Here is a 63,626-nt window from a genome sequence, read left to right on the forward strand (position 1 = left end):
AAAATGACGTGCACGTGTAAACCATTATTCATTATCTGTATGCCAAGTTTGAACAACAAGATCAGTAAATGCATGTCCGGGAAATGGTTGAGGACTTGTTCAACATCGGTTTTTTTTTTTTTTTACAACCAAAATTGCTGCCAGTCGGCCATCTTTGATTGAATCGTGAAACAAAATGATACGCGTATGTACACCATTAGGTGTTGTCTTTGTGCCAAGTTTTAACAAAATCGGTCCATGCTTATCCGAGATATGGCTGCAGACGGACGGACAGACGAGACCAAATCCATAAGGCCCCGTTTCAGACTAAGTCCAACGGGGCCTAAACATAAATGTTTTGGGTGCATCAACAGACAGTTAAAGGTGTGGTACAAAGACGGAATCGGTACAAGTGTCAGGGAAAGACTATCAACGCAAATACGTGGATACATAGTTATTTATTTATTTATTTATTTATTTATTACACAGCATGAATGGTGAGAGCATTATTTATTGCAGAGTATGAATGATAGCTGAGACACAGAAAAGATGTGAAAGTCCATCCCTTTATGGTTTCCTCTAAGTCAGCAATGCTCGCTGTGCCAGCTGTGGTGAAAAGGAAGGATTTGCAGAATGAGTAGCTTTCTGGGTTTACATTCTCTTTGAAAAATAAAAGAGGAAGATGATGTTAAGCAAGCTGTTCTGTGCGTGATCAGCATTTGTTTGTTGACGTGAGCAGGTGCCACAGTACCTTGTTTAAAGAGATGGCCGTTTTGTACTCATCCAATGGCGACATTCCAAATTCCTGCCCCGAATTCGACTGGAAGGACAATGTCAAAACCATACTGGGCGTTCCTTGTTAATGCTCAGGCAGCTTCTACCTTCCTGTCATCCATTTTTTTTGTGGTCCATCATGATACACACAATTATTTTAAGCACAAGTTTAGAATTGTCAGCACTAATATGTGTTGTGAATGATGGATATAAAAAGAAGACATTTCTCCATCCATCATATTGCAGATCGGATATTTTCCCCTGACATATTCAAACCCAATCACCCGACATTCCAAATGTGGTTTACAATCAAAGATCTTGACAATTAAAGATAAACGAAACGCAAATTTCCCTAAATTCATTCATTTCCATTGCAACCTGTGACTGCTCATCATATCATTGCTGGGAGCATGGCTGTCCTGCTGATGCAGTGCCCCCTTCCTATAGGTCAGGGCAGGAATTCGTAATTTGTTCGGGGTTCCACCAACTAATGCTGGCAGACGAGACGCCCAGCTTAACGTCCATCCGAGGGACGGCATGCACATTGATGCCTTGCCCTGCCTGCGAGACACCAGGAGGACAGTATGTAGCTGGGTCGAGATTTAGACAGCTGAGAGGTGAGTATGCATGCCTCGAGGGCACTCTGCCAGCCCAAAATTTATATCATGGATCTCTCGTCCCTTTAATCTGAGTTCCCTGTTTTGCTTCGATGAAGAATTACCGCCAAAAACATCAGCTTTTCTTTGTTTCCAACGGTGGTCAACGTTCTGTTGATTGCATCCATCGTTCTACCTGTCCATCGATACAGATCAACACCAGCAGTTATTCATTCCATTTCCTCGTACAGTTTTGAGAATGGCTATGCTGCAGCTGAAAATCACCTCCATTATATATTCTGCAAAGGTGTATGATAAAAATGTATCATTACACAGCACATGTGAGTTTACATTGGATGATACACACAGCAGATTTCACAAATGCTCTGTAGAGTCTGCCCTTGTCTTTCCTTTATGGTCCAGGATCGGACATGAAATCTCAGAATCTGTCGGAGTCTTTGAAAGGAGGTTTGTAAAACAATTCAATGCCTTTTAAAACGTTCACTTGCTTTTTCTTTTCCTTCATGAGTACAATTGAAAGGAAAAAAAAAAAATAGGACCACTGGACCTGGAGCTTATCTGGGCCCTGGCCTAACGTTGTAACCCAAATTTGGTCGCATTCCGAGTGGTGAGTCTGGAGAAGATTTTTTTAAGGAATTTACACGATGCCATTTTGAAACGCTTCCGGTCACGTGACAGAATGACGTCCACAATTTAACATCACAACCTTCTCCTCATGTTGTAACCCAAATTTGGTTGCATTCTGACTGGTGGGTCTGGAGAAGATTTTTTGAAGGAATTTACACGACCGCCATTTTGAAACGCTTTCGGTCACATGATCGGAATGACGTCCACAATTTAACATCACAACCTTCTCCTCATGTTGTAACCCAAATTTGGTCGCATTCTGATTTCTGACTGGTGGGTCTGGAGAAGATTTTTTGAAGGAATTTACACGACCGCCATTTTGAAACGCTTCCGGTCACGTGACAGAATGACGTCCACAATTTAACATCACAACCTTCTCCTCATGTTGTAACCCAAATTTGGTCGCATTCTGACTGGTGGGTCTGGAGAAGATTTTTTGAAGGAATTTACATGACCGCCATTTTGAAACGCTTCCGGTCACGTGACGGAATGACGTCCACAATTTAACATCACAACCTTCTCCTCATGTTGTAACCCAAATGTGGTCGCATTCTGATTTCTGACTGGTGGGTCTGGAGAAGATTTTTTGAAGGAATTTACACGACCGCCATTTTGAAACGCTTCCGGTCACGTGACGGAATGACGTCCACAATTTAACATCACAACCTTCTCCTCATGTTGTACCCCAAATTTGGTCGCATTCTGACTGGTGGGTCTGGAGAAGATTTCTTGAAGGAACTTACATGACCTCCATGACTAGTGTGTCTGGAGAAGAAGATTTTTGAAGAAATTTACTGAGTCGGCCATTTTGACCAACTTAAAGTCACGTGACTAAAACGAGCTTTGTAATCCCCGATAACAGTCAGGAGCGGAACCTTGCTGTCAAATTTCATCCGGATCGGCCCAGTAGTTTGGCCAGAGAAGTTGAAATAGGAGACGGACAGATGGACGGACGGTGCATGAGGACAATTCCAATTCAAGATAAGCTAAAAACACACGATATTGAACCTTGGCCTATGACCTTTCGGTGAAAAAAGGGGACTGCTGCAGAGCTGAGGTGACATTTTCAACATCTGTACGTTTTTCTGATGACAGCCTGTCACCCATCAATTCGTTCAACGCATTTTCCATCACCTGGAGGAGCGAATTTCGGAATCGATCTTTTATATCCTGCCCGCTGAACACAAAGAGGATGGGGTTGATGCAGCAACTGACGAAGGCGATGCTCTCAGTGACAACGAACAGTTCAGTTGAATCATCGTTGAGACTCTTCTTCTTGGTATGATGCGACGCAACCTCAATTAAGTTAACCACATAATACGGTGCCCAACACACAAAGAACGCCGCCACCACAGTCATGATGACTCGAAGCGGTTTCCCCTTGCGTACCAGTCGGGTGCTCCGAATCTTGAGCGCGATGCGGCAGTAACAGAAGAGCATGACACCGAAGGGGATGATAAAACCCAAGACCGTTCGGATGACGTTGATCGTAGTGATTCTTGTAATCTTGCTTGTGTTGTCAGTATTGTTACGACTGAGATCAATATCGCACAAAATGGACCCTTTGGAGTCCTTTACGCTATCGCCATCTCGAAAATGGACTGCCGGTATGTTTATGAGCAGCGCAAAGATCCATATTGCACAAGCGGTCCTGGAGGCAACGTGCTTGGATCGGTACCTCAAGGCCTTCACTGGATACACCACGGCAAAGTAGCGGTCCACGCTAATGACCGTCAAAAAGAAAACACTGGCGTACATGTTTGTAAAGAGGAGGAATGAAATTATCTTACAAAATATGGTGTCGTCGGGAAAAACGAAACCGCTGAGGATGTACGCCATTGATGCAGGTAGGGTCATGACCAAAACGAAATCGGCGATGGCAAGGTTTAGAAAGAATATCGTTATGGTTGTCTTTTTGATTTTGTAGCTGAGGATCCATATTACTGAAAAGTTGCCCACACTGCCAAGTAGAAACACTAACGTAAGTATGACAATGCCAGTGATGCAGTAAGGTGTTGGGCCTGTTGGCGGTGGGTCCGATGAAGAGTTCGTGGTTGTCATCGCTTCGTTCACGTCTCCACTCGTCCAATGATCAGGAGCCGTATCTTTATCCATTCCGGTGGCCACCTGAAAACAATCAGCATTTACCTTCCTCATAGAAGGAAACAAGTTTCATTTGATCTCAAAAACATCTCCTCTTGCGAATACATACATCATGCATTTGAGATTTCATTCTGGATTCTGCCCAGAAGTTGCGTCACTGCTGACATCTAGCAAGTTGCCCTTGCATGTTAGAAAATGAATGGTGCGTCACTTAAGTATCGAGTCTACTGAGCCTGATGGTGATGAGCCTGATACTGATAGGGCCACCAAGGGGGTATATATATATATATATATATATATATATATATATATATATATATATATATATATATATATATATATATATATATATATATATATATATATATGTGTGTGTGTGCAAGCTCAGGGACAATAATTGCATGAACCGTTATAAATAGGGCACAAAACGATATGTAATACGATATCTCAAACAGTTGTGGATGGATTATGACAAAACTTGGTGGACGAGTTGGTTCGATGACAAAAACAAGTCAATTCGATTTTGGTTCAGGTTCGCAGATGCAGCCTATCCGTGGGATACAAAACATAAACTGTTCAGTCTGGCAGATGTATGTGCTCTACCGAATGCCGTTCTAGTTTTTAATTGTTACCTCGGCCACCGACACTAGTTTTTGTGGGAGACGTCGGCTCGATGGCCGGAGCCACCATCCGAGTCACCGGAGCATCGGGGGAGGAGTTGCGAAAGGGTCACCCCCATCCCCAGACTGTGCCAACGGACCAAAAGTGAGTGAGACAGAAGAGGTGCGGTGCATCATAGGTGATGCACGAACGAGAGACGATAAAAGACAATGGGAAGCAAAAGGGAGTCATCTGAAATCCACCCAGAAGAAGCTGCGTTTCTTTGCTGCTCCTGTTTGGCCAGAGCCGCATGGGAAGGATGGACCGTTCTCCCTGCTGAGCAAGCCGAGACTGTGCCAGAAGCCTCCTGCGGGATTCTGCTGGGAGTGCCAGTAATGATTTCTTCTGTCTTGTGGATTCCCTCTGTCTGTACTACCAGGGTGTGAATGTTGGTCAAGTTAAGTTATCAGATAATTAAGGAATCCCTTTTCGTTGTTCATTTTGTGGGTGCGTATGTCAATCAGGGTAAAGGGTTTTTATTTGCCAATTAACATTGCACACGGTTGCTATTAGTGTAACACCCGACTGATTCGACGGTTCCACCAGCACGGTATAGAAGTGATAAGACCCGTAATCCAGCTTGGGATGACCTACTACCTGGCCATTACAGTCGTCTTGAATCGACCTGCTGGATTTGTACCTAGCAACTGGAACGAACTCACGTGGATACAACTCAAGTGTTGAGTTGGGATTTTAACCTTGAGGTATGAGAAATCGTACCTGAAAGCGAAATTGCTGGAGCGCATGATTGGCGCAAAATGAAAATTACAATGAGTGATCAAGACGATTTGAACCAGGAAGGGTGCACACTGGACATACACCACCCTGGCTCCAGTCGCACTGGGCATACACCATCGCTAGCCCGGTGCCCCCATTGAATCAGTGACAGGAAGCAGCAGGCCGGGGTCACCATAGCAGTGGGGGAGATGGCCTGATGTAATGGCCATGCTGACACAGATGATGGTGTACCTGAGGGCTAAAGGCAACAGGCAGGACAGAATGGGAGCCGACCTGATGACTAGAATGGAAATGGGTCAAACCTAGCTAGTGGCCAAAATCGAGGCTGTCAGTGGGGAGCAGCATCAAATGGAGGAAATCTTGGCAGACATGTGGGACATGCAGTGGGAGATTCGCCTGGTGTTGGCTTAGTGGTTAGGGTGGCGGCTTGGGATCCTAGGGTCCTGAGTTCAAGCCCCGTTGGCCGCTGAATTAAATGCACCAGGAGGTTGACTCAGCCTGTCATCCTTCCGAGGTCGGCGAAATGAGTACCAGTATACTGGTAAGGGGGACACTGCATCAGCAGCAAAGCCGCCTCCCAACCAATGACGCAACAAGCACCCAAAAAGGCAGCACACGGTGGGAACCACAAGGGCAGTCCGTCATGCCCTCTCACCGTGCGCTGGTGTTTGGTTAGCCATGTGGTCGATTGTTTGGATATTTGACCAACACCCTGTAATTGGATTCACAATCTCAATACGGTCGGTATGCTGTAGATCAGTGCTACTCAAAGTGGTGGTACGTGGACCGGTGCGGTACGCGAGTCATCGACTGCCGGTCCGTGGCGAGTTTCCAGTTTCACATTATGATAATATATAACATGTAATGTATAAAATTAAAATGTATGAAATCTTGAAAAATAATGTAATTAAGCCGACAAATTCAAAAAGAGAGAGGGAGAGAGAGAGAGAGAGAGAGAGAGAGAGAGAGAGAGAGAGAGAGAGAGAGAGAGAGAGAGAGAGAGAGAGAGAGAGAGAGAGAGAGAGATGAGAGAGAGAGAGAATGAGAGAGAGAGAGAATGAGAGAGAGAGAGAGAATGAGAGAGAGAGAGAATGAGAGAGAGAGAGAGAATGAGAGAGAGAGAGAGAATGAGAGAGAGAGAGAGAGAGAGAGAGAGAGAGAGAGAGAGAGAGAGAGAGAGAGAGAGAGAGAGAGAGAGAGAGAGAGAGAGAATGAGAGAATGAGAGAATGAGAGAATGAGAGAATGAGAGAATGAGAGAATGAGAGAGAGAGAGAGAGAGAGAGAGAGAGAGAGAGAGAGAGAGAGAGAGAGAGAGAGAGAGAGAGAGAGAGAGAGAGAGAGAGAGAGAGAGAATGAGAGAGAGAGAGAGAGAGAATGAGAGAGAGATATATCTGTCAACGTTTGAAGTTATACCAGAACCGACCGTGAAGGTAATTTTATGTGAATTTCAGCGGAGTTGCCAGGTTGTGCTCTTTTGTTTTGCCAAAATGGGTATAATTATAATTGAACAGTTGTCATGAAAGTTTTAAAATGTTATTGTTTCTTTATGTTATAGAAAAACTGCTTAAAACAAACTCCTAAAACCAACAGTAGTTAAGTTATTCATGTGTTACGGTTCTCGGAACCGTCAGCATCCAAACATACAGTTGTCCCAAAGTCAGTTATGGCGTTAAGTATATGTGTAGACAGATCCCTTCCTTGTGTTTAGTGGGAAGACTCTGGGGTGCATTGCGATGTTTTTTTAGTTAGGGTAATAAATCTTTATATCCCATCCCCCATCACGGCTGATATCTTTGTCATCTTTTATGATCTCAACACCTCCATGCAGGGAAGGATGGCTTCGTGTTTTACAATGGCAGACAAGATCGACGGACAAAAACGAAAGCTGGAAGCATGGAAGAGTCGAGTGTCAAGAGATTGTTTTGACATGTTTCACCAATTAGCGGCAGTCATCACTGATGCAGGAGAAGATCTTAATGTTACATCTCTACGAAATGTCATCAGAGAACACTTGACGAATTTGGCAGAACGTTTTCAGCATTACTTTCCAGAAGAACAAGATCCACGGAAAGGGAATGAATGGATCCGAAATCCGTTTATGCCATTGAGAGATGACTTCGGTGTCACTATGGAGGATAAATTGTTGGAGCTGTCTGCTGATGAAGGATTTAAGAGGAGTTTTGAAACTACAACAGCACTTGCTTCTTTTTGGATTAAAGTGAGAGCAGAATATCCTGAGCTTACTGAAATTGCTCTGAAAACTCTTCTCCCATTTCCTTCAACCTACCTCTGCAAGACTGGCTTTTCAACCATGAGCCTCATTAAGACAAAGTACAGGAATAGTGTGGATATTCATTCTCCATTGCGCGTGGCACTGTCCTCAATTGAACCACGATTGGATAAGCAGACAAAGAATAAGCAGGCTCACCTTACACATTAGTAAAAGTTAAGGATTTAACATGCCTATATCATCAATTTCATATTTTAACATTATGACATTTTCAAAGTTGTCTTCAATATAATGTTACCTATTTCCTTTCAATCTTTCTTTTAATGTCTTTATTCACTGGAGTTTAAGATAACTAAAATATATAATTTTTTCAACCTACCTTATTCATTATAATTTTTCATTTTATTACTTATAATATTACTGGTATACATATATTTATAATAACTATGTTAGAAGGCTTTGCGAGTTTGATTTTTTTTTTATATTTTTGAATATTGTAATACTGTATTACTCGTTTACAATATATATATATATATATATATATATATATATATATATATATATATATATATATATATATATATATATATATATATTGTTGTGGTTGACCAAATTCGCAAACCACCATTCAGGTCCCTTAGGTGAGATATCTCGGTAAGTATATGTGTAGTTAGGCCCAAACCCGTTGTCTAGAGGGAATAAATGTCATTCATGAGGGCTGCGACTCTTCAGGATAGCCGTTTTTCTTTTACTATCTTTATTTTGGACCAACCGCCATTATTACCACCACCAACCACGTCTCAACAGCCATCACAACAACAACAACCACCAACCACAACGCCGCTTCACCACAACCGCCACGACCTTTACCGTCACAACTCGCCACCATCGCATCACCGTCATCTCGTGCCACTCGTGGGCACCGATGCTGGACTCGTGTAGGGCGCGCACCGTGCAGCGTGTTCAAAAGCATCGCGGACTTTCTGAAGAAAAACGGATCAAAAACGACTCACGCCCACTTTTGTTCCGTCCAATCGGTGAGCGAGGGGCGGTTTGGCCCCGCCTCCAGGGCGTTGGAGGGCGGTCGCTATATGCAAATTCATGGATCAAAAAGCATTCACGCCCACTTTTCCTCGGGCCAATGGGGAGCGAGGTGAAAGGTCGGAGGCAGAGGGTCAAAGATGAAGGAGCGAAGCCACGGGGCTTATAAAAACGACTGCGTTCGTCAGGCAGTTGAGTTCGCAGGAGGAAGAGTTGAGTTGGAAGCGGAGGAAGAGTTCAGTGCAGTTGGGAGTTCGCGGAGTCGGAGTGAAGAGGACGGAGCTGTGGAGAGGCGGAGGCGGACGAGGGGGTGCTCGCGTCGGATTCGGGGAACTGCGGAGAGAAAGGCCGGCGGCGCGACCGAGGTCGTGGTGGAGACGCTCGTCGCGGGACCCGCGATTTTGTGAAATCCTCCTTTCCCCGAGCATCAGCAACCCCCTCCTGTTTCCCCCCGCGCTGAGATAGTGCGACAAAAGGGGGCCCCCTTCCCACCCCCTACCAGACACTGTCCGCGAGGCCCGCGGAGTTGAGGAACCACCGCCGCTCCGCGTCTCATCATCAGACGGGTAGGCCCGACACGGTCTCGGCCCCAGGCCCGCCTTCCCCCTCCTCCTGGAGGGTGGTTCTCTTTTCTTTTGCTTTGGGAATGTGTGTTGTCGGCGCCGTCTGTGAAGTAAAATTGTATAAGTGTTGCCGTGTGCTCGCGTAGTCGGTATTAGATCTGCATTGTCGCATTTGCTTTTTGTCTTCTTCTTTTCCATGTGTTTTTGGTGGAATTGTATATGTGTGCTTCCCGTGTGCCGCGAAATAAATGTGCTTATTATTGAACTGTTTTCCCGCTTCGCTTCGTCATTTCTTTCATTGAATCCTCATCTTGCTTCACGTAAAGGGTTGGTCGTGGGTTAAGACGCCCGATAATTAATCGAACCGTCGAGGTCGACGAATAACACCGCTCGGTTATCCCGATAGTACGGAACGGGTCGCTTAAGTGGCCCGTGTCCGAAGTCGACTACCCTCCGTGTGGGTACTTCGGTAGGTCGAATTTGGCGAGCAACCCTATCCCACGCGGAGGCCGATTGGCACGATCGCGGTGAGACCGAAAGGTCCACCCGTGACTGGTTCCCGGCGTTAGTCCAAGAGGGTCACGACTGGATTGTCCGTCCGGTGGGCGACGTGCCGCGATTCGAGTTACGTGGCCGTCAGCACGCCGGCGGGCGCGAATCCGCAACAATATATGTATATATATATGTATGTATATATATATATATATGTATATATATATATATATATATATATATATATATATATATATATATATATATATATATATATATATATATATATATATATATGTGTGTGTGTCAACTTTTATTATATTCATTATATTTTTCATTTCATTTCTTATATACCGGAATACTTATGTTTATAATAACTATGTTTGAAGGCTTTGCGTGTTTGATTTTTTTATATATTTATTACCTTCGCAAACTTAGTTTGACGAAGGTATTGTATTGACCCCTGTGTATTTATTTATTGGTAAATATGTGTGTGGACAACATTGCGCAAAAACTGCTGGACCGATTTACATGAAATTTTCAGAGATGATGTGCAGTTACTCGCCAGGCGAAGCTTTTGGGAGTGATCGGATTAAAGGTCAAGGTCACGGTCACAAAAAGGTCAACATCGTTTTTTTCATGATGAAAACGGTTAATATGTTTCTGATTTACATCAAATTAACTCCAAATTGTTCAGTGTTCAATTCCCCATCTTCTGAAATGACACAAGGTATAGTACTATTGTCACCCTAGGTAGCGGTTGTGGGTCAAAGGTCATGGGGGTCACGAAATGCATATTTGTATTGAGATGCGTTGTGGACAACTTAATACAAAGGTAATAATAATAGGCGGATCGGCTGCTATTTTTGTCACATGTTTGACATCATAAGAGGACAAATCGTTTAGATTTTGGAAGCGATTGGATCAAAAGTCAAGGTCACAACAAGGTCAAACTCATTCAGGTGACTACCATTCTCGTCAAGTTTGACAGTCCTCGAGTCGGCAAGGACGCAATTGCCCAGAGCCAGTACAAGCAACGCTATCCAGACGCGGTCCCGATCGTGAGACAGCAGGTTCAATTTTTTACTGGAAGGGCACGACACTCGGTGGAGGTGAAGCGATCTCAGTTCCCTCTCACACTTGCCTGGGGGTGCACTATTCACAAAGTTCAGGGGAAAATGCTTGAACAAATCGTTGTGACGATGCAAGGCCGAGGTAAATTTATGCCTGGCCAGGCATATGTTGCAATGAGCCGTGTCCGGTCAATTCAGGGACTTTTCTTTTTGGGATTTAATGCGAGTAGCATCCGCATTAATCCTGCCGTTCAGCAAGAAATGAACCGTCTCACCAACATTCCGAAAATTGATGCTCCAAGACCCCATTATCAAACAAACAAGTGTCTCAACATCAGTTTCCTTAATGTCAGATCCTATCTTCAGCACTTGGACGACATGAAGAAGGATCCAGTGATGCTAAAGATGGATGTTTTCTGTTTCGCCGAAACATTTCTGCATGATGGACTACAAATCGGACAATGTCAGATGCTGAAGAAATGCTTGCAGTGCTTCCGAGCTGAAAGGCCCATCGACCATGGTATCAGCCGAGGTGGCATCATGATTATGGCACCAGAAAAAATGCATCCAGCAAGTTTAGACACTATCTCAGATCTGGAACACAAAGGAGTATCCGTCTTTCTCCACAACAGGACAATTAATATCGTGACATTATACAGACCTCCATCACAGAGTCAAACGGCGTTCAAAGATAAACTTAAACTTTTCCTAACGGCACTAAATACAGAACGATTGATGGTCATTCTGGGTGACTTCAATTTTGACCTGCTTGGTGCTCCGGAAAACGATATCCTACAGCTGATGGCACAATACGGGTTCCGCCAGTATGTGACCGAGCCAACGACGGACCGGAGATCTCTACTGGACCACGTATACGTCAACCAGCCAGTCGCCGTACACGTGGATGTCGTTGACACGTACTATTCAGACCACGACATGCTTTGTGTCTTCCTCGAAATATGATTTTTTTTTTTTTGTTCCTCACGCATTTGTGGGACATTCGCGATCACCGAAAATGTGTTGTTCCCGTTTCAAATATTTCAACATAACGTTTCATGAGTAGATCTAACTAAATAACATGTATATTTTGCCAACTTTTGTTAATCTCCTATTATCTACTGTAATCTCATACATTTCCATATTTGTCTGTGTTCTATGTCATCACCATGTTCCGTCAAGTATAATAAATACAATATTGAACACGTAATAACTCAGTCGTTTGTTGTTTATCACCTCTTCGCCCCTACCCCAACACTTCTTGGTGAAGTTTGGGTGTAAACTAGAATATATCTCTGTCTCTAAACTGTGTGTCTGTTGATGCAACAAGGGCCATAAGGGCCCTACCAAACTTAGTTACTAAGTAAAATACAACAAATTTTCATTAAAGAGACTTGGTATAGTTTGATATGCACATAGCTTCGCTCATGGTTTAGTCAAAGGAGTTTTACTTTCTTGTTCTAATTAGACGCCAATTAAAATGACGTTTTTGTCCTCGCTCGGATTTGAAAACATGATCTACTTGATCCAGGTCGTGTCTGCGTGGTCAGTGACATTCGACCGAATCCGACCCTACATGCTACAGAGTTCGGCACTCGGGACAACGAATCACCTAAAATTGTCATAATCGTAATAGTTCTAATAACAAAATCCTTTCACAAAATCCGGATCATGGACTTTAAATTTGCGAAATTCCCGAGCAGATTTAGTGGAATTTTAGTTCTTCATTTCACTCTCATGCCATGTTCAAACTCGTGGCTGTGGCGAACGTATCGCTCTACGAGTGCCCGTTCTAGTTTAATATTGTAATACTGTATTACTTGTTTACAAAATATATATTAAAAAAATGTGTCAACTTTTATTATATTCATGATATTTTTCATTTTATTACTTATATACCGGAATACTTACGTTTATAATAACTATGTTAGAAGGCTTTGAGAGCTTGATTTTTAAATATATTTTTGAATATTGTAATACTGTTTTACTCATTTACAAAATATACATAAAAATATGTGTCAACTTTTATTATATTCATTATATTTTTCATTTTATTACTTATAATATACTGGTATACATATATTTATAATAACTATGTTAGAAGGCTTTGCGAGTTTGATATTTTTTTATATATATTTTTGAATATTGTAATACTGTATTACTCGTTTACAAAATATATATAAAATATGTGTCAACTTTTAGTATATTCATTATATTTTTCATTTTATTTCTTATATACCGGAATACTTATGTTTATAATAACTATATTTGAAGGCTTTGCGTGCTTGATTTTTTAAATATTTTTATTACCTTCGCAAACTTAGTTTGACGAAGGTCTTGTATTAACCCCTGTGTATTTATTTATTGGTAAATATGTGTGCGGACAACATTGCGCAAAAACTGCTGGACTGATTTGCATGAAATTTTCAGAGATAATGTGCAGTTACTCAAGGACGCCAGGCGAAGCTTTTGGGAGCGATCGGATTAAAGGTCAAGGTCACGGTCACGAAAAGGTCAGAATCGTTTTTTCATCATAACGCGGTCAATTTTTATCCGAACGAGATAAAACCAACACCAAAATGTTCATTACTCAATTCTACATTCTAGGCTATGCCACATGAAAGTGTGGCCTAATTACCCTAGGTAGCGGTTGGGGGTCAAAGGTCAAGGGGATCACCAAAAATGGTATTAACAATGTTTTGGATCACTTTATACAAAAACTTTACAGCAGATTAGCTTGAAATTGTGTGGGAAGGTTTGTTTTCATGAAAAGACAAATCGAGTAGATTTTTGGAGCGATCGGATCAAAGGTCAAGGTCAAGGTCACAAAAAGGTCAAACATTTTTATTTTCGCGATAACAGTCAATTTTATTACAATTTACATCAAATTAATGCCAAAATGATCAGTATCCAATGCCCTATCCTCAAATATAACATATTATATGGTGTTGTTGTAACCCGAGTTAGCGGTTGGAGGTCAAAGGTCAAGGGGGTCACCACAAAGCATTTTTCATTGGGCAGCGTCGTGGACAACATTACGCAAAAACCACTTAGCAGATTGTCATGAAATTTTGTGGACTTGTTTGACATCATGAGAGGACAAACCGATTAGATTTTGGGAGGGATCGGATCAAAGGTCAAGGTCAAGGTCACAAAAAGGTCAAAATCGTTTTTTTGCGATTAAAGTGTCAATTTTGTTCCAATTTACATCAAATTAAGTCCAAAATGTTCAGTATTCAAATCCCGATCCACTGATATAGCGTATGGTATAGTGTTTGCAACCCTAGTTAGTCTGTGAAAGTCAAAGGTCAAGGGGGTCACGAAAATGGAGTTTTTGATTGGGAAGCGTTGTGGACAACATTACACAAAAACCACTCCGCAGATTGTCATGAAATTTTGTGGATGTGTTTGGCATCATGAGAGGACAAATCGATTCGATTTTGGGAGCGATCGGATCAAAGGTTAAGGTCAAGGTCACAAAAAGGTCAAAATCGTTTTTTCGCGATTAAATTGTCAATTTTGTTTTGATTTACAGCAAATTAACTCCAAAATGTTCAAAATTAAATTCCCCATCCTCTAATATGACACATGGTATAGTACTTTTGTCACCCAAGGCAGCGGTTGGGGGTCAAAGGTCAAGGGGGTCACACAAATTCACATTTATATCGGAAAGCGTTGTGGACAACTTAACGCAAAAAAAAAGAAAACGCAGAGAGGCTTTAATTGTTTTGGATTTGTTTGGCATCATGAAAGGACAAATCCATTAGATTTTGGGAGCGATCGGATCAAAGGTCAAGGTCACAAAAAGGTCAACATCGTTTTTTTCATGATGAAAACGGTTAATATGTTTCCGATTTACATCAAATCAACTCCAAATTGTTCAGTGTTCAATTCCCCATCTTCTGAAATGACACAAGGTATAGTACTATTGTCACCCTCGGTAGCGGTTGTGGGTCAAAGGTCATGTGGGTCACGAGATGCATATTTGTATTGAGATGCATTGTGGACAACGTAATACAAAGGTAATAATAATAATAGGCGGATCGGCTATAATTTTTGTGACATGTTTGACATCATAAGAGGGCAAATCGATTAGATTTTGGAAGCGATTGGATCAAAAGTCAAGGTCACAACAAGGTCAAACTCATTCAGGTGACTACCATTCTCGTCAAGTTTGACAGTCCTCGAGTCGGCAAGGACGCAATTGCCCAGAGCCAGTACAAGCAACGCTATCCAGACGCGGTCCCGATCGTGAGACAGCAGGTTCAATTTTTTACTGGAAGGGCACGACACTCGGTGAAGGTGAAGCGATCTCAGTTCCCTCTCACACTTGCCTGGGGTGCACTATTCACAAAGTTCAGGGGAAAATGCTTGAACAAATCGTTGTGACGATGCAAGGCCGATGCAAATTTATGCCTGGCCAGGCATATGTTGCAATGAGCCGTGTCCGGTCAATTCAGGGACTTTTCTTTTTGGGATTTAATGCGAGTAGCATCCGCATTAATCCTGCCTTCAGCAAGAAATGAACCGTCTCACCAACATTCCGAAAATTGATGCTCCAAGACCCCATTATCAAACAAACAAGTGTCTCAACATCAGTTTCCTTAATGTCAGATCCTATCTTCAGCACTTGGATGACATGAAGAAGGATCCAGTGATGCTAAAGATGGATGTTTTCTGTTTCGCCGAAACATTTCTGAATGATGGACTACAAATCGGACAATGTCAGATGCTGAAGAAATGCTTGCAGTGCTTCCGAGCTGAAAGGCCCATCGACCATGGTGTCAGCCGAGGTGGCATCATGATTATGGCACCGGAAAAAATGCATCCAGCAGGTTTAGACACTATCTCAGATCTGGAACACAAAGGAGTATCCGTCTTTGTCCACAACAAGACAATTAATATTGTGACATTATACAGACCTCCATCACAGAGTCAAACGGCGTTCAAAGATAAACTTAAACTTTTGCTAACGGCACTAAATACAGAACGATTGATGGTCATTCTGGGTGACTTCAATTTTGACCTGCTTGGTGCTCCGGAAAACGATATGCTACAGCTGATGGCACAACACGGGTTCCACCAGTATGTGACCGAGCCAACGACAGACCAGAGATCTCTACTGGACCACGTATACGTCAACCAGCCAGTCGCCGTACACGTGGATGTCGTTGACACATACTATTCAGACCACGACATGCTTTGTGTCTTCCTCGAAATATGATTTTTTTTTTTTGTTCCTCACGCATTTGTGGCACATTCGCGATCACCGAAAATGTGTTGTTCCCGTTTCAAATATTTCAACATAACGTTTCATGAGTAGATCTAACTTAATAACATGTATCTTTTGCCAACTTTTGTTAGTCTCCTATTATCTACTGTAATCTCATACATTTCCATATTTGTCTGTGTTCTATGTCATCACCATGTTCCGTCAAGTATAATAAATACAATATTGAACACGTAATAACTCAGTCGTTTGTTGTTTATCACCTTTTCGCCCCTACCCCAACACTTCTTGGTGAAGTTTGGGTGTAAACTAGAATATATCTCTGTCTCTAAACTGTGTGTCTGTTGATGCAACAAGGGCCATAAGGGCCCTACCAAACTTAGTTACTAAGTAAAATACAACAAATTTTCATTAAGGAGACTTGATATAGTTTGATATGCACATAGCTTCGCTCATGGTTTAGTAAAAGGAGTTTTACTTTCTTGTTTAATTAGACGCCAATTAAAATGACGTTTTTGTCCTCGCTCGGATTTGAAAACATGATCTACTTGATCCAGATCGTGTCTGCGTGGTCAGTGACATTCGACCGAATCCAACCCTACATGCTACAGAGTTCGGCACTCGGGACAACGAATCACCTAAAATTGTCATAATCGTAATAGTTCTAATAACAAAATCCTTTCACAAAATCCGGATCATGGACTTTAAATTTGCGAAATTCCCGAGCAGAATTAGTGGAATTTTAGTTCCTCATTTCACTCTCATGCCATGTTCAAACTCGTGGCTGCGGCGAAGGTATCGCTCTACGAGTGCCCGTTCTAGTATAATATTGTAATACTGTATTACTCGTTTACAAAATATATATAAAAAAAATGTGTCAACTTTTATTATATTCATGATATTTTTCATTTTATTACTTATATACCGGAATACTTACGTTTATAATAACTATGTTAGAAGGCTTTGCGAGCTTGATTTTTTTTATATATTTTTTAATATTGTAATACTGTATTACTCGTTTACAAAATATGTATTAAAAAAATGTGTCAACTTTTATTATATTCATTATATTTTTCATCTTATTACTTATATACCGGAATACTTACGTTTATAATAACTATGTTAGAAGGCTTTGCGAGCTTGATTTTTTTTATATATTTTTTAATATTGTAATACTGTATTACTCGTTTACAAAATATATTTTTTAAAAATGTGTCAACTTTTATTATATTCATTATATTTTTCATCTTATTACTTATATACCGGAATACTTACGTTTATAATAACTATGTTAGAAGGCTTTGCGAGCTTGACTTTTTTTATATATTTTTTTAATATTGTAATACTGTTTTACTCGTTTACAAAATATATTAAAAAAATGTGTCAACTTTTATTATATTCATTATATTTTTCATTTTATTACTTATATACAGGAATACTTACGTTTATAATAACTATGTTAGAAGGCTTTGCGAGCTTAATTTTTATTTTATATATTTTTTAATATTGTAATACTGTATTACTCGTTTACAAAATATATATTAAAAAATGTGTCAACTTTTATATTATTCATTATATTTTTCATTTTATTACTTATATACCGTAATACTTACGTTTATAATAACTATGTTTGAAGGCTTTGCGTGTTTGATTTTTTAATATATTTTCAAATATTGTAATACAGTATTACTCATTCGCAAAATATCTATTAAAAAAATGTGTCAACTTTTATCATATTCATTATATTTTTTATTTTATTACTTATATACTGGAATACTTAACCTTTATAATAACTATGTTTGAAGGCTTTGCGAGTTTGATTTTTTAATATATTTTTTAAATATTGTAATACTGTATTACTCGTTTACAAAATATATATTAAAAAAATGTGTCAACTTTTATTATATTCATTATATTTTTCTGGTATGAATTAATATTACAACGGATGTTCAAACAATATTTTCTCGGATCATAAACAAATATTAATATGGCACAAATATGGTGCCGGTCCAGTATTACAAAGGTTTAAATACTTGGGAAGGATGTGCTGCAGGTTCGGGTGATAAAGGACGTAAATGGGAATGTGCTGACGAGCGAGGAGAGTGTGTTGAGAAGGTGGATGGAGTACTTTGAGGAGCTGATGAATGAAGAAAATGAGAGAGAGAAGGTTGGAAGAGGTGGAGATAGTGAATCTGGAAGTGGGGTGGATCAGTAAGGATGAAGTGAGGACTGCTATGAAGAAGATGAAAAGTGGAAAGGCGGTTGGCCCAGATGGTATACCAGTGGAGGCATGGAAGTGCTTAGGAGAGATGGCAGTGGGGTTGTTAACCAGATTGTTTAATAAAGTCTTGGAAAGTGAGAGGATGCCGGAGGAGTGGAGATTAAGTGTACTGATTCCGATTTTCAAGAATAAGGGTGATGTGCAGAGCTGTGGAAATTACAGAGGGATAAAGTTGTTAAGCCACACCATGAAGTTGTGGGAAAGAGTAGTGGAAGCTCGGTTGAGAGGAGAGGTGACGATCTGTGAGCAGCAATATGGGTTTATGCCAGGAAAGAGCACCACTGATGCGATGTTTGCTTTGAGAATGTTGATGGAGAAGTATAGGGAAGGCCAGAAAGAGTTACATTGTGTGTTTGTGGATTTAGAGAAAGCTTATGATAGGGTGCCAAGAGAGGAGTTGTGGCATTGTATGAGGAAGTCGGGAGTGGTGGAGAAGTATGTGAGGATCGTGCAGGATATGTATGAGGACAGTGTGACAGCGGTGTGGTGTGCGGTAGGAATGACGGACCGGTTTAAGGTTAAAGTGGGATTGCACCAAGGATCGACTCTGAGCCCTTTCCTGTTTGCAATGGTGATGGACAGGTTGACGGACGAGATCAGACTGGAGTCTCCATGGACCATGATGTTCGCGGATGACATCATGATCTGTAGGGAGAGTAGGGAGCAGGCTGAATCGAGCCTTGAGAGGTGGAGGTACGCACTGGAGAGAAGGGGAATGTTAGTCAGTAGGAGTAAGACGGAGTACATGTGCGTAAATGAGAGGGAGGGTGGTGGTATGGTGCAGTTGCAAGGAGTTGAGGTGGGGAAGGTGGATTGGTTTAAATACTTGGGATCAACTGTCCAAAGTAACGGAGAGTGTGGGAGAGAAGTGAAAAGAGAGTGCAGGCAGGATGGAGTGGGTGGAGAAGAGTTGCAGGAGTGATTTGTGACAGAAGGGTAGCTGCAAGAGTGAAGGGAAAGTATACAAGACGGTAGTGAGACCAGCTATGTTGTATGGTTTGGAGGCGGTGGCACTAACAAAAAGACAGGAAGCGGAGCTGGAGGTGGCAGAGTTAAAGATGCTGCGATTCTCGTTGGGAGTGACGAGGATGGACAGGATAAGAAATGAGTGTATTAGAGGGACAGCGCAGGTAGGACGGTTTGGAGACAAAGTGAGAGGCGAGATTGAGATGGTTTGGACATGTGCACAGGAGGGAAACGGAGTATATCGGGAGAAGGATGTTGAAGATGGAGCCGCCAGGCAGGAGGAGAAGAGGAAGGCCAAAGAAGAGGTTCATGGATGCGGTGAGGGCGGACATGCGGGTGGTTGGAGTGTCAATGGAAGATGTGGAGGATAGAGCAAAATGGAGACAGTTGGTCCGCTGTGGCGACCCCTAGCGGGAGCAAGCCGAAAGAGGAAGAAGAAGAAATATGGTGCCGGTCCCTGGCTCATTGGAAAAAAAAACCTGCCGGTCCGCCACATCAGATAGTTTGAGAAGCATTGCTGTAGATGACATTCTTTCAATCTAATTTGCTCATGCAGTCCTCAAGTTTTGACAGTGATGCGTATATGCTCCGATAGGTTCAACAGCTGGGCAAGGTTGGACTGTACAGGGTGTTTCAAAAAGATTGATACATCTTTGACTTCCTGCTATTTCTTTGTTTTTTGACCAATTCAGTTTTCCTTTTCAGGGTTTGGTGGTGTTATCGTGGTGGTTGTTCATGGGATTTCTAGCTCCATAGCTCAACTATGCCATTGACTGTGAAGCAGAAGACAAAAGTGGTGGCTTTGTGGTATGAGACTAAATTATATGTAGACATCCGCTGATGGTTATGCCGGGAATATGACCACAAAACACGTGATAGACCCACAAATTCTGCCACCCAATGTATTGTGAAATATTTTGAGCACAAGGGTACAGTGCACAACCAGAGAGGGCAACAGTGGCAGGCCAGCAACAGTAACCAAGAGTCAAGCCAACATCGACGCCATACGGGATTCTGCAGTGGACAGTCCCAAGAAGTCCCACCGCCGGCGCTCCCGGGAGCTCGGCATCAAACCAACATCAGTCTGGCGTATCCTCACGAAGGAACTGAAGCTTTTCCCATACATCACCTCCATTAGTCATAAACTGAGTCAAGATGACATGAAGAGACTTGATATGTGCAATTGGCTCAGTGACTCAGTGACCCAAACTGGATCAACTTGATCTGGTTCAGTGATGAAGCCTATTTTCGCATGAACAATGCCATGAACAACCACAACAACATTTCTCGGGGGCAGAACCACCTGAGGAGATCACTGAGAGGTACCTGAAAGGGCCTAAGGTCACATGCTTCTGCGCCTTCAATGCCAGATGGTGAACGCTCGGGCCTTACTGGTTTGATAATGACAACAGCAGAACGGTGATGATCAACGGTGAGTGCTATTGGGCCATGCTCCAGAAGTTCCATCATGATCGAGCCCAAAAGGTCACCCCAAACCAGCTCAGCATGACCTGGTTTATGCAGGATGGTACACCCCCACATACAGCTGGTGACACCATCACTTTCCTGTGGCGGCTCTTTAGAAACAGCCTCGTTGCCCTGGGTACCACCCATGACTGGGCACCTCATAGCTCTCTGGACTACTGGTTCTGGGGGGGAGGGGTGGTGGGGGGGCTGCCAAGGGCTCTGTCTACAGTCTACACCAACCACCCTGCCACACTGGATGATCTGAAGCAGGAGGTGTCAGACTACATCCTGGCAATGCCACATGAGATATACAGGAAAGTTGGACAGAACTTTGGAGTCAGGATCAATGCCTGTCTGACCTGTGGAGGGGGCACGCATTGAGAACGTCAATTACAAGGATTTTGTGTAAATGCCAATTTCAGACCTTGCGCTCTCACTAACTCGAGCAGTGACTTACTGCAACAGCAATCAGTGAAAATAGCACGTCATAAGCTTTCAAGAAATGTTTGGGTCACTTCCTTAGGTTTCCGTTTCTTTGTAAATCAACATTTAAAGTTGCATCACTCTTTTTGAAACATCCTCCTTGTTAGAAAGGAAGCAATTGCAAGGGAATCTTTTTCGAGATGTACAAGCTCATGAAGAAGAGGTTTTTTTTCCATCAGAACGGGCAGTCAGACCACCAGGGGCTACAGTCTTGGAGTGAATGGGAAGAGAGTTAGGACGGTAATAAGGTTAGGGGTCTTTCTCTCAATGTAGTGTTAGGGTTAATTAACAAAGTATTGTAAATGCTAATTCAGGAATCAAATCAAATGAGTAAACTCTTGACATTTACATGAATAAAACCGTCGCTGTCGATCTGAGATCATCATGGTTTTCGATTATGGCTCGCAGGATGTGGAAGGTCTTTCCTTTAAATGTCACAATTTGATCTTCTGTCACACGACAGAGTGCCGCAACAATTGATTATTCACGGTTAAAAGGCCAATGAAATATACTCTTGATAATTTCATTGATACCAGCCAGACTCGGTGGTGTAAGGGTTAGCGAGTCTGCTCTGAGTCTGGGAAGGTTGCTGGTTCGAACCAGTGTGACCATTCCTTGGCTTTTTTGACAAGATCTTGGCTATTCGTTGTTCACCTTGGCGTCTTGGTTTTCTATAGGTTTTCTTGGCGTCTAGGTTTTCTATTATCATCGCTTTTCCGAAACCTTGTGAATTCTTGGCTTTTTTCATTGGCTCACCTTGGCATTTATGAAAATGAGGAGTGGTCACACTGTTTCAAACCCAGTGGAGGTGTCATACCAAAGACCTCAATAATGAATGGTGTGTGCTGCTTCATTGCTTGATGGTCAGCATTTAAAAATGATCTAGAGCACTGACAAACATCCATAGGTTGGCAACCATGGTGCAGGCTTTGATAGGCCGAATTGCCTCCACCACCTGTGTTGAACATCATGACTGTAATAACTCGTTATTTATTAATAAAGTTTATAACATACACTACCTGTGCCCCATAAAGGCAGTGGGACCATAAATAGGTGAGCCATGTCCCATCCATCCATCGGGACCACACTCTGCGCAGAGCGTTGATGCTGGACGGGTCGCCACTCCGCCACAGGATACCAGCAAGCTGGCACCCACTTTGCCGACATCACAAGGATGACAGACAGAGTTAACCCCACCAGGTATTAATTCAACAACCAAGGGGGATTTGAACTCAGGATCCGAGGATCCCAAGCCCACCACCCTAACCATTCTAACCATTAAGCCAACTCCAGGCATGTGATCTAATCATTGCATTAAGATGCTTGATCAATATAAATCTGTGTCTCCTGACATAACGTCAACAACTTGAATGAAATTAGTTTTTCTCCGCTTAAAAAAAACCTTATCCGAGTGTCCTTACCTTTTAAGGAATGTCCTTAAAATAAAACAATAAACCTAACCTGCCATGTGCCTTATCTGAGTGTCCAGACACTCTTGGGCAAACGCTTATCTGCCATCCGTTGGATGTGGACATGTCCCATGAACAAATGGTAAACAAATAACGACAAACAAAGAGAATGAAACATTCTTACCCAAGTATCCAGCCGAAACCTGACTGAGTCGCTTGGATGTTTCTGGAAGTGGAAAGAGAAGCAGAAGTGCAGGTGCAGATATTTCACAAGTGAAGTGTTTTTCATCACTTCCGCAAGAAATCCTGCCTTTATGTTGGTGATAATCACCATTTGTGTCTTTTAGAAAGGTAGAATGGATTCCTCAAAGGACCGCAAGTGTCCACCACCTCCGTTTCAGTGAACGATCCCATTTCATGCACCAACTTGTGAAGTTTTAATGTTCACAAATACTTGGTCTGAGTGTTCTCTTTGGCATCATCGGCTGTGCCACTGATGCACCTTCTGCCGGTTAGGGCAGGAATTTGTATCATTTGTTCATGGTGCCGACGATAGCTCGCCTACGCTTTCAGAAGGACACCGTGGGATGTTTAACGTCGACTAACGAATGTTGGCACACACGGGATACCGGTTGAACATCCACCTGAGGGACGACACACACATTGATGAATCACCCTGCCTTGTGAATTCACCGGGATGACAGTTTATACAGCTGCGTCGGGATTCAAACCAAGGCTAAAGAGCGAACAACATATTAAAATTTGCCATAAAATGGACTACTAGAAAGGGTCTAAATATGGCTTAAGTAAAAATAACTAAATGTACGATTGACAAAACAAACAAAAACTCACTAAAATACTCCAAAGTACCAAAACAGTTACGCAGTCTATCCTCGAGAAACTAGTTTCCATCCGTAGAGTGGATGTTCCAACGTAACTTCCCCAAAAATTTAGTGTTCATTTTCATCATCTGAAACTGGCTCAGGAGCCACCTTCTTGGCAAGGTCCGCAAGCTCCGGAGCCTTCAAGGCCGTGGTTGTGCAGCTACATTTCAGTCTGCTGCATCCTGTAGAGCAGTTGCAGCGGATCATTTTGAGCAGAATGTCTGGCACGGAGCCGTTATGCATCACGAGTGGAATAAGTTTGTCCCCTTGCACGTCCCAGCCCCATTCAGTAGGGTCCTTCCTTGCCCATCCAAACCATCATTTGTATGTACGTCCACCGAGAGTGAAGGTTTGTGGCCGAGGTCGTTGGAGGCGGTGTTTCGGGAGTCACGAAGGTCTTTGCCGCGGCCACTTTCTCGCAAAGGAAGTTGTAGCGTAATGATGCTAAAGAGTCAGATTGGGTCCGGTTAAACAAGGACACCATCGCCTTGCAACCGGTGGTTTCAACAGGAAATTGATCTACCATTGGTTCACAAAAGACTTGTGAACATGCCAGGCAAGACCGATTCACCCTTGAGGACCTTTTTGGAAAACAGATTTCTTCCCCACCCCAAAGATTCTCTAAGTAGAGTCACATCCGGAGAAGGCATGGGCAAACAATAGATCAGAGCAGACATCGTCATCAAGAAACCGTTTCAGAACTTTGATGTTATAAACATTTGGTTTCGCCTTGTCTGACCGAAAGTAAACAGGTCCTTGCAGTCCTGTGTAGTTCCATGACACAGCAGCAATACCAGCAGATCTGTGTCTTCTCAGATCAGGGTTGATTAATGGTGGGATGTCATTGCGACAGATGCTTTCACTATGTCCAAGTCTGCATCTCCTTCAGCTTGGATGATATGCCAGACTTTCTGCCACAAGCGTTCAGAGATCAAGTGGATGAGGACCTGTTTGTTCATATCATTTGAGAGGAAATCTTCGTTTCTCCCAACGAATGTTGTTGTATCCGATATGTTGACCTTGTTCGAAACCACAGTTCGACTTCGTCGCCGATGCCTATTGTCCTTCGTACTTGGTCCTCCATCATATCCATCAAAGACAACGGTGGCATCGACGTACAGGTCTGATGTGAAAGATGTGTAGATGTCGGCAATTGAGCCGTAGGTGCTGCCTTCGGTCCATTTCAGTCGATGTGGAAGTGAACCACCATCGAGAATGTAGCGATCAGTCTCTGGAATGAACTATAGAACAGCATCTTCTGACGAAGTAACATGCCGTCGTATAGCGTCCAGAAGTCGTGCTTTTTCTGGCTTCCGCACACAATTCTTTGCTTCAAACAAGGATGGAGGACATGGCGGACATGGACAAAGCTCATATTCCATTACCTCATCTTGGCACAGATTTCCCAACTGAGACACCACAAGGAACCTCTGGAATAACAATGCTGGATCAATGGTTCGATGCTTGGTGGACCTTGACGGCCCAGGCTGATGCACGCGTCCTCACTGTCAGCGTTTCGTTTGCGCGAATTTCGAGAAGACACATCGTCCTTCCATTCTCTTCACTGCGTTTCTGCCAACAATGAAAAGGTCCTGCACATTGGACATCCTCGACCGCGTTTATCCCTGCGATGATGTTGCGAAGGATCACCGCATCCGACAATGGAGAATGCTTGCTGAACTTCAAGCTTTGTGCCAATGTTTGGCAACTTTTGATATGTTGTTGCGTAGACCTCATCGAAAAGAAAAAAAAATACCATAAAACGTTTTCTTGCAATTATTTTTGGGGTACCCGGCAATTTTTCCATATTTTGACTCCACGAGAAAGCAATTTTCCCCAGGGAGGGTTTTTAAAGATCCCAGTCTGCACCAATGATCACTAGCACAATGCTGTTGTTTGTAAGTAGCCTGCGGCTGCTGGTTATATCATTTTCTGGAAGCGCTGCTTTCCCGCTGATGCAGTGCCCCTGTTACCAGTATTAGCCGGTACTCATTTTGCCAACCTCGGAAGAATGACAGGCTGAGTCAACCCACCTAATGATATTTCAACAACACGATAGGGGCTCGAACGCATCACCGAAAGATCATAACCCAGCTACCTTAACCATTAAGCCAACCCAAGCTTACCGGTACAATGCCGGTGCTTTTCGGCTTCCAGGTTCTCGACGTCATTTTTCAGATCCTGGTACTTTCGTCATTTTCCTAATTTTCACGTAATTTACAACAAAGTCCCTCGGTACTGACCTCGATAATTATCAATGGCATCTTTTCCTTTTTTGTATCTGAGTACTATATCCAGTCGCAATGTTTTATTTTCTATCTTCATGCTTGATGGGATGGTCAGGTAGTGTTCGTGGGCGTTACATCGTCGTTTTCAACGATTGCTTTTGGTTCGTGCTTCCATGATTTTTCTGACACTGGTATATTTAACTTTTGTCGGTGTTGCAGTGGATTATCCTGCATGCATTGTTGTACCTTTGTATGTACGGGTGTTTTGACATGAGTTTTTTTTTTTTAACATCCCGAGAGAAAGTAACTTATGCTTTTTGTTTCAATCTTACAAAACCTACGCTTACCCGTTTGGCTCAGTCCTGCCATTTTCTTAAAGCCGTTGATTGGGGTGAATGGGGCAGCCGCCCCGAGCGGCACTTTTGGAGGGCGGCGAATTTGTTTTGTTGCATCTATCATCCATCGACACTTCTGAAGACAATTTTCCCGTGGCGTGTGAAAGGACAAGCACAGGGAGGGGTTGAACTGTGCAAATGGCCCCGCCCTCTGTTTGCTGACCAGTGGTTGCGGCCAATGAGGTCTCAAAGAGAGGGGGTGAGAGGGGGTAGGCAAAAAGCAACACGCAGCATGCTGGGAAACTAAAGTTGAAGAGGAGGCAGCGAGGAGTTCACATCTCATTCTTTTGTTTGTAGCTCATTCCAATTCGCCGTTCTCGTCTCATTCCTGTGTTCCCGTCTCACCAGGGGCGTACCTAGAGACTAGAGTATTTGACACCCAGGATGGACCCTTTCATGACACCTGGGATGGACCCTCTCATGACACCCGGGGTAGACCCTCTCATGACACCTGGGGTGGACCCTCTCATGACACCCGGGATGGACCCTCTCATGACACCCGGGATGGACCTAGACTGATGAAAATGACAAATGACACTTCCATGCTTCCAGCTTTCGTTTTTGTCCGTCGATCTTGTCTGCCATTGTAAAACACGAAGCCATCCTTCACTGCATGGAGGTGTTGAGATCATAAAAGATGACAAAGATATCAGCCATGATGGGGGATGGGATATAAAGATTTATTACCCTAACTAAAAAAACATCGCAATGCACCCCAGAGTCTTCCCACTAAACACAAGGAAGGGATCTGTCTACACATATACTTACCGGCATAACTGACTTTGGGACAACTGTATGTTTGGATGCTGACGGTTCCGAGAACCGTAACACATGAATAACTTAACTACTGTTGGTTTTAGGAGTTTGTTTTAAGCAGTTTTTATATAATATAAAGAAACAATAAGATAATTTTTAAACTTTCATGACAACTGTACAATTATATTTACAACCATTTTGGCAAAACAAAAGAGCACAACCTGGCAACTCTGCTGAAATTCATGAAATTACCTTCACGGTCGGTTCTGGTATAACTTCAAACGTTGACAGATTCTCATTCTCATTCTCTCTCTCTCATTCTCTCTCATTCTCTCTCATTCTCTCTCATTCTCTCTCATTCTCTCTCATTCTCTCTCATTCTCTCTCATTCTCTCTCATTCTCTCTCATTCTCTCTCATTCTCTCTCTCTCTCTCACTGTCTCTCTCTCTCACTGTCTCTCACTCTCTCTCACTCTCTCTCTCTCTCTCTCTCTCTCTCTCTCTCTCTCTCTCTCTCTCTCTCTCTCTCTCTCTCTCTCTCTCTCTGTCTGTCTCTCTCTCTCTCTCACTGTCTCTCTCTCTCTCTCTCTCTCTCTCTCTCTCTCTCTCTCTCTCTCTCTCTCTCTCTCTCTCTCTCTCTCTCTCTCTCTCTCTCTCTCTCTCTCTCTCTCTCTCTCTCTCTCTCTCTCTCTCTCTCTCTCTCTCTCTCTCTCTCTCTCTCTCTCTCTCTCTCTCTCTCTCTCTCTCTCTCTCTTCCTCTCTCTCTCTCTCTCTCTCTTTTTTTTTTTTTTTTTCTTTCTTTCTTTCTTTTTTCAAGATTTCATACATTTTAATTTTATACATTATATATTATATATTATGATAATATGAAACTCGCCGCGGACCGGCAGTCGATGACTTGCGTCCCGGCACCGGTCCACGTACCACCACTTTGAGTAGCACTGATCTACAGCATACCGACCGTATTGAGATTGTGAATCCAATTACAGGGTGTTGGTCAAATATCCAAACAATCGACCACATGGCTAACCAAACACCAGCGCACGGTGAGAGGGCATGACGGACTGCCCTTGTGGGTCCCACCGTGTGCTGCCTTTTTGGGTGCTTGTTGCATCATTGGTTAGGGGCACGGCTACACCGCTGATGCAGTGCCCCTATTACCAATATGCTGGTGCTCATTTCGCCAACCGAAGAAGGTTGACAGGTTGAGTCAACCCCCTGGTGTTAATTCAATGGTAAACGCGGCTCTAACTCAGGATCCTAGGATCCCAAACCACCACCCGAACCGCTAAGCCAACACCAGGCTTGCCCTTGTGGTGCAATAAACAAGAAACGACACTCGGCCCAATTGGCCTTGAAGCATTGGTGTGGGTCTTCAGGCCCTTATGGCCCATGAACAAGAAATGACACAAAAGGTGAGCAGTGGCAGGTCAGATGCCACATGGCATAGACAATGGCAGATGGAAAAGCTGGCAGGTGGCATGGCTCACTGCAGATGGCAGATGTGGGTGGCTGGCAGATGTTTCACCCCGCAGATGTAGTGAGTCAGAAGCAGATGTTCCTGTCGATGGCAGCAGGAGCATGCGGTGACAGCAGGTAGGATGGCCGTTCTCAACCCGAACCTATCGTACCCGAGCTCCCCCACGAATCCCTCAACTCGACTCTATGGCTCCTGCCCTTCTAAACCCTTATCATCTAATCTCTCCCTCCCAGGCTCTTGAATCCCATTAAAACTAGGCTAGCTCCTGAGAGGAGATTAAGGCACATGCTGCAACTTCAATGATGAGGTGACAAGACCTCTCATGGCTCGCTAGTGAGGTATCCCGACAGGGTGAGGATGGGGTGGGGGGGGGGCTGCCAACGTCCACTCTAACACTTTGTCTCTGCCTGCTTCCAAAACACGGCACCCTGGGGCTGCTCAGGCCACCTCCTAACTTACATACTCCATTCCGAATTCTGGGGAGCCCTCTCTGGCTGCCCCAAGTACCCTTCCAAGCTGGCACATAGTGCCTCAAGTCCTCTTCCTGGTACCTACCTCCTCAAAATTTGGTCCACCTCTCTGGGCCCACGGCCTGCTACGGGCCAGTGCACACCTATTTAGAACTTCACCCCCAACACCAACACCAGAACGGAATCCCGTTACAAAACAGCTGAATCCCCTCAACTTATCCTAAATGGAGATTCCTTTTCCATAGGAGGTGTGCTTCCTTCTCAATACATGTCCACTCCCTCTTCGCACCATTCATCCAATGTCAATCACTAAATTAGAAAGAGCAATCGAAGATTGCAGACTCTCGCCAGGACTTTTGTGTGGTTTTATCGTACGTATTTTATTGACGTACTCGCGTTGTCATTGCACACACTCCACAGAGGGACTCAGTTGAAAAACAGATAATGTGTGCTACTGGCTACCACTTGGTGGCGTTGATGGACTACGTTAGCACATTCTGTGCAGACAAACAACCAAAACAAGAAAGATGTCGTGCACAGCACAATACCAGCAAGACCCAAATAAACAATATGCCTCCAGGTTTTGATTGGTGAACCAATTCAGTGACCCAAATATGCAGATTCTGTTCCACCTTGTGGAGTACCCAGGCTCCAGGTGGGTGGAGATCGGCCATTACCTGATGGAAAAAGTTTCGTCTGTATTTTGCAAGAAGACTCGATAGATGTTTGTGTGGTGTACGTCTGAAGGGGTCTAACAGGTCTAAAGGGTGTAAGGGGTGTCAGGGTCTAAGTGTTCCAATGGGTCTTACGGGGTCTCAAGATCTTAAGGGCATTTTCCAATAGTAGTAAGGATCTAAAGGGGTTCAAATGGACTCTAAAAGGTCTAAATGGGCCAAAGGGTCACGGAGTCTAAGCGGTCTGCAGGGACTAAAGGGGTCTAAATGGTCTTAAAAGATCCAAAGGGTCTAAATGCCTGAAAGGGTATGTTCCAAGGTGTCCGTCAGTCATTTTTCTCTCATTTCCCCATTCTCTTGGAGCCATGTTTCGTTTTTCAGCACCGTTGGGGTAATTTCGTTTCATCTTTCGTTCCTCGAACATGGTTCAGATGAAAAACCCACAACGTTCTACCATGGTGCATGTGGGTTTGGCCATTCACGACCATCCATCCATCCATCCATCCATTGGGACCACACTGTGCAGAGCGTTGGTGCTGCCGAAGCAGTCTCCTTGCCTATTGGACACAATCCTGAATGGGTCACCACTCCGACACAGGATACCAGCAAGCTGGTACTCATTTTGCAGACCTCAGAAGGATGACAGCAGAGTCAACCCCACCTGGTATTAATTCAACAGCCGAGTGGAATTTGAACTCAGGATCCTGGGATCCCAAGTCCACCACCCGAACCATCAAGCCAACACCAGACAGATGTATTACCAACGGGTTGTTTTGTTAATCTTACAATGAATGAATCGTAGTGTGGATTTGCTCAACAATATCGAGTTGTGTTGACTTTAGGGGTTCTTGATGTGTACTGTACGTAGTTGTTGTGTTTGTATACATTAAACACAGTGTATGTACTTATTATTCCACTTCACCTGGGTGTGCTCAGTTGCCAAGTTTCTTGCAGAGCGCTCGCCAAGTGGCTTAAGCATCCAGGCAAACAAGCACTCCATTGGAAACTTGATAAGGAACGGCTGGCTTGGCAAGTGCCAGCTTGCTGCTTGGTAACTGGACACAGCTCTCCACGAACCTCAGCTCACCCGGTCATTTTGTAAGTGCTGTTTTGTCCAGTTAAAGGTGCAGAGAATCAGTGCCTTCCCTTCTGTGACTTCCCCTCACACTGCCTTCCCTTCCCCTCACACTGCCTTCCCTTCTGTGACTTCCCCTCACACTGCCTTCCCTTCCCCTCACACTGCCTTCCCTTCCCCTCACACTGCCTTCCCTTCCCCTCACACCACCTTCCCTTCCCCTCACATCGCCTTCCCTTCCCCTCACACCGCCTTCCCTTCCCCTCACACTGCCTTCCCTTCCCCTCACACCGCCTTCCCTTCCCCTCACACTACCTTCCCTTCCCCTCACACCACCTTGCCTTGCCCTCACACCGGCTTCCCTTCCCCTCACACCACCTTTCCTTCCCCTCACACCACCTTGGCTTCCCCTCACACCGCCTTCCCTTCCCCTCACACTGCCTTCTCTTCCCCTCACACCGCCTTCCCTTCCCCTCACACTGCCTTCCCTTCCCCTCACACTGCCTTCCCTTCCCCTCACACCGCCTTCCCTTCCCCTCACACTGCCTTCCCTTCCCCTCACACGCCTTCCCTTCCCCTCACACTGCCTTCCCTTCCCCTCACACTGCCTTCCCTTCCCCTCACACCGCCTTCCCTTCCCCTCACACTGCCTACATGTTCCGTGATGTTATCGTGACATTGACACGCGAGGTGTCGCTGTTTGCTTCTCGCTCACCTGTGTCTGAGCTACGTGGCCGTCTCGTAACGTCCTCGCTGTGTCTGTCTGATCGACATTCAACCTGTAATACACCGCTCCGGGTCCTTTTATAGAAACCCACCACCACCAGGTGTGTGCTGCCTTGTAATCCATGCGGTGTTCAGGTGTTCATGGTTGACCCACACCGACCCACCAGGTGTTGCGTGAAAAGGTCCTCATGACTCATGACCCGCACACCACCCCATCCATGGGATTCATGATCCACATTTACATTCCTTCGATCCATCATCGTCATCACAGAATGTACTTACACTATTACAAACTACTCTATTATTATTTACCTCCTTATTTTGTTTTTTTAATTTCAGTTCCCTGAAAAGGATCTAAAATGCAGGAGGCCATTGTGGCCACCAAGCCTGCGCAATGGTTGCCAACCTATAACTAGTTCGTTCTTGTTCTATCCTTTCAATAAGTGAGCAAGTAAGCAGCACGTCCCATTGTTAAAGTATATGCTATGACTCGGACGGGATTCGAACCGCCGACTTCCCGGACACAGAGTGTCTGTTTGCTCTCATCATGACGTCATCGAGTCTGTTCTGCCATTTTAATTTAATTTAATTTTTATAAATCATTCGGTTTATTCATTCTTCACTTCCGTTGTTTCTTCAACCAAAGGGCAAAGTTTGTGGAGGACGTGGAGGATGTCTGCATATGTCGACTCATTGGAGACAAGACAAGACAAGATGTTTCCTCGTCCATAAATCTTTGAGTGATGGATCCTCATCACACATGGTGGAGACATTTTATGAAACGAAACCAACTCGCTCCCCATTTTACCTCAGGGCTCGGTCTCCTCTTTGCTTTGTCTGCACACAGTTCCACGAGAGCAACGTGCTCCACCTCGTCCATTCCTCCTCATCTCAACTCACCTCCTCTCATCCGAACAATCTCCCCTCTTTTACCTCAGCCTTATCTCCTCCTCACTTTCTCCTTCTTCCCAAACCTGCTTCTCTCATTCCTGCCGTTCTTCTCCTCCATCTCCTTCTCCTCCCTCTCCCCAATCCTCCTTCCTCTCCCCAATCCTTCCTCTCCCTCCTCCTCCCTCTCTCCCCAATCCTTCCTCTCCCTCCCCTCCCTCTCTCCCCAATCCTTCCTCTCCCTCCTCCTCCCTCTCCCCAATCCTCCCTCTCCCTCATCCTCCCTCTCCCCAATCCTTCCTCTCCCTCATCCTCCCTCTCCCCAATCCTCTCTCTTCCCAATCCTCCTCCCCAACCTCACCCACATTCTCCTCACTTTCTTCCTCCCCTCATCATCATCTCCCCCGTCTCCATCCCCATTCCCCATCCTCTTTCAAATTGAAAGCATTCCACAAGCTCCACCTTCCACCTCGCAACAACATTTTACATTCATTCCCGCCATACCCAGAGCGGTGTAACGGTGAGGGGTGAGGGGTGAGGGGTGTGGTGGTCCATTTCATCCAATCCTCCCTCACGCGGGGCGGTGTAACGGTGAGGAGTGAGGGGTCCGTTTCATCCAATCCTCCCTCACGTGGGGCGGTGTAACGGTGAGGAGTGAGGGTCCGTTTCATCCAATCCTCCCTCACGCGGGGCGGTGTAACGGTGAGGAGTGAGGGGTGAGGGGTCCGTTTCATCCAACCCCCCCTCACGTGGGGCGGTGTAACGGTGAGGAGTGAGGGGTCCGTTTCATCCAACCCCCCCTCACGTGGGGCGGTGTAACGGTGAGGAGTGAGGAGTCCGTTTCATCCAACCCCCCCCCCTCACGCGGGGCGGTGTAACGGTGTGGGAGGATCGGTTTCCTGCGATCGGATACGGGAACGAGCGAAACACGCTGCTGCATCCAGTACGTGACGAAGGACGATCGTGGGGAAGCTCCGGGACGGGGCGAGTCGAACTCGGATTTCTCGACTCATTGAAGAAGAAAGAACGCGGGACAATCGAAGGATTTTTATCAAAAGGTACGAGGTGTGTTGAAGGGAACCGGGCGAATAATCGCGAGAAGCGTTTACATTGAATGGTATTGCTCGGTGCTGTTGGGGTCTTGCACGGTCAAACCACCACGGGTAGGGACACACGGTCACAGAAGCACCACTGGTAGGGGCGCACGGTCACAGAAGCACCACTGGTAGGGACACACGGTCACAGAAGCACCACGGGTAGGGACACACGGTCACAGAAGCACCACTGGTAGGGACACACGGTCACAGAAGCACCACTGGTAGGGGCGCACGGTCACAGAAGCACCACGGGAAGCGACACACGGTCACAGAAGCACCACGGGTAGGGGCACACGGTCACAGAAGCACCACTAGAAGAGACGCACGATCACAGAAGCACCACTGGAAGGGACACACAGTCACAGAAGCACCACAGGAAGGGACACACGGTCACAGAAGCACCACGGGAAGGTGCGCACGGTCACAGAAGCACCACGTGAAGGGGCGCATGGTCACAGAAGCACCACTGTAAGGGAAACACGGTCACAGAAGCGCCACTGGAAGGAATACACGGTCACAGAAGCACCACGGGAAGGTGTGCACGGTCACAGAAGCACCACTGGAAGGTGCACACGGTCATAGAAGCACCACGAGAATGGGCGCACAGTCACAGAAGCACCATGGGAAGGGGCGCACGGTCAAAGCATCGCCTCGCGAAGGAGCGTACTGTCAAAGAAGCACAATAGGAAAGGGAGAATGGTCAACTAAGCACCCTGGGAAAGGGTGCACCATCAAAGCACTACCCAGGGAACAGGAGCTCCGTCAAAGCAGTACCCAGGGAGGGGGGCGCACCGTCAAAGCAGCACCATGAGATGGGCGTACTGATAAATCGGCACCGCAGGAAGGGGCGTACTCTCAAAGCAGCATCTCAGGAAGGGGCATATGGCCACGCAGTGCAACAGAGATGGGTGAACCGTCAAAGCACCACCTCGGGAACAGGCTCACTGACAAAGCACCACTACAGGAAAGGGCCCACTTTCAAAGCACCACCCTGTGAGAGGACACACCATCACAGCACCACCCTGGAAATGCGTGCATTGTCAAAGCACCCCAAACGGAATGGGCATACTCCAAGACAACACCTCAGAAACGGGTGCACTGTTAAAGCACCTCCCCGTGAAGGGGCACACAGTCTAAGTATGACCCCGGGAATGTGAGCACCATCAATATACCACATAGGAAATGAGCACACTGACAAAACAGCACCGTGGGAAGGCTGCACGACAGCACAGCACCCCAGGAAGTGGCACACTGTCAAAACAGCACCTCAGGAAGCAGTGCACGGCCATGCTGCAGCACAGGAAGGGGCACACCATCAAAGCATAAACCTGGGAGCGGGCACCATCAAAGCACTACCCTGGGAATGCATGCATTGTCAAAGCACCCCAAGGAGAATGGACACACTACAAGACAACACCTCAACAACGGGTGCACTGTTAAAACACATCCTCGGGAAGGGGCACACTGTGGAAGTACGACCCCAGGATTGTGAACACCCTCAATATCCTACACGGGCAATGGGCACACCGACAAAGCAGCACCGTGGGAAGGGCGCACCAACAAAGCAGCACCACAGTTATGGCACACCGACAAAGCAGTACTGCACGGATGGCTCACCGATAAAGCAGCACCGCATGAAGGGCGCACGACAACACAGCACCCCAGGAAGTGGCGTATGGTCAAAGCAGCATCTCAGGAAGCAGCACATGGCCAAGCAACAACACGGGAAGGGGCACAACATCGAAGCAGAAAGCAGAGCCTTGGGAAATGGCGCACCATCAAAACTGCATTACTTGAACGAGCGCTACGTCAAAGCCTCACCCCGGAAAGGGATGTTTCATCAAAGCATCACTGGAGGAAGTGACACACCTCAAAGCATCACTGCAGAAAGGGATGTACCATCAGAGAATCACCATTGGAAAGGTGCACTGACAAAGCAGCACCACAAAAGGGGGTACCGCCAAAGCCATACCATGGGAAGGGTGCACCGACAAAGCCATACTGCAGTAAGGGCTCAACGACAAAGCAGCACCGCAGTGAGGGCGCACCGACAAGGCAGCATCTCAGGAAGCAGCACATGGCCATGCAACAACACGAGAAGGGGCACAACATCGAAGCAGAAAGCAGAGCCTTGGGAAATGGCGCACCATCAAAGCTGCATTACTTGAAGGAGCGCTGCATCAAAGCCTCACCCCGGAAAGGGATGCTTCATCAAAGTATCACTGTAGGAAGTGACACACCTCAAAGCATCACTGCAAAAAGGGATGTACCATCAGAGAATCACCACTGGAAAGGTGCACTGACAAAGCAGCACCACAAAAAGGGGTCACTGCCAAAGCCATACCATGGGAAGGGTGCACCGACAAAGATATACTGCAGTAAGGGCTCAACGACAAAGCAGCACCGCAGTGAGGGCGCACTGACAAGGCAGCACCGTGGGAAGGGTTCATTGACAATTCGGCACCACAGGAAGAGGTGTACTATCAAAACAGCATCATAGGAAGGGAAAAACCATCAAATAAGCACCAAATTAAGTACAGTACACCATGTCAAAGAATAACCACAGAAAGGGTCACACCATCAAATCACTCCTTCAAGGGGAACCTTGCCAAAGTAGCACCTGGTGAAGGGGTGCACAGTCAAAGCAGAACCCTGGGAAGAGGTGCACCATCAAATCAGCATGACAGGAAGGGGAGGCCCGTCAAGGCATGCTTTGATGGTGTTCCCCTTCCTGTGGCACTGGATCTGCCTTCTGCTGTGCTGCTACTCTGGTCATGCACCTCCCTCCCTTCCTGCAGTGCTGCTGTACAGTGTCTCCCTCCCTTTTCCCGATGCTTATGCTGACAGAGCTCGGCAGTTGGAACACAGTAAACAGACCCCCACTGCAAGGGGCACAGTCGCACACCTCCACAGGAAGGGGTGCACAGTCGCACACCTCCACAGGAAGGGGAATATGGTCGCACATCTGCATGGGAAGGAGCGCGTGGTCACACACATTCTCACGGGAAGGGGAGCAGGGTCGGCACGGTTGCACGCACCCACACGGGAAGAAAGAAAAAAAACGTTGTTCCATCCCAACTGGTGCAACTACCTGCTATGTTAAGGCGCTGTCACACCTTGACAATTTAGCCAGCATATGCCGACTTATGAAAAATTTGTCTAAAATGCTGGCACACGTCGAATACGTTATGGGTAAGTTTTGATAACATTAAGAGCACGCTGAAAAACACTGCCATACGTCGTAGTACGCTGGCTTTAATCGTTGTACTTTGCGGTTGTCCTCAAATTTTAGCATGCTTGAAATTTTATGACGTATGCCGGCGTATGACTCACACGTTCCGCTACGCTGGCCATAAGTTGGAGGCACGTTACGCGATCGTTGACACACGTTACTTGTAAGTTACTCAGAAGTCGAAACATGTCGAGGTAATGATTAGCGTTCCCGAAACTTATTTATAACCTATGAGTAATGTGTTGTAGGCACGTTACATGATCGTTGCACACACGCTGAGGGACGTTATGCGATTGTTGACACACGTCGAGGCACTTTACTTGTAAGTTACTCATAAGTTGAAACATGTCGAAGTAATGCTTAGCGTACCCAAAACTTATTTCTAACCTATGAGCAACGTGCTTTGAACCTATGTGTAACGTACCTCGAACGCATATTGACGTATGTAGAAGTATTTGATTGACGTCTTCCGGAAGACCACAGAACTTACTGAACGCGTTTCTAATTTACAGCTACGGTATAATGGCGTATTGGCAGCGTTTAAAAAAAAAAACAACAACAATAACTTCCGATATTTCGTCACGTGCCGTTACATCACGTCCGATTGCCTCTTCAGTTTGCTCATGTCTTATTCTTAGTTCCTCCTCTGCAATATTTTCTGTTTGAGGATATTGTCACATCGACGTCGAAACTTAAAAGCAAATGTCCGAATATATTTTAAAATTCGTGATAGATTAAAAAAATAATAATAATAATTAAAACAACAACAACAACAACTTCAGATATTTCGTCACGTGCCTTCACGGAGCCAAGGAGAAAAAAAGAAAATGTGCCTTGACGGAGAAAATAGGTTTCGGGTATGCTAAACATTACCTCGACGTGTTTCGACTTATGAGTAACTTACAAGGAACTTGTGTCGACGTGTGTCAACCATCGGATATCGTGCCTACAACTTATTCCCAGCGTAGCGGAACGTGTGAGCCATATAGCAAGTACGTCGTAAAATTTTCAGCATGCTTGAAATTTCACGACGTACTAAACGTACCACGAAATATGACAGCGTACTTCATCGTTTTTCAGCGTGCTCTTAACGTATACACAACTTACCCATAATGTATTCGACGTGTGCCAGCGTTTTAGACACATTTTTCATAGGTCGGCATATGCTGGCTAAATCGTCAAGGTGTGATTGCGTAGTTGACACTTCCAATTCTCAGGCGGTTATGATTTAAATCGGCGTGCGGCAGGTTTTTAACAGGCTACGCCACGAGTTTGTCGGCGATACGTGCAGCGCGCTATGTCTAAGTTAAACTATCGTTGGGCATAGGTTGTGAACGCTGACAACAGGCTAAGCATTCGTTGGTATAAGTTATCTATAAGACAACGAATCGTTCTGTGCCCGTTACTAATATGTTATGCATACGACCAACACGCTATGAATATGACCAAAGCTTTAAAAAAAAACATCAAAATTTCAGCGTACGCCAACGTTTTACATACATTTTTATACGTTGCTATTGCTGGCTAAATCGTCAAGGTGTGACGGCGCCTTTAGGAAGAATGTCATTCAAATTAGTCAGCGTTTGATTTAAATACTAGCATTGGTACCTAACTGACAACCTATGAACTCTGACAAAACATGTCTTGAAAGTGTAAGGGATTACAATTGATTATGATGAAGATTGTAAATGACCCCATATCTGGGCAACTGTCAGCCCTTGTGTTTGGCTGGTGAGGTCGAGTGCTTCTGCTAACCTATTTTTCATCATTACTATCATGTAAGACCCGTCACTTCATTGATGGGAATACCAGTCTTTGCATAATTGCGATTAAACAGTTGTACTTTCATATGTTTTTCTATTGTTTTGAGAAGTATTACTGTATATAATTTTGTGTGCTCCTTCCATGTCTGTCACACTTTATTCCAAAGTCTTCTTGCTGTCGTAGAACAATAAAAAGGGTATGATTGGAATTGTAACTGCTACATTGAGCTCCAAGTACTGCTAAAAGGTACTCCTATGATTGAACGGACATCGCATTTTCGAACTTTTATATTTGTATTCAAAGTAAATCTATTATTAGCTTTCCAACAGCACCATTGTTATTATTCTATGCCTGCAAGAACCCTTGAGAATAAAGTCTTAGATCCTTAAAATGAAATAAAACCTAACACACGGACAGACACAGCTCCTTTTACTAAGAGAAGAGGTAACAGTTAAACGTCTTTTTTTAAATTAAAAAAGGTGTAACAGCTGAACGTTGTTTTTAATTAAAAAAGGTGTAACAGCTGAACGTTTTTTTTCATTAAAAAAGATGTAACAGCTGAACATTTTTTTAATTAAAAAAGGTGTAACAGCTGAATGTTGTTTTTAATTTAAAAAGGTGTAACAGCTGAACGTTTTTTTCTTTAAAATAGATGTAACAGCTGAACGTTTTTTTTCATTAAAAAAGATGTAACAGCTGAATGTTGTTTTTAATTTAAAAAGGTGTAACAGCTGAACGTTGTTTTTCATTAAAAAAGATGTAACAGCTGAATGTTGTTTTTAATTTAAAAAGGTGTAACAGCTGAACGTTTTTTTTCATTAAAAAAGATGTAACAGCTGAACATTTTTTTAATTAAAAAAGATGTAACAGCTGAATGTTGTTTTTAATTTAAAAAGGTGTAACAGCTGAACGTTTTTTTTCATTAAAATAGATGTAACAGCTGAACGGTTTTTTTTCATTAAAAAAGATGTCGCAGCTGAACGTTTTTTTTCATTAAAAAAGATGTAACAGCTGAACGTTGTTTTTTTTCATTAAAAAAGATGTAACAGCTGAATGTTTTTTTTTTTTTTTAATTAAAATAGGTGTAATAGCTGAACGTTTTTTTAAATTAAAAAAGGTGTAATAGCTGAACGTTTTTTTAAATTAAAAAAGGTGTAATAGCTGAACGTTTTTTTAAATTAAAAAGGTGTAATAGCTGGACGTTTTTAAAAAAATGAAAATAGGTGTAATAGCTGAACGTTTTTTTTTTTAATTAAAAAGGTGTAATAGCTGAACGTTTTTTTTTTTAAATTAAAATAGGTGTAATAGCGGAACGTCTTTTTAAATTAAAAAAGGTGTAATAGCTGAACGTTTTTTTTAAATTAAAAAGGTGTAATAGCTGAACGTTTTTTTTTAAATTAAAATAGGTGTAATAGCTGAACGTTTTTTTAAATTAAAAAGGTGTAATAGCTGAATGTTTTTTTTAAATTAAAAAGGTGTAATAGCTGAACTTTTTTTTTTAATTAAAATAGGTGTAATAGCTGAACGTTTTTTTTTTTAATTAAAAAAGGTACAAGTATGTAGTAAATGTATATTTTTTAATCTTTGAAATATCATGCGGTAAATTGCGTTTTATGTGAGGGACCATGGTGTTTATTTATTACCCTCGCCAACAGAGTGGCAATTGCATTTGGGTCTGTTTGTTTGTCTGTCTCTCTGTTTGTCTGTTTGTCCACACAGAATATGCTTGCGGAGACAGCAAACGCCACGTTGTGGTATCCAGTAGGACATGTTCACTTTTTTCAACAAGTATGTCGAAAGTATGCACAATTAGAATGTGAGTATGTCTATCAAGTATGTACAATTAGAATGTGAGTATGTCTATTAAGTATGCACAATTAGAATGTGAGTATGTCTATTAAGTATGTACAATTAGAATGTGAGTATGTCTATTAAGTATGTACAATTAGAATGTGAGTATGTCTATTAAGTATGTACAATTAGAATGTGAGTATGTCTATTAAGTATGCACAATTAGAATGTGAGTATGTCTATTAAGTATGTACAATTAGAATGTGAGTATGTCTATTAAGTATGTACAATTAGAATGTGAGTATGTCTATTAAGTATGCACAATTAGAATGTGAGTATGTCTATTAAGTATGTACAATTAGAATGTGAGTATGTCTATTAAGTTTGCACAATTAGAATGTGAATATGTCTATTAAGTATGTACAATTAGAATGTGAGTGTGTCTATTAAGTATGTACAATTAGAATGTGAGTATGTCGATTAAGTATGTACAATTAGAATGTCAGTACATCTATAAAATATGTACGATTAGAAAGTGAGTACATCTATAAAGTATGTACAATTAGAATGTGAGTACGTGTATAAAGTATGTACTATATGAATGCGAGTACATCCATAAAATATGTACAATTAGAATGTGAGTACGTCTATAAAGTATGTACAATTAGAATGTGAGTGTCTATAAAGTATGCACAATTAGAATGTGAGTACGTCTATAAAGTATGTACAATTAGAATGTGAATATGTCTATAAAGTATGCACAATTGGAATGTGAGTATGTCTATTAAGTATGTACAATTAGAATGTGAGTGTGTCTATTAAGTATGTACAATTAGAATGTGAGTGTGTCTATTAAGTATGTACAATTAGAATGTGAGTGTGTCTATTAAGTATGTACAATTAGAATGTGAGTGTGTCTATTAAGTATGTACAATTAGAATGTGAGTGTGTCTATTAAGTATGTACAATTAGAATGTGAGTGTGTCTATTAAGTATGTACAATTAGAATGTGAGTGTGTCTATTAAGTATGTACAATTAGAATGTGAGTGTGTCTATTAAGTATGTACAATTAGAATGTGAGTGTGTCTATTAAGTATGTACAATTAGAATGTGAGTATGTCAATTAAGTATGTACAATTAGAATGTGAGTACATCTAAAAAATATGTACAATTACAATGCGAGTATATCTACAAAGTATGTACAATTATAATGTGAGTACGTGTATAAAGTATGTACTTTAAGAATGTGAGTACATCTATAAAATATGTACGATTAGAAAGTGAGTACATCTATAAAATATGTACGATTAGAAAGTGAGTACATCTATAAAATATGTACAATTAGAATGTGAGTACATCTATAAAGTATGTACAATTAGAATGTGAGTACGTGTATAAAGTATGTACTATATGAATGCGAGTACATCCATAAAATATGTACAATTAGAATGAGTATGTCTTTAAAGTATGCACAATTAGAATGTGAGTACATCTATAAAGGATGTACAAATTGAATGTGAGTATGTCTATAAAGTATGTACAATTAGAATGTGAGTATGTCCATAAAGTATCCACAATTAGAATGTGAGTACGTCTATATAGTATGTACAATTAGAATGTGAGTACGTCTATAAAGGATGTACAAATTGAATGTGAGTATATCTATAAAGTATTGTCGTGTCCACTATGGTTAAGACCGACCTGGACGGAAAGCCGAACGGCTCTACTTTGGAGGTGAACACGTGATCCTTGGATATTATAGCAGGCGCGGGATGGGAGGGTGGCAAACGCGTACCAGCCGCATTCAGCCGGACAGAGTACAAGGGTTTATACTCAAATCCACAACGAATAGACAGATGCAAGCAATCTTTAATAAATAGGGGTTTAATGGACACAAATCAAGTTTTTTTTTTTTTTTTTTGTATACCTTGGTCGAGGCTCGTATGAGAGCTAATACACAACTCACAGCAAGGAGGCATGAGACAAGAGGGGCGGGAGTGGAAGGGACAAAACAGTGGGGAACAGACACATTAGGTGAACTGTGGAAGGGAGAGGGATGGGGATGGGACGGGGAACATGGCGAAGAGAAGATGGACATTTCAGGGACTTTCAGGAAGGAAAGCAGGAGAAATGAAGGAAGTGGGCTTGGGTGGATTATCGGGGGTAGAAAAGATCGAGGATTTGGATGGGGGAAGATAAGAGGTGGTGGTGAACAGCTGTTTTGAAAGCCTGGAGGGAAGAATGGGAATGAATAGAGTGAGGAAGTTTATTCCAAAGGCAGGAAAAAAGAGGAATGAAAGAGTGAAGATGAGCAGTGATTCGTGATTTTGGTAGTTTTATCAGAAGGGGGTTGTTGGCGGACCTTGAGCGCCCTGTGGAAATGTGGTGGGGACAAATCGCAGAGAGAGCAGGGGGGGCAAGGCTGGAGAGGAGTCGGTAGAAGACAGAAAGACCACCGACCAACCTGCGGTGATTGAGTGAGAGGCCCAACGACTCAGCTTCATTGCGGGAGATGCCGATGATCCTAAATGCCCTGGTTTCGACAGCGTGAAGCCGAGAAAGGTGGGAGGCAGGAGCACCAGCCCAGAGGGGAGAGCAGTACTCCATCAGGCTACGGACAAAAGCTTTGTAAGTGGTCAGGAGCTCAAGAGGGCCGAGGAAGGACTTAGCACGACGGAGGATTCCCAGTTGGCGACTATTCATAATGGAAATAAATCAAAGCATGAGGTAATGAAACGTGAGGTGATTTACAGCCTAACATCGAGGCGCCTCCACACACAGTTACAAAAACGGACAAGGGGAAAATATAAAACAAAAGAAAAATCCCTCCTTTATTCTGGCACTAAGCTTCGCCCAGAGATAATCCTTTTTGGACCTGGCGTCGTCAAAACCGCAGAGTCACTGGGCAAGAAACCGCACCCGAAAGTAGTGCCAAGTCGCTCTCTGGGTGGGAAACATACGTGAGGTATTCATGTGGCGTATTCAATACCTGGGCTCAGAAACCGCAGTGCAGCTTCTTTTCACGTTCAAACTTGCTGACTGTTCCTCTCTTGCACCAAGTCCGTTCACAACGATCGCCCATCTTCCTCCTCCACCATACGACGAGATGATTTGTGAGGGCCCGGGATAAGGCCACGGGGCGCACTCTTCTTCCCTCCTCAGAAACATACATGCTTCACGACTCAGCCGGACAGTAATGGCTGGCGTCTTGCAATAGCACACGGGAAAATTCGCCTCAGCATGAACACAAGAATCATGCAGCCTTCTTTACCGTGTCGAGGGGTAGCCAGCGAGCTCGATCCTTTTACCTCCACCGCATCCCTCACCCATCTATCTCTCCCCCAAACCTTCTCACGTCCCACCCATCCATCATCCCCCCCCGCCCCCCAGGGGCATGGTTTGCTCGTTGTCATTCCTGGAGGCAGGGTTTTTCGCCTGCTTGGAACGTTCGTCTCGGTTGTTGTTGTTTTAAGGACGTGATTCCTTTTTATTGTCAGTCTTGTAAATGCAAAAACATAGGAAAAGGTCACAAGGGGCAATCACATACTGGGAGAAATTATCCTTCAAACCTAGCTCATTAACACAACACTGTCCCCCATGAGGTGACACGGAACAACTTAAGCTGACAGTTTTCCCTACTTAAATTACATCGAGATGTCTCCTTCTTGTCCACAGACCATGGTATTCTATATAATCCTAACTTTACCAGGAAGTTCCTCCATCTACCCCACAAACATAACAGTATGTACAGTTATAATATGAGTATGTTCATAAAGTATGTATGATTTCGAATGTGAGTATGTCTGTAAAATACATACCATAAAACCACACAAAACATGTCTGGGCGAGGCTATGCAATCTTTGATTGCTGGTTCTAGTTTTATTTTATTTTGTTTTGCTCTTTTTCATTATCTCAACCACTGAAGGTGGATGGAGGTTATGTTTTCACCCCTGTCTGTCTGTTTCTTTGTCTGTTTGTGAACAGGATATCTCAAAAAGTTTGGACCGATTCAGACAAAATTTGGAGGAGAGCTTGGGTGTGTTATATGGACGAACTGATGAGATTTTGGTGAAGATCTGAATCTGGATCCGGATCCGAGAATTTTTTTGATTGATTTTTCACCATTGAGTGATAGGGCGAAAACAATATATAGCATGACGTCTAAAGGAGTTATGCAAGGATTAGGACAAAACTTGTTGGATGAGTTGGTTAGGTGACAAGAACAAGCTGCTTCATTTTTTGTTCAGGTCGAATCCAGATCCGTCCTTTCAGTGGGATACACTACGTAAAATAATCAGCCAGGTGGAGGTATGCACTCCACCGAATGGCTGTTCTAATTACCCTTGCCAAAGGAGAGGGTATTGCATTTCGGTCCGTTTGTTTGTCTGTTTGATTGTTTGTCTGTTTGTCTGTCTGTTTGTCCGCACAGAATTTTTGTGTTTTTCTCCGCAATTGCTTGTCGGATTGAGACTAAATTTTTACAATCGGTGCGACTACTCATGAAGAATGTTTTCATGACAATTATGATTTCATAGGTCACGTGGTGTGGCAGCCATATTGGAAAAACGAAAAAACTTTGGACCTCTGTATCTCTGAAACCCCACCAAGGAAAAAAATGAAACTTGGCAGATAGCAAGTACTCCTCATGGGGAATGAGTTTCATTTTTATGATGTCATAGGTGCCCTCGTTATGACATCATCATTGCATATGTAGAATGCCACATATAATCAGTATGAAAATTTTTGAGGGTCATCTAAGGATAAAATGGTCCACAAAAAAGTAATTAATTATGCCATCGGTCACGTGATTCGGCAGCCATGTTGTTTTAACAAAAAAACCTTCAAAAATCTTCTTCTTTGAAGTGGCTGAACAAATTGAGGCGAAACTTTACACAAGTGACCGCCTTTTCAGGAGGAACAAAAGGTTCACACATATGATATCATAGGTCACATGGTTGGCAGCCATATTGGATTTATCCGAAAACCTATAAAAATACACCACTCAAAAGAAGTCCTGGTGAGGGTCTGCAATCTCTGATTGCTCTTTTACTCGCTTTTTTTTGTTTTGATATATATTTTTTTTTTATTGTAATATTCGCTATACCAATCTGGCGAACTAATTCATAATTACAGTTTAGTGTGGGTGGATTATTGGACTATATGAGATTAAGTTAAACGTTCTTTCATTCGTAACGAGCTAACAGCTCGGCTCTTGCAAATGCTACATGGCACAAGTGTAATCAGGGATGGATTAAGGGTGTATTGGCTCCAGGCGGTCACCCAACCATGAGCCCTCCTACTCCCCTTCTCATCCTGCAGTAATAGACATCAGTGAGCCAAGTCACACTGCATTATGCTAAGTATTCATCAGTTCAAAGTCAGGTCAGGTCTAGATCTCAGCATATGTTCTTATTACTCCACCGTGTATTTGAAGCGAAAAATGGGGTTTAGGAATTGGTTCACTTTGTCTGCCTGGCAGTTTATGATCGAGGAGCCACTTTATTTCAATTGAATCTTACATTGTGAACACCATAGAACATGAATCAGAACATGCATTGGAACACAAACCTGCAGTTTCGCAGTACTCTTTAGCTCTGAATTTGGCAAATTGTACGGAATCTTATCTCAATTGTGCATGCACACGGAGAGTCAAGGTAATTTTGTTTTAGTCTGCCTGCCTGTCTGGCAGTCAAACAAAGTTGAAAATAATTCCAAACCGGAAACGTACTGTTTTTAAGTACATCATAAAGGACATAAACAGGCACGAATAATTAATTTAACGTGTCAAATAAGGTGGTACAAAAGACACCGTGTCAAGGATGGTAAACTTCCAGAAAAAAAACATAATTCTGCAGCCTTTAAAACCTTTAAAAAAAAATTTTTTCGATTGAAATCTAAATTTTAACATTGGAGAGCATAAATTTCCTTCTTGGCACTTTCAAAAACCTTCAGTTTACTCGTACTTGGACAAAATGTTACGCCATCTCGACCAATCATATTTGCCGCTTGCACTCTCAGCATTGGGGAATATTGGGATTCAGACAAAATGGCGGCTTGTCGGAAATATAGATCATGCTCAGAAATGCAAAGCAAGGGTTTAAAAGACCCTTCCCATGTCTATTTCTCAAGACTGCACGGGTTAAGGTTTTCTATGAACTCTCGAATTAACCTCCGCCATCGAAGATGGATGGAGGTTACTGTTTTCACCCCTTTCTGTTTGTTTGTTTGTTTGTTTGTGAACAGTATTATGGAAAAACTCCTCGACGGATTTCGACGAAACTTGGTGGGGGGGGGGGGTTAGGTCTGGTCCAAGGATCATGCCATTAGATTTTGGACTTGGTCCAAAATCCAATATGGCCGCTATGGCAGCCAATTTGAAAAAATATTTGAATTTTTTTTTTTTTTTGCATTTCTACATGTTTTAAGTGATTTCCACCCCCGCCCCAAAAAAAAAATTTAGAGAAAAAAGCAACTTTTTTTTCAACAAAATTTCGATTTCTTTTTTTTTTTTAATTTCTGCATGTTTTAAGTGATTTCCAACCCCCCCCCCCAAAAAAAATTGTTAGAAAAAAAAATTTGCAACTTTTTTTTCAACAAAATTTCGATTTCTTTTTTTTTGCATTTCCACATGTTATAACTGATTTCCAACAAAAAACATGCCAAAATTATAATTGCGGCTGATTTTGGAACTTCAGGTGGATATACCCACGTAAAATCAATTTCTATCTCAAGGAATCTAGTTATGACGAATGAATTGAGTATGTAAAAGTTAAAAGTAAAAGGGAAAGTTGCAAACTATAACTCTGTGAGCACTGTTGACATCAAATTGAATGAATAGGATATCAGGTTCACTTGAGTGACCTCGCAGTATTGGCGGCGGAGGTTTTGCACTCTACTGAGTGATCCCCCTCTAGTTGATACTATGATGATACTCATTTAATATTTAATTATGTTCTCAAAAAACCACAAGAAACCCTGTATAATAAACAACAACACTTTGTTACATTTTGTTTCATGAAAAATTGTTACATTTTCAAACGAAAACGACAATGACAACATTTTAGTAGAAGACAGGGTAATTTAATGGAAGACCATCATCTGTCATTTTCGTTCTTCGGTGCAGGCAGTTTCTCATCCACAGAAACGACTACACGTATGACATTGCATCAGTCTTTTGCGAGATTGTTTTTTTAGCTAAACTCATCAATGATTTTTGAGAGGTCAAAGCTCATGATCGAAAGACTGTTCAGTCGATCTTGTCCCATTTGGTTCCTGACACCATCCTTCATGTGTTTTAGTTTCTAGAAGGACAACTCACCCTCACCACTGCGATTTGATACCATCATCGACAGATACATCCAAAGAACTATTTCAATGTTAGGAAATGGTTGGGTGAGGGTTTGTGTATCAAGGAATTGATACATTCTCAGTTCTGCTCACTTACTTTGTTTGTGTGAGGTTTGACGCATTGGTGAAGATACCAGTGAGGTAGAAAACTTGATAAATTCACTTTCAATCATAGGTTACAGATCATTGGGATGGGAGTGGGCAAGATTTGCTGCGGTTTGCTTGATCTCATGAGTTGAGAGAGAGGCTAGCTTGGACAGGAATCCAAAGTTCTTGTTGATTAACTTCTATGCTTCAAGATGGTGTTTCAGGGCACTGACCAGCTGATCAATGATGACAAGGAACACCTCAGTCTGGAATTTCTCCTTGGGTGACAGCAGAGTCTTCTGCATCTCCAACATCAATGTGGTGGTTTCGCATCAGGAAGCTCCTCTGGGATGAATTGTACTCCTTATGGCCACATAGTTTAATTAATGAACTAACCCACCAACAAGTCAATCTGCCCCTGCCTGGGCCCCCTTTTGGGCTTGGGCCCTAGGCAACCGCCCCATCCGTCATTGAGTGTAACGTACTACAATTGATTACGATTAAGATCATAAATGACCCCAAGTCTGGGCAGCACTTGACCCTTATGTTTGGCAGGTCAGGTTTAGTGCTTTATGGAAATCTCACAAGTGTTTTCAAGACCAGTGGCAAATATATGAACAGCTGTTGGATTGACCACTGAACTGTCATATTCTGTGTCAGTTGAATACTTGGAACTTGGAAGTACATACTGTGACAATTGCCATTCAGCCCCTCTTGCCCTGCTTAGAATTCCGATGTTGCTTCACGTCATCCATAGTGGACTATTGATTCAGAACAAGTCTTGCCTCTCCCATGCAGCTGCAGACTGAATTTAATGATCTGTCTGCATTTACAAAGTACATAATTGCTAAACATCTTGGTGAACACCATAGAATATTCAGACAAGTGGACAGTTTTGTGTATTGCCCTGTCCTGCCATGCCGTGTGTACATTTCTATCCCACTCTCCACTCCCCCTCTCCCCCCACCACTTCCTCTTCCTCCACCTCGTTTACCCTGCCCTTCCTTACAGTGCTGGCGAGCTCTCGCGCCTTGCTCAGCCAACGTGGCTCTTTGAACAAGTAAGGAAATGTATGCTACGAGGAGATAACAATGCGAACGCCATGGGGGTTTTGAACTTGATCATTGTGGAAGATGAATAGCTGATGTACGTTCTGGCCGGCAACGGTTTTTCAAATATTAACGACGGTAGCAACAATTTCATCGCCATAACTTGTGCAGTGTTTTTGGCTGACGCTGCTTTCCCTAATGTCGGCTTAAATAGTGACTCTGTTTTGCCAGAAATGTCTTCTGGTGAGAGATCAAGGAAACTTGTTTGGATGGTTTGCAATTGACTGCCATTTTCAGCTGTTTGCTTGTAAGTCTTTAAAAACATAATATGTGATGAAGTTTTCATAGTTTAGCACAATTTATCAAATTGCAAAAATCAATGTCATGAGAAGACATGAAAAAGCAGTCAATTCCACTGTGCTGAGCACACTTGAGATGTTCTTATACAACTAGGTAGGATGTATTGGAGCTGTGTATGACATTGTTTGGTGACAATGGAGAAGTAAACACTATTTTGTCCTTTTTTGGACGAGGGAAATGGCAGCGGTGGCAGCAGGCTTTGCGAGAAATACGACAGGAAGGCAGCGTTTACACAACCGTGGCCGGAAATTCTCGATGACTGTTCATACTGCATGATGTAATCCTGTTTGAGAAGTGAAAAGAATCAATGAAATGAAATGCACAGGTTTCGTTCGTGAAACCCACAAGAGTGACAAAATTAATCTAGTATGCCAGTTAATTATCTCGAGAAAAAGAAAAACGAATCGGTTGGATATGACGAAGTCGAATGAAGTTTTCAAACTTGTGAAATTATGGGAAATCTGACGAGTGAAGTGTCTGGAAGACGGTGGAGAAGTATCCAATGAAGATACGTCTCAGAATGAGACCTATTGCTCACGTTGAGAGCAGTAATGATGGTAGGGGAGTGGTTCATCACATATGGAATTCACCTGACAGAAGAGCCAGATTTAAGTTGTTCACTGGAGGTGTTTATAAAATTGTGGAGTCGAGGAGAGAATACTTTTTTGTTTGAAATTATTTGGAAATTCGAGTTTAATTCCATCTCTCGCATGATCAGGATGAGCTTGTGAATTTGGTCTACTGATTGAATAGTTATCGGGGCGATAGTTTGCTGCTAATGCGGTGAACCCTTGGATTAGAGCGACGATATAGGATTTGAATGGGATACCAATGCATGATTGCTTGTTCTTTTTATGAAAGTTAACGGTGTAGTCCTATCTCATTAACCATCCATACACACAATCTTTTGCACCCATTTATGTGTAATGTTCCATCCCTACCCCCATTTACTCAACCTAAACTAGCCTGGTATTGTGCCTTCTCTTTCAAGTCTATCTCTCCTACCAATTCTTCATACTTGCAGGTTACTGTATATCAGGCGTCGGCAACCTAAACCAGGCCGTGGGCCACTGGGCCACGTTCGGGCCACCTTGCGGGCCGCACCCCCCTCCCAACCCAAAAAAAAATAACAAACACACCTAAAATCAATGATAATAAATGTAATTGTAAATTGAACCTTAAGACCTTCAGCCATCTGAAACAAAAACGAAAAAATATTTAAGACAAAGTTAAGTGGACTTGAAGCGAAAATAATTTATTGTGATGCACAGAGACTGTGATATATGTGGAAGAATCATATGTCCACATATGTTAAATTTGCCGTCGGTTCAAAAAAATGTTTCACGGGCCGCACCTAATGGAAATCCGGACAAGGCGCCGCGGGCCACACGGGAGGAGCTCGTGGGCCGCATTTGGCCCGCGGGCCACAGGTTGCCGACCTTGGCTGTATATCTATCTTCCCCTCATCTCTCTCCTCATTTCCTGTTTGTTTGTTGATTTTTCCATAGCTTAATCTGTTGAACCGTTTCCTCACTGCCCCACTATCAGTACTTTTCCTTTATACCCTCCGTCACCTCACTCTTCCATGATTCTCAATGTTGTACAGAGAAATAATAACAACATGAGGTCACTGATGTGCATGAACGAGTCCGAGCTGACGGGACACTCCACAATGTGGTATTCTGCCTGAACAGTTCCTATTAGGCATCCCATAATAATCCCTACCCCATTTAGAATCCCGTGCGGACATTGGAAGCTTGCTAATAATCAAAATAGTGTGTCAGTATTCACACTTGTTTCCGAATAATACTTTAAACATAATGCCTCATATTTATCGCAATTCCTTTCCTTCCTCAATATGCTCCCCCTCAATCCCTTCACTTACCTGAAATGACCTTACCCCAGACTGTGCTGGAGATAAGGCCCAATGTCTCAACACGGTGTTTGCCTCCAAATCTCATTTACCTAACCCATCCTGCTCTTTGCCAACCTTACCGCTTCGTAACCACTACCTTCTTGACTCTGTGTCTTTCACACCAGAGAAGGTAGAGAAAGTTATTTTGAGCATTGACTCTGCTTTGGCCATGAGTCCAGAAGGCCTCAATGCCCATGTTCTCTAATCCTGCTCCATTGCTCTTGCTTTACTCTTGGCTGCTCTCTTCAGGCTGTCAACTCCCAACTGCCTGGAAGCCAGCTAACATCACGACCATTCACATGAAGGGTCAATAATAGGTCCTCTAAAATGCAGGTCATTAAGTTTGCTTTCAATTACAAGTAAAGTCATGGAATACATTATTGCTGCAAACATCAATTCTTTTCTCAGAGTCTGATATCTGATCATCAGTTTGGATTATGTCCTCATGAATCAACTATCGGCATTCTGCAACTTCTCTTAGCAATGAATGGAGCTCCTAAATCTTAAACGAAAGTTCAGGATCATCTACCGAAGCATACCTTGGGTATTCAACAGTCTGGCATCCTGTTCTCTTTGCCAAGCTCTCCTGTATCACGCAAGGCCACCTTCATACATGGCTTTCTGACTTCCTCCACTGTAACCCTCTCCTCTCTTCTCCAGTGGAGATTGGTGTGATTCAAGGCAGTGTCTTGATCCCAGTCTTGTTCCTCGTCTACATATGTGGCATCTCTGATGGTATGGACAACCCTCTCCTCCTTTGTGACGATGACTCCACATTAGTCATGTAGTACCCCATCGCAGACAGCAGTTGCATCACTCTCTCCTGACCTGGAATTGATTACCTGCTGGTTTGAGAAATGTCTTGCAATCCTGGAAAATCTCAGTCTCACCCTGCCAGTTAGGGCTATGATTCGGTAGCAAAAACTCGGTTCGGATCCGGCTCAGTCATTTTGGCCAAAAATTTGCGAGGTCCCGGTTCGACTCGGAACTGGGATAAGTTTGCATTGCATCAAGCGTATGTAAATCAATCTCGTGGGTGAAAGATGGCCTCAATCTAAGCTGTCGTGCCTGATTATGGTAACTTTCCCTGCATAAATTATCTGATATTACAATTGTTTGTACTCCTTTTCTCTCCCCTACTCATTTCAATGCAAATGTTATATTCACTGGGTCTGGCCGGCGAAGAACCTCTGCTCGAATTCCATCTTGGATTCGGATCCTGCCGAGGCAAGGTGTCCAGTGTGCTGCCCGATTGGCCACAGGGCATTCCAATTGAACCTGGTGTATGCGAAGAAGGGCCCTTGATCCGGATCGAAGCATCACGGCCGTTTGACCGACATGACCACTGTTACATTAATAAAGTGTCTTCGGTGTTACAATGGAATACTAGCTGCTGTATCCTTTAGGCTGGTGCCCCAGCATCATCATGTCTCTTGTGGATTCTGTAGAACATAAAACATTTAGGTAGTAGGTTGTAGACAACAACTGCTCAGTGTAGTACTACCGTTCGGACTTAGGAGCATTACAATGGTGCCCAGAACCATCTTGCACTCTCCGTGTCAGGATTGCTCATCTTACTTTCTGTCTCACGCAAACTATAACTACTGGGCTAGCTTTATTCTCTCTTTCTTGCAAACAAACATCATGCACTTATCATCATTCACTTTTCTTACTCATTTTCACTCCATACCTTCACATTCTCTCTTTTATTTCTCTATCTTCGTATTTTCTCAGAAACCTCCAATTAAATATGGTATAGTCCGAAAAATTAATGCCCCCTAGTTCATGGCATTATGGGCTGCAAATAATCTCTGGTGACCTACCTGTCTCTGCTGCCAATGAGAAGGGGGCGGGGGGGGGGGGCTTTGAACGAGTCTGCATTTATTCCAACATCACCATGCCTGTTGTCCGCCTTGTGGACCTTGGATCTCCAAACTTTCATGTCATCTTGCTTAAGATTTGGCAACCAACCATCACAGTGTTTCTCTGTTTCACTTACTGCTCTCCTAACTCGACAAACTTTATAACTTTCTTTGACTATCTTAATTCCTGCCATGAGGCCATGACATCCGAACACCCTCAAGCTAAATTCCTCTGTTTAGGAGACTTCAATGTCCACCACAGGAAGTGGTTGAAATCTTCCCACATGGATATTGGGGCAGTTGAAGCTCTTACATTTTCCATTTTCAATGATTTTGGAACAAATTATCATCAATCCTACCTTTCTTCCAGATCGTCATGAACACTCTTCCAATACTTTGGATTTGTTCTTCACTTTCATTCCATTGTGTTACAGCAACACAATTTCAAGTCCAATCAATTCTTCTGACCACAATCTTGTAAACATCTTTTTACTTACCACCACTCCTCCTCCGACTGCTCTGACTAAATGCCAGTATTAGCATTTCAAATAGTGTTGACTGGGCTGGTTTATGAAACTTATTTTTTGACATTCCTTGGGAAGACTACTGCCTCTCCTCGGGCGATGCCTCCATCTCTGCTGAACGTATAGCTGAGGTTATTGTTGCAGGAATGGAGGCTTATATCCCCTTCTCTTTCAAGTCTATCTCTCCGACCAATTCTTGGTTCAATAATTCCTGCTATGGTCCCATTCGTGCAAGGGACGCGGCATATCGGACATGGAAAAACTCTTCTTCCTCCGACTCACATTCAGCTTTCATCTCTGCCAGAAAATCATTGCAAACATGTTATTCATGAGACGACGCATTCCTTTATCCAAAAGAAATGTGACAACCTTTCATCTTCTTCCACTAATAGATCTTTCTGGTCCTTAGCTAAAACGTATCTCCAACAACGTCTGTCACTCTACCTTTCCTTCACTTTTCCGTTCCGATGATACTCTCGCTGTCTCTCCGACCGATAAAGCAACTCTTTTTGGTTCTCTTTTCTCCTCTAACTCCGCACTGGATGACTCCATCATTCCATCACCCCCCGATACACCCCTTACCAATCCTATGTCCCTCCCAATAATCTCTTTTCATGCAGTCAAAAAAATACTCCTCTCTCTCTCTCTCTCTCTCTCTGGACACAAGCAAGACGTATGGACAAGATGGCATTCCTCATGTTGTGAAGGAATGTGCTTCAGAACTTGCACCCATGTTTGCTCATTTGTTTCGTTTTTGTTTAAAACCCCAAACTTTTCCTCTTACCTGGAAATAAACTGTAGTACAGCCTATTTTAAAGAATGGGGATCGTTCAAACCCTTATATACTGTAACTACCATCCAATTGCTCTGACTTCTACTATTTCCAAAGTCTTTGAATGTCTTCTCAATTCCCATTTCCTCAAGCATCTTGAATCTCACAGTCTTCTATCTGACCATCAATATGGTTTTCCCAAGGCAAGATCTACAGGTGATGTCCATTCTTACATTACAAATATCTGGGCTTCTTCTCTGAGAGATTTTGGGAATCCTTTGTTGTAGGCCTTTATATCTCAAAAGCCTTTGATAGAGTTTGGCATCATGGTCTCGGGTCCGATAGCCAAGCTTCCCTCTTTCGGCTTTCCTCCTTCACTCTGCTCTCTCATATCGAGCTTTCTCTCCAACCGCTCTATCTCCGTAATTGTTGATGGTTCAACATCTCCATCCTTCCTTATCAACAGCAGTGTCCCTCAGGGTTTTGTCCTGTCTCCAACACTCTTCCCTCTTTTTATCAATGACCTTCTTTCTTCTACAAATATACAAATATTTTTACAACTATCCACAAACTCGTATGTTGATGACTCAACATTACATTCCTCCATGTATTTTTTTTGAACATCTGCTCAATCTTCACTCACCCAATCGACATCTCGTTTCAGCACAACCACCTCTAAGTTCGGATTTGGACAAGATCTCTCAGTGGGGCAAATGTAATCAAGTTAAGTTTAATGCTTCTTGTAATGTATCAGGCAGGGGAAGCAGTTTTAGCGCACCATCAGTCTTTTATTGTGCTCCACACAGAGAATCCTCAGAACCATCAGTGAGCCCAGCTTCGTCATGCCCATCTATGTTCCCGCCTCCTGATGACCGCGCTTCCAATTGATCTGATACATGAATACATAACATGTCCCCCCTCCCATTAAGTGTGAAAATGCATTATAGATGAACACAAGAGAAATGAAGACACTAGTAAATAATACAATGATCATGAATATTTGAGTAGTGGCTACAAATCAAGGCAGCTAGGCGCCTTTGGAACTCTGTATTATCGTCGGGGTACAAAGCCGACAGACGGCCCCGCTGTTGGTGCTGCAACAGCATTATTGGGGTCAGCCTCAGGGAGTGGTGCAGTACCATCTGCAGCACCAATGTCGCTCTTCACAGGTTCAGGAAGTGGCGAGACATCATTTGTGAAGATGACAGGATCACAAGACCGATACCGGACATGATCAAGGTGCTTCCGGACGACTCGATTGTCCTCGAGTTTGATCCTGTAGGACAATGGTCCCTCGTTTTTGTGAACCCTCCCTGGTAGCCAAGCTTTTCCGCGACCAAAGTTTTTTCACAAACACCAGGTCCCTGATGTTTATAGAGCACTGTGCAGCATGTTTGTCATGATGAAGTGTCTGTTTCCACTGATTTTGATGCACGACCGACGCCACATCTGGTCTTCGACAATCCAGTCTTGTACGCAAACGTCGTTTCATCAGCAGCTCAGCTGGTGTCACCCCCGTTGTAGTGTGGGGAGTGATGCAGTGAGCAAAAAGCAAACATGATAGTCTGGTCTGAATGTTTCCGCCGTGTATGTGATTTTGACCATACTTGACGAAACTCACGGAGCGTTCGGAGAGTCCATTTCAAGCTTGATGGTGTGGGCTCACAAACTTGTGAATTATACCATTCAACGGGTGAATTCAGTGAATTCAGAGCTTGAGAAACAGGTTCCATTGTCAGTGACTATCAAGCGTGGCAAACCATGAGTGGCAAAGCACTGGCGTAGCCTCTCTATCGTCACGTGTCAGGTTGCTGTATGTGTTACAAAGGCATCGATCCATTTCGTGTGAGCATCCGTAACAATAAGAATCATACGGCCTTCGATGGGTCCAGCATAGTCAAGGTGAATCCTCTACCATAGTTCAGTGGGCTATTCCCAGGGATGCAGCGGTGCCTCTGCAGGGGCGTTTTGACTGCTTTAGCATGGATAACAATGTTTCACACACTGTTCAATGTCATAGTCAAGGTGAGGCCACCAGACATCGTTCCATGCCAGAGATTTCATTCTTGCAATGCCTGGATGACAATCTTGAAGTTAATACAAAATCTTTGTGCGCAAGTTTGGGGGAATGACCACTCGACATCCCCCAGAGCAAGCAGCCATTCGCGACACTTAGTTCATTCTGCCTGGCCTTGTATGAATACAATTCAGGGTCAGCATCACATGGAAAGCCCCACCCATGCCCAGTAGCATGAATGACCTTGGAAACAAGTGTGTCACGCCTGGTGTAGGTCTGTATCTGGTTGGCATCAATTGGGTTGTCATTCAAAAATTACATCAGAGATATCACGCTGCCAAGTGCAGTGGGGGTTAAACACTGTGCGGCAACTCATGGCGTCTACATTTTTGTATTGTGGAGCCAGGTCTGTACGTAATGTCATTATCATAAGCCGAGAGCGAAAGTGACCAGCGCATGATCCGAGGAGGTAAGACCTCTGCGGTAGCTTTTTTTGGACCAAACAAACTAATCATTGGTTTGTGGTCCATGTAAATCGTGAAATGTCTACCGAAGACGTACTGATGAAATTTCTTAATTTCCTTCTTTGTCCAGATGCCTGTAGTTCTTCTCAGCCGGGGACAGTGTAAGAGATGCGAATGTGATTGGTCTCTGTGTGCAATCTGGCATGAAGTGTGACAAAACAGCACCAACCCCGTACTGACTCACGTCACATGACAGGACCATGTCTTTGGCTGGGTCGTAGTGAACTAGCACATTTGAAGACTGTGGCATGTCTTTTGACTTCTGGAAGGCTGATCACTCTGGAATGTCCCATTTCCAGCTGATGCCTTTTTTAACAGGCAATACAGTAGGTCAAGCATGGTAGCAATGCTAGGGATGTACCTGCTGTCATATTGCAGCATGCCAATGTAAGCCTTGAGTTCAGAAATGTTGGTTGGAGCTGGGGCGTCTTTGATTGCTCTGATCTTCTCTTCAGTGGGATGTAAGCCTTCAGCATCGATACGATGGCCCAAATAGGTCACAGACGGAACCGTGAACTCGCACTTGTCTCTCCACAGGCGTAGTCCAGAGTCGGAGATAATGTGTAGCACACGTTCGAGGTTGTCAAGATGGTGAAGCTCTGAGCAGCCAGTGACGAGGATGTCATCTTGGTAAACAACAACATGTGGTTCAGCAGCGAACAGGCTATCCATACAACGTTGGTAGATTCCTGGGGCCGATTTGACACCAAAACTCAGGCGGTTGTATCTGTAGAGCCCCTGATGCATGTTGATGGTGAGATATTCTTTGGAATCCTCATCCAGAACGACTTGTAGGTAGGCCGATCTCATGTCGAGCTTGGTGAAGGACTGTCCTCCACTCAGTTTTGTGGATAAGTCATTGATCCTTGGTATTGGATATTTGTCCAAGGTGGAACATTTGTTGATCGACATTTTGTAAACCACACAAAGTCGTTTCAATTTGTCTGCCTTCAAGACAGGAATAACTGGAGCAGCCCAATTTGAGTACTGAACTGACTCAATGATACGTAACTTTTCCAGTCTGGCTAATTCTGCATCAGCCTTCTCTTGCAAGGCGTGCTTTGCAGAAAATTGGCTTCACATCTTTCTCAACATTAAGCTTGGCAGTGAAGCCCTTCAATGTACCGAGTCCTTGAAGACGTCCGGGTATCTCGCGAGGAGGTGCTGTAGAACGGTTGGTGGCTTGGAAGCCTGCAGTCGATGGATGTGCTCCCAATTGAGTTGACAACATCGAGCCGGTTTCGTCCGAGAAGTGTGCGTCCATCCCCGGGGATGACCAAGAGTTGTAATTGTTGAGTGTTGTTGCCGTAGATTACTTGACATCACACGACCCGCGGGCTTGTATTGACTCACCGGTATATGTAGTGAGTCGGATCGGGGACCAACAGAGGCTGGGTTGTTCAGAATTCCCACACAAGTTACGAAAAGCTGCTTCATTCATAAGTGAGACGGCAGCACCCGTATCTACCTCCATTTCCACGGTCCGTCCATCTATATCTACGAAAATCAATGTAGGAGTAGACTGTCTGCCAGACTTTGTGTGGAAAAAGTCATACGACTTAACACTGTGGCTGTTAGGGCTGTCTCCATCAGTCATGTCTTTCTGGTTATGCTCCGAGTCAAGGAGGTGTGTTATGCATTCCTCTCTCCTTGCCCTCCGTTTTCGAGACAAGCACGCAGAGGCGATACGAACCACCTTGTGGCAGTAGTTGAAGGGCGGAATTCTTGAAACGGCACGTAGTGGGAGAATGCTCACCGTTGCAGCGGAAACAGCATTTACCTGCACCAGCCACCAAGCAGTTTCCAGGCGTTTTGGCGTCAGATTTTCTGGTCAGATGTTGTTCCACACAATTGACAGATGACAGGTCAGCTCCAGGCTGGCAAGCGATCGAGCGAGCAATATCTGCAGCATTTTTGTCTGTGCACTCCATTGCGATAGCGATGCCCTTAGCACTGGAAAATATCAGAGTCCGTTCAGCAAGTCGGCGCCGGCGAATTCGATCTTGTTCCACCCACACTACGAGCAAGTCCCTCAGCATGTCGTCAAATGTAGTACCAAACTGGCAATGCTGGGAAAGGTGTTTCAGGTGAGCTGTGAATACCGAAATGGACTGTGTCGAGGTTTGGCGACACATGTAAAAATTGAATCAACTCACAATGACTGAAGGTGTGGGTTCGCAGTGCTCCTTTATCGCTACCACAAGCTCGGCGTGTGTTAAATCCATCGTGGTCCTGGGGGCATGGTGAGATTGTTCAGAATAGTAAATGTCTCGCTGCCGCATACCGACATCAGGAATGCTTTCGCATGGGTTGAACTTGTCAATACGACCATGGGACATGGTGATCAAGTAGTGTCTGCATGGAAATAATGAGTTAGTCGGCCAACAGCTAACTGCAATAGCTCAGCTTACTTTCCATACGCTCACCAGCATCCAATCTTCATCGCCATGTAATGTATCAGGCAGGGAAAGTAGTTAGTTTTTGCACCATCAGTCTTTCATTGTGCTCCACACACAGAAACCTCAGAACCATCAGTGAGCCCAGCTTCATCATGGCCAGGTATGTTCCCACCTCCCGATGAGCGCGCTTCCGATTGATCTGATACATGAATACATGACACTTCTGAAACTAAATTTCTTCCCATCTCTCTCTCCAAAACTCCTCTCAGCTCCCCAATCTCCTTTGAAAGCTCCACAATTACACCATGTGATACAATAAACCTACTAGGTGTTACACTTACATAAAATTTATCCTGGAATCCACACATTACTTGAATAGCTCAGTCTACCTCAAGGAAACTAGGAGTCCTGTTCAGATGTCAAAGATTCTTCGACGATATAAAAGATTGCTTCGTCCTTGTATGGAGTACTTCTCTCACATCTGGGGAGGTTCTAGCTCCAGATATTTACTGGATAGAATTGAATCCAAAGTAATCCGACTTATCAACTCTTCCAATCCAACCTAATCCATTTGGTCCACATACTCTGTGCAGAGCGTCAGTGCTGCCAAAGCAGTCTCCTAGACTATTGGGCACAATCCTGGACGGGTCACCACTCCAACACACGATACCCATATGGCTCAATCATCCCAGCAAGCTGGTACTCATTTTGCCGACCTCGGAAGGATGACACGCTGAGTCAACTCCACCTGGTATTAATTCAACAGCCAAGCGGGATTTGAACTCAGGACCCTAAGGATCCCAAGCCCGCCACCCTAACCATTAAGGCAACACCAGGCAATACACTCTTCCAAACTTATCTCAAAACTCGACCTGCTCGAATTACAATGCTGCTTGTGTATTTCCACCATAAGCGAGACTACAAATGGCAACTCAAGGGTGGGCGTTATGATGTTTGTTTCTTCCCCTTCACTGCCAAACTCTGAAACTCTTTACGTTCTCATGCCTTTCCAAACACTTATGACCTTCCCTTCTTAAAAAAGCAGATTTTTTTTGACTTCCTCAAAAACTCTAAGAGTGTTCTCTCTTTCTTCACTTTTTTATCGATGCAGTTCTTTCATTTAAGATCTGGCCTCGATGAGGACTCATATACCGTGGCTGGAGCCCTCAACATCTGAAAATAAATAAATAAATAAAGCTCTCAATGTTATTAGCATCTCCCACGATGAGACCGAAGCACAATGTTTGTTGGTCCCACATTGCTGTTCGTTTGATGGTTTGTCGTTTTTGTTTCAACCTCTCCTCTGGTCTGACTTTGCTCTTTCAGTCCTCCAACATACCCCAGCTCATACAGGATGTGCACGTTCTTCCAGCCTCCCTCTCCTTGTTGGACTCTCAAAATCCCCCCAGGCTTACCACCAACCTTCACTCTGTTCCTCTATTTTCCCATTTGTGGAACTGCCTTCCAGACAAAGTTTAATTGCACTCTTCCCTCTAAGCTAACGTTTCAAGCAGGTAGTACACAACCATCACACGTCATCTCCTATCCCTATCCCACAATATTTTCAATCTCAATTTACCTGATTTAAACCAACCCTCTTACTTGCATGTTACTTCCTATGTTTTCTCTCCCTCTCTGTCTCTGTCTCTCTCTCTCTCTCTCTCTCTCTCTCTCTCTCTCTCTCTCTCTCTCTCTCTCTCTCTCTCTCTCTCTCTCTCTCTCTCTCTCTCTCTCTCTCTCTCTCTCCCCCCCCCTCTCCCTGTACATTCATTCTCTTGCTTATCTCAAACTGTTTGTCTCACTCTCAGTATGTTGCCTATTTACCTTCCATAAACTCACTCTTCCATTGGCTTAGAATACTTCGATCCTGCATAAAACAATAAAATAAAACACTAAAGAGTTCATAGAACACCTTACCCCGCACAGTCTTGAGACACAAGGACATGGGCGGCGTTTACAAGTGCCCAATTTGATTGGTCGTGATGACTTAAAATTCCGTAATGTTTTGTCCGAGTTCTGCAAAATGGAAGGGTTTTGAAAGTGCCAAAAAGGCGATTGATGTTCTGTAGTGTTCAAGTATATACTTCAATTGAAAGCAAAATAAAATTTTAAAGGTTGTAGGAAAAAAAACTTTTTAAAGAAGTTTACCGCCATTGTTGTGGTGTGTTTTACATCACCTTATTTAACACGTTACATTCGGTCTTTGTGCTGGATATTTGTGTCCTTCATGACGTCCCAAAAGTAAATTTCCTGTTGGGAATGATTTTCAATTTTGTTTGATTGCCAGACAGGCAGGCAGAGGAAAATAATTATCTCACTCCTCTCTGCGCATGTATGATCAGGACCAATTCAGAGGCAAAGTACTGCTAAACTGCAGGTTCGTTATCCGATTCATGTTTCAAAATATAACATTCGATTGAAATTAAGTTGTTCCTCGATCGTAAACTGACATTTGTAGACGGACAGACAGACGGACAAAGAAAGTGAACCAATTGTTTAACCCCGCTTTTCACTTCGCATGCCCGGGTAAAAATAATGGATGAAATGGAACGGCGCTTTGTTTGAAAGTGAATGTGATCATCAGATGTCCCTGTCCGTAGGGATCCCTTAGCTTGAGAGAGAACGGTTAATGAATGCAGTACATTGTGTAAAAAGTGACCTCCTAATTCCCCCCTCCCTGCAACCCTACTGACTTGGCCTTCCATCCAGCCCATCAGAGGACAGCTGTTTGGATGCGACTCACTGATCTTGTTGGCTATTTTGAAAGGTGTTGTAATTTTTACTTGTCACCCTGTGCTGTTATTTCAGGGTTTGGCATAGACTTGCCTCGGCGTGGTTTATTTTGAGGTTTGCTTCCGCCACAATTTATAACTTTATCTTGTAACAGAAACAGAAAATAAACTTCCATCGGCAGATTTAAGGACCAGCCAGCACTGATGTTTTCCTTGTAAATAAGGTCTTCGCAAGCTATCTTTGAGGTTCCTTGAGGGTGCTCTTGGTGGACCAATGTTGTATATACAGTATTTGGTGGAATCTGCACTTTAAATGCCTTCATTTTATGGTTGAAAAACAATATGTGCAGCAGTTTGGGTTCAATGGGCTTTCTCAGTTGGTAGACAAATGACACAGGAGTGTGTGTTGGTCATGCCTGTCTGACTGCGTGACGCCGTCCAGTTAAAGTAAAACCACGTGTGTTAAGGTCGCACAGAGCTGCACTTTGTGGTTGTTGCTGCCTTTACAAGAACGCTATCCCTGTATTAAAGTACCAAATGGTGTGAAATTTCAGCAACTTAAACCAAAGAGGTCATTTTTCTCTCTTTTCTTACTTGTCTTTGGATATTAAAAGAATGACACCTTCTTCATGATTATTGAAGAAATGGATTGTAAGTTGCAAGTTATGACTCGATTAAAATTGAATGGAATCGTTTCATCCCCTCCCTTGCACAGAGTAGTTCCATTCCAAATTGGCACCAAATTTGGATTTGTACGTTTGTACTCATGACCATAAGTGGTCCATTTGCTATAATGAAAATGAGATTTAATGTGACTTGGAGTTTTAAAATGTAAAAGATAATAACAATTTGGAGACCGACCAGAACTTAAAAGATGTATATTAAATAATGTATAGAAAATGGCTCGAAAAACACTTCATGTTGCTTAGTCCATAGCAACAAGAAAACGAGAAGAAGAAACAATGATGAATGAAATGTACGATCAAGTGTGTAATACTGGATGTTGTGACTCACAACCACGAGCTTCAGAAACCACAGCCAGTCAAGCGCCCACACTGCAGATCGAATACAAATGTAAGTTTGCAAAGGGCAGAGTGAGATTGTCAGGCAAGATGCTGACCTGAGGTTAACATTGACTTTGCTTCTTTTTGGTTTTCTTTACAATGATCTCTGGCTGCTGGAGGAACTTATAACCAGTAGAACAAAATGTTGATAGACATTGGTCTGGGGAACAATCAAAATAAAAATAAACCAATGTCACCCGCAGGGTGACCCGTATCTTGCCAAAAGGTGACCATGTGTGACTTCTTTAAGGTCACACTGAGGTGAACAGAGCTGCTATCCACCAGGAGCGACTCCTTGAGGAATATCTGCCTACGAGAGATTCCGATGAGAATCGTTCGACAGAGTAACCATTAAAAATATGCTTTTGCCTCATAACGTCACCAAATGACATCATAATGTCTCAAGCTTGACAGATCTAGAAAGCACTCATCGAGGTGTTCAATTTGAGGTACTACACGATATGGTTCCTAAAACTTGAAAATTTGACCTTGGGGTCAAATATGTTTGACCTTAGGCGCTTACCATGAAGGTCAAGGCCAATCGCCACCAAAAATTAATCAGCTGAGCGCCAGACCATGAACTATATTCCCATGAAGTTTGAAGACGATCCGATCAAAATTACTCAAAAAATAAGGGTTTCGTCGACTCCCTGATTTGCGACAAAGTGACCTTGACCTTTGACCTTGACCTTTGACCTTGACCTTCAAAATTTTGTGCACTGAAAGGGACCTCTATAGGCCTCTGATATGCGAAGTTACAAAATTTTCCAATGATAACTGT

At 43.5% G+C, this 63,626-nt stretch overlaps 2 protein-coding genes across 7 annotated transcripts in view; one reads left to right on the forward strand and one right to left on the reverse strand.

Annotated features, from left to right (window-relative positions):
* Positions 1–427: 427 nt before the first annotated feature.
* LOC147011157 (formyl peptide receptor 2-like) lies at positions 428–23,115 on the reverse strand. The gene is made up of 2 exons (XM_085860290.1): positions 22,916–23,115; positions 428–4,124 (listed from the first exon to the last, which is right to left on the reverse strand). Exons 1-2 carry the CDS (start codon positions 23,063–23,065, stop codon positions 3,012–3,014), a joined length of 1,263 nt encoding a protein of 420 aa, XP_085716416.1. The 5' UTR covers positions 23,066–23,115; the 3' UTR covers positions 428–3,011.
* Positions 23,116–32,847: 9,732 nt separating this feature from the next.
* Positions 32,848–63,626, forward strand: part of LOC147011158 (paxillin-like) — a 91,899-nt gene continuing 61,120 nt past the window's right edge. The window contains exons 1-2 of one of the 6 annotated variants that reach the window (XM_085860006.1): positions 32,848–33,365; positions 40,120–40,216. The gene's annotated coding sequence lies outside the window, so the exon portion shown is untranslated. Of the gene's footprint in view, positions 33,373–40,119; positions 40,217–48,609; positions 48,688–63,626 lie in introns of those variants that run through there. The other 5 variants (XM_085860005.1, XM_085860004.1, XM_085860009.1 and 2 more) reach the window with 5 other exon arrangements.

The sequence above is a fragment of the Eptatretus burgeri genome, chromosome 16 (assembly GCF_056783735.1).
Source record: "Eptatretus burgeri isolate ZD-2024b chromosome 16, Ebu_testis_v1, whole genome shotgun sequence".
NCBI classification, from domain to species: domain Eukaryota; kingdom Metazoa; phylum Chordata; class Myxini; order Myxiniformes; family Myxinidae; genus Eptatretus; species Eptatretus burgeri.

What these genes read in the sequence shown, in the direction of transcription:
- LOC147011157 (XM_085860290.1), bottom strand. Translation starts at nt 23,065, where the DNA reads ATGGTGATTATCACCAACATAAAGGCAGGATTTCTTGCGGAAGTGATG. An exon ending in GGTTTCGGCTGGATACTTGG is followed by an intron (nt 4,125 to 22,915) that starts GTAAGAATGTTT and finishes GATTGTTTTCAG; the next exon opens with GTGGCCACCGGAATGGATAA.